General features: G+C 39.8%; 2 protein-coding genes and 1 long non-coding RNA gene across 3 annotated transcripts; 1 reads left to right on the top strand and 2 right to left on the bottom strand.

The window, feature by feature from the left end:
• The first annotated feature begins 2,672 nt into the window (after positions 1–2,672).
• Positions 2,673–16,055, top strand: LOC113160742 (chondroitin proteoglycan 2-like). The gene is made up of 7 exons (XM_026358149.2): positions 2,673–2,811; positions 2,911–2,928; positions 3,076–3,104; positions 3,266–3,292; positions 3,426–4,560; positions 15,552–15,556; positions 15,667–16,055. Exons 3-7 carry the CDS (start codon positions 3,083–3,085, stop codon positions 16,053–16,055), a joined length of 1,578 nt encoding a protein of 525 aa, XP_026213934.2. The 5' UTR covers positions 2,673–2,811; positions 2,911–2,928; positions 3,076–3,082.
• An 8,814-nt stretch (positions 16,056–24,869) lies between these two features.
• On the bottom strand, positions 24,870–52,121 carry LOC113160880 (probable endochitinase). Its single transcript, XM_026358342.1, has 5 exons — positions 52,094–52,121; positions 51,904–51,930; positions 51,428–51,791; positions 42,242–42,297; positions 24,870–25,108 (listed from the first exon to the last, which is right to left on the bottom strand). The coding sequence occupies exons 1-5, from the start codon at positions 52,116–52,118 to the stop codon at positions 24,870–24,872; spliced, it is 711 nt and encodes a 236-aa protein (XP_026214127.1). The 5' UTR covers positions 52,119–52,121.
• An 8,710-nt stretch (positions 52,122–60,831) lies between these two features.
• Positions 60,832–61,252, bottom strand: LOC113160743. The gene is made up of 3 exons (XR_003298710.1): positions 61,220–61,252; positions 61,034–61,060; positions 60,832–60,898 (listed from the first exon to the last, which is right to left on the bottom strand). It is a non-coding gene; the product is annotated as an uncharacterized LOC113160743 (long non-coding RNA).
• Positions 61,253–72,089: the final 10,837 nt, after the last annotated feature.

Genomic DNA, 72,089 nt, shown 5'->3' on the forward strand with positions numbered 1-72,089 from the left:
AAGCCCAAAATGGAAAAATTCATGTTGGTGATAAATTTATGTAAACTAATGAATAACTAAATTTAATCAGAAGCATATCTTATACCTAGAGAAAACATTCTGGATGCTACAGTACAATAAAAATAAATAGCACAGGATATAATTATGCCTCTACAAGGTTTACTCTAGTTTCACTGATCTGAATCTAGAAGAAAAAAGGTAAAGCATTGTATAATGGGTTTGGTTATACTGTGGGACTCTGCAATATATATTTTTGTATGAAAGCTTGTGTAGCTGTGCATGTGACTATTAAGACGACTGCTGTCCTTAACATGCTTAAAGGGGAGCGAGCAGGGGTGCCAAAACAGTGTGTTGTAAAGGGAAGTTGTGGTTGTCTGCTCTTTAACTAAACTTTTGCAAAACAGGCTGTGGAACCAGGTGAAAGCTTTGCCCACATACTAGAAGGTGTCTTAGACTATATAGCGAGCTGTGTGAGTGAAATGCTTCAGAGTTGTGACAAAGAGGTGTGAAAGGTATATGTCGTACTATCCAGATCTGCATTGGATTATTCATGTATATGTGAACAAAAATAAAGACAGTATTTAGCACAATTAAGCAACGTCACGGTCTCTTTCTGATACACCAACTCGGGAGGGATTGGATCCCGACAATACCTATGGCCAAATTGAGGAAGTCATATACCTGAGCACATGTCATAAATTAATTAGCATGAGATATTTCCTCATACAGTATTACTCTTTGCTTCCCCATTGTTCGGGTTCTTCCTGTTAACCCATACATGTGCTGACCTTTCAACACTTTTAGGTCAAGAGAGAAATGAGAGAGAAGGCAGGAGCTGCACCATTTTCATACAACTGCAGTAGATGCACAGAAAACACAAACGGTGATGTCAGCTTACATTAGCTGTGTGTGTATCTTTACATACTTTATGTATCTCTCAAACGTGTGTTCTAATAATCACTAATTACGTAAGAAGCCAGGATACTGCAAACTTCTCGAGTTTTTATGATACTGGTTGACGTGAGTGAGTGGGCACAGCCAGGTGAGACAAGGTTATTTCATAGGCTGTACAATGTAAACACACACAGAGCCAGACGATTTATATTGTGTCACAGAGCAGAAAAAAACTCGCTAAAGAGTTACTGGAGATCATCTACTGTACTGAGAGCGGGAAACGATGGAGCAGTGTAACATTACTGCCAGATGAAGCTGTTAACTCGCTGTGGATTCACAAATATTGTTACCACTAAACAGACACGAGGAAAGCAGCTGCCCATGACTTACTGTAACATGTAAAGGAGTTAACTAATTAGTTAGTAGGCTAGGGAGTGGGTAGGAGTATGCTACAGTAAAGTGTCAGTCCAGCTGCCAAAATGCTTGTGTTGATGAAGCCAAACAACTGATTAAATTAACAAACAAATTACAACTTGTTATCTATTATTACTGTCCCATAATAAATGGTATTACAATAAAAGCATTATCACAGTCAAAGTCGTGCTGTTCTACCTAATATCACAACAGCTGTGACACCCCTTTACGACTGCATTGTAGCCATGCTGAGATACAGTACAGTGATGTGTTTACCTAATTAAAAAATGATTATAAAATATTAGAGTATTGTTCGTTAATAAAGGAAAAAAGTACTATGAGTGATAGTAACGATTGAGAACTATATGAAGTCCTGTAACATCTTCTAGTCAAATTAAATCCTTGTCTTTTATTTTTGACTTCAGTCATTTTGCAGACATTTTTATTCAAAGGAACTAATAATTGAGATACAAGGTACAAGGCAAAGACAGGGTTATCAAAAATTGATCTTACCACTATACTATCCAGGCTATCCAAGACTATCCAAATCAGTGTCTCCGTGTCCTGAATTCACTGGAAAACAATGTATTTTAAAATATAATATGACCTGGATGAAGGCAGTTCCCTAAGTCTGCATTTCACCTGCGAAATAACAAACATAGAGCGATATGTGTTTTACAAAATTCATGTTGCTCAAAGGATTCACCCTAGACATGCATTTCTGTTTTAAACATATTAAATCAAAAGATTACAATTGTCAGTCAGATAAATCCATATTTACTGACCACCAAATGTGACCAAGACCAAGAAGATGGTTGTGAACTTTAGGAGAAATGGAACCGGCTTTAATACAATCTCTATTTTGGAAAAGGACTTGTAGTACTACTAGTGGAGGCAATCGTGGTTTGTTTTTTGATTTGTAAAAAATCTTCAACAATTTTTGTGGTTGTTATAATGAAGCTAATAGTCAGAATTTACATAGTTTGCTATTTCATTTTATAGAGAAACATTTGAGTTTTGTAGTATTGAAACATATACTGATTTAGGGAACCAGCCATGTCTCTCAATATTAGCATTTCTCCTTTTTCCCAACATTTCTTTGTAGACACACAGTTAAAAGGAAGTAGCCAACTTCACCATCAATAAATTTGTTTAACTTCATCATGAGACTCTTTCATTACATTGGGTATGTACTGTATATTTAAACACATTTTGTGGGTATTAAAGGATTCCTTTTTTATATCTGGTGTTTACCCTGTGGTATCTTAAAATGAAAATGTGCATAAGAAGAAGAATTCTTAAAGAAACTTTAACATATAGTCCCAGTGTAATTTCTTTAAATACAATTCATACCAAAAAAGGTCTATAATAAGGTCACTTCCTAATTACTATTGGTAATAAGGAAGGTGCACTTCAGCTGCACCAATATAACAGACAGACACCTGTTAGTCATCCATCAGTCACGGCTGAGAGACAGTATCTGCTTCTTTCACTTGTATTGTTGTAAGTATATTTTATTTCTTAATCACTACATAACATATGTTTCTTTACGTAAACTGCTGTACCTGCTGCAACTCTCTAAAACATTTTCATATATTTTAGGTGACGCTGAACCAACAGGTACTGTAATAGGTTAAATACATTTTTATTTTGTTTTGTTTTGAATATATTGTTTTTATTACAATTTTGTGATTTTTTGAGGTTTGGTTGTCATATAAGAAAGTTGTAAACCTTGTCAGGCTACTGATGTGACTTTTATCCACACAGTAAAAACATGTCCAGGCTTCTGACTGCAGGTAAGTAACACTGATTAAGTACATAAAGGGTTCATATATATCTGGTAGCTGTAAAATATTTACATGTTAGAAACCATTTTATTGTAACATATCTTTTCTTCATTTATTTATTGATGTAATGTGATTTTCACATAACGCTGACCAAGTGTTTCTCTTGGAAGGTCTCAGTCTGATCATTGTCAGTTTGGGTACGTTTATAACATGCGTTACTTTATCATATTCAACAAAATCAAGAACAACTTTTATTTGTAAAAGAATCTCATGAAATTCAATTGAAAAAATTTGGATTAAACTGACTTAAAACCATTTATCACATTTCAGCTTTTTCAGCCAACCTCACAAGAACAACTCCCACTACCACAGTCCAATCTGGTGGATCCACTAAAGGTTTCTGTAGCGGGAAGAGTGATGGGAATTACCCCAACCCAAATAATTCAAATGCTTTCTACATGTGTTCCAATGGGCTGACCTACAACCAAAAGTGCCAAGAAGGTTTGATCTTTAAACAAAGCTGCAACTGCTGTGACTGGCCCACAAACACAACTTCCACTATCACAGTCCAGTCTGGTGGATCCACCGGAGGTTTCTGTAGCGGGAAGAGTGATGGGAATTACGTCAATCCAAATAATTCAAATGCTTTCTACATGTGTTCCAATGGGCTGACCTACAACCAAAAGTGCCAGGAAGGTTTGATCTTCAGAACAAGCTGCAACTGCTGTGACTGGCCCACAAACACAACTCCCACTACCACAGTCCAATCTGGTGGATCCACTGAAGGTTTCTGTCGCGGGAAGAGTGATGGGAATTATCCCAACCCAGATAATTCAAATGCTTTCTACATGTGTTCCAATGGGCTGACCTACAACCAAAAGTGCCAAAAAGGTTTGATCTTTAAACAAAGCTGCAACTGCTGTGACTGGCCCACAAACACAACTCCCACTACCACAGTCCAATCTGGTGGATCCACCGGAGGTTTCTGTAGCGGGAAGAGTGATGGGAATTACGTCAATCCAAATAATTCAAATGCTTTCTACATGTGTTCCAATGGGCTGACCTACAACCAAAAGTGCCAAAAAGGTTTGATCTTTAAACAAAGCTGCAACTGCTGTGACTGGCCCACAAACACAACTCCCACTACCACAGTCCAATCTGGTGGATCCACTAAAGGTTTCTGTAGCGGGAAGAGTGATGGGAATTACCCCAACCCAAATAATTCAAATGCTTTCTACATGTGTTCCAATGGGCTGACCTACAACCAAAAGTGCCAAGAAGGTTTGATCTTCAAATCAAGCTGCAACTGCTGTGACTGGCCCACAAACACAACTTCCACTATCACAGTCCAGTCTGGTGGATCCACCGGAGGTTTCTGTAGCGGGAAGAGTGATGGGAATTACGTCAATCCAAATAATTCAAATGCTTTCTACATGTGTTCCAATGGGCTGACCTACAACCAAAAGTGCCAAGAAGGTTTGATCTTCAGAACAAGCTGCAACTGCTGTGACTGGCCCACAAACACAAACACAACTCCCACTACCACAGTCCAATCTGGTGGATCCACTGAAGGTTTCTGTCGCGGGAAGAGTGATGGGAATTATCCCAACCCAGATAATTCAAATGCTTTCTACATGTGTTCCAATGGGCTGACCTACAACCAAAAGTGCCAAGAAGGTTTGATCTACAAAACAAGCTGCAACTGCTGTGACTGGCCCACAAACACAACTTCCACTATCACAGTCCAGTCTGGTGGATCCACTACAGGTTTCTGTTCCGGGAAGAGTGATGGGAATTACGTCAATCGAAATAATTCAAATGCTTTCTACATGTGTTCCAATGGGCTGACCTACAACCAAAAGTGCCAAGAAGGTTTGATCTTCAGAACAAGCTGCAACTGCTGTGACTGGCCCACAAACACAACTTCCACTATCACAGTCCAATCTGGTGGATCCACCGGAGGTTTCTGTCGCGGGAAGAGTGATGGGAATTATCCCAACCCAGATAATTCAAATGCTTTCTACATGTGTTCCAATGGGCTGACCTACAACCAAAAGTGCCAAGAAGGTTTGATCTTCAAAACAAGCTGCAACTGCTGTGATTATCCCTAAAGAGCTGCACCATTCCATTTCGCATCAACAACAGGGCAAAGTGTTTTTTTTACTTATGATTCCTAATTGTTGTGTTTGAAAAAAAACTTCATAATGCTTATGCTCTTTTTACAAACCACTTGACAACTCTATTTACATGTCAATACTAATATATTCAGATGGCTTTCAATAATGTCACCATCAATATCTAACAAAAAATAAAAATATTGTTTGTCTTGTTTTAACTGTTTATTGTAACTCTGTAAAGTGGGCATATATTTTGTGCTGTTTTCAGACGTTATTTATTCGGCCAGGTCTTAGTTAATTGCATTTTTAATAAGCGTTGTATATCATTGGTGGTGTGCCTTTTTCTTTAAATTTAGCTATTGCAGCACTGGATTTATTTTTAATATGGTGTAACCATTGCATTTTGGATGCACTTACACATTGTAAACCTAGACTTACTCAGGACTAATAATACCTGCTATATTAACAAGTTAATAAAATGTTTCCTTTTGTTCTAAATTTGGTCATTCTGCTTGGTATTGATTGGTTACTGCAAGAAGTTTGCCAAAGATATGACTAAATTACCCACCATACATGTATTATACAACTTTTCCCATTAAAAGTTTCTGGGTGCAAATGTAATTCTCTAATAAAAGATAATTCAACATTCAAGATTCAAAAACTCAAATTAATCCCAGATGAATCTACAACACAAAAACAAAACAGCAATACTTAATATATACACAGAAAATTAAAAGATGGATGAAATGGGTTAATAATAATAGACAAGTCAGTTCAGTTCCCGACCCCCATAGGGAAGGGTTGCACAGTTTATTTGCCACAGGCAAAAATGTTCTCTTGTGGCACTTTGTGAAGCACTTAATGTTGAACTCAGTCTCAGGCCTAACATGCTCCTCTGTCCAGCAGCAAACTGTATAGTGGGTGGGAGGGATTGTCTAGGATTGAGAGGAGTTTGTACAGCATCCTCTCTCAGCTACAATATGTAGAGGGCGCAGATCCAGCCCTCCTGATCAGTGTTAGTGTCTGCGACCTTCATGTCGCTGCCCGAGCAGACCTCAGCATAGAATATGACACTGGGCACCACAGACTCATAAAACACACGGCGCATGGTGCTGCAGATTTTAACAGACCTGAGCCTCCTCAGAAAGTACAACCAGCTCTGAGCCTTTTTACACAGTACTGATGAGTTCTTAGTCTAGTCCAGTTTATTCACTAAAAATATGAATGAATGCTGTCTTATGCACTTTTTCTGCTCCAAGGCATGGACTTTTAATAGTTGAAAGATTGCATTTTCATTGTCTTCTTCTCTTCCCATCAGGGGTCGTCACAGCGAATCATCCTTTTCCACCTAACTCTATCATGAGCATCCGTCAGCCTGTCCATCAGCATAGCAAACAAGAAGGGACTCAAAGCTGATCCTTGGTGTAGTCCCACCTCCACCTTGAACTCCTCTGTCTGACCTACAGCACATCTCACCACCGTCATACTTCTCTCATACATGTCCTGAACTACTCTGACGTACTTCTCTGCCACTCCAGACGACCTCATACAGTACCACAGCTCCTCCCTCGGCACCCTGTCATACGCCTTCTCTAAATCCACAAAGACACAATGCAGCTCCTTCTGACCATCTCTGTACTTTTCCATCAACATTCTCAAAGCAAAAATGGCATCAGTGGTGGTCTTACGGGGCATGAAACCATACTGCTGCTCACAAATCTCCACCTTCTTCCTAAGCCTGGCTTCCACTACTCTTTCCCACAGCTTCATTGTGTGGCTCATCAACTTTATTCCTCTATAGTTGCTGCAGTTCTGCGTGTCACCCTTGTTCTTAAAGATCGGAACCAGAACACTTCTCCTCCATTCCTCAGGCATCTTCTCACTCTCTAGAATCCTATTGAACAAACTGGTTAGAAACTCCACTGCTGTCTCTCCTAAGGACTTCCACACCTCCACAGGTACGTCATCAGGACCAACAGCCTTTCCACTCTTCATCCTTTTCAGAGCCTTCCTAACCTCATCCTTTCCAATCTCTGCTATTTCCTGCTCCACAACATCCACATCTTCCTCCCTTCTTTCCCTGTCATTTTCCTCGTTCATCAGCTCCTCAAAATACTCCTTCCATCTTTTCTGCACACTCTCCTGGGTTGTTACCACCTTTCCATCTCTGTCCTTAATCACCCTTACCTGTTGCACATCCTTCCCATCTCTATCTCTCTGTCTGGCTAGCCTGTACAAGTCCTTCTCTCCTTCCTTTGTGTCTAACCTGTCATACAGCTCATCGTAAGCTTTCTGTTTGGCCTTTGCCACCTCCCTCTTCACTCTACGCTGCGCTTCCTTGTACTCCTGTCTACTTTCCTCAGTCCGTTCTACATCCCACTTCCTTCTAGCCAACCTCTTCCTCTGGACGCATTCCTGTACTTCCTCATTCCACCACCAAGTGTCTTTACCTTCTTTCCTTCTTCCAGATGACACACCTAGCACCTTCCTACCTGTTTCCCTGATAACTTCTGCTGTGGTTTCCCAGTCATCTGGAAGCTCATCCTGACCACCCAGAACCTGTCTCAACTTCTGCCTGAATTCCTCACAAGTTTCTTCATTCTTTAGCTTCCACCACTTGGTCTTCTTTTCTGTCTTCCCTCTCTTCTTCTTCCTGACCTCCAGAGTCATCTTGCACACACCATGTGGTGCTGTCTGGCTACACTCTCTCTTACCACCACTTTGCAGTCACTAACCTCTCTCAAATGACCTCGTCTAACTAGGATGTAGTCCACCTGTGTACTCCTACCTCCACTCTTGTATGTCACTCTGTGTTCCTCTCGCTTCTGGAAGTAAGTGTTGACTACAGCCATTTCCATCCTCTTAGCAAAGTCCACCACCATCTGTCCTTCCAGATTGCTTTCCTTTACACCAAACCTGCCCATCACCTTCCTCATCACCTCTGTTGCCCTCACCAACAGGCCCATTGAAGTCGGCTCCAACAACTACTCTCTGTCCTCTGGGCATACTCTCTATGACCTCATCAAACTCACTCTAGAATCTCTCCTTCTCTTCTAACTCACAGCCAACTTGTGGACCATACCCACTGACTACATTCACCATCACCCCTTCAATTTCTAGCTTTATGCTCATCACCCTGTCTGAGACTCTTTTCACCTCTAGGACATTGTTCATAAACTTCCCCTTCAGGATCACTCCTACCCCGTTTCTCTTCCTATCCACACCATGGTAGAACAGTTTGTATCCACCTCCAATACTACGGGCCTTGCTGCCCTTCCACCTTGTCTCCTGCACACACAGAACATCTACCTTCCTTCTCTCCATCATGTCTGCCAGCTATCTGCCTTTCACAGTCATTGTGCCAACGTTAAGAGTCCCTATTCTCAAACCTATGCTCCTGCCTTTTCCCTTCTCTCTCTGTCCACGGACCCTTCTGCCTCCTCTCTTTCTTCGATCAACAGTAGTCAAATTTCCACCGGTACCCTGTAGGTTAACAGCATTGGTTGCGGTCGTTGTTAACCCGGGCCTCGACCGATCTGGTATGAAAGTGTTATTGATGATTCGCATGGTTATTTTGGCAATTTTTAAGCCGGATGCCCTTCCTGACGCAACCCTCTCTATTTATCTGGGTTTGGGACCAGCACAGAAGTCACTGGCTTGCAACCCCTGTGGCTAGATTATTGCATTTTCATTGTAAAGTAAATACTTATCATTTTTTGGTTGTTTTGTTGTTGGCCTGTGAAAAAAGATTTTTATTGAAAAGGAATGATTTATTTCAAATTTAGCTTCTCATTTGTTCATAATATTAAGGTTTGCTTGCTCCAGATTTAATGTTTACACAAAACTAAAGTTTGTTTCCATATGAAAAGGTTTAACCTTAAATATCTGGAGAGATGGTAAAACATGTACAATTGCAGTTAAGTTTTGAAAAACTGAGTCTTACCCACAACTTTGTCCCAGTTTTTAATCTTTGCCCCCTATTAATTTGAGTTAGACACCCCTGCTGTACACAATTAACTGCACTTCATCTGGCTCTTCTCTTTAGCTCCTTAGGTTTGGAGACAACACAACCATCACTGGATTTAAACGAGTCTGCATAAACTAGATGTAAGTTCTATGGCACGACAGAGTGTCATTTCCTTTAGAAACAAAAACTGAGATTCGTAAACCACTAGCAGCTTCTTTCCAGAAGCAGATAACCTCCCAAACAGCTTCAGGACACTGTTTCTAAAAAATATAATTTCACTATGTTAATCAAGGTAATTAGTTTCAGTCAATTCAATTCAATTTTATTTGTAGAGCGCTTTTTACAATTGACATTGTCACAAAGCAGCTTTACACAACCAAAGAACAGTAAATGAACAGTGAATGTGTATGAATCATGAAATCAGATTGTCCCTGATGAGCAAGCCGAGGGCGACGTTGGCAAGGAAAAACTCCCTGAGAAGGCAACAGGAAGAAACCTTGAGAGGAACCAGACTCAACAGGGAACCCATCCTCATATGGGTGATTACATGCTGTGTAGGCAGCAGGCAGTCCAATATAATAGTTAATGTCTTTAAGTTAATGTGGAGTCCAGTTAGTTAATTTCAGGCAGACTTGTTCCATTCCTGGACTATCGAGCGTTGAGTCAAGACCTTGAGTCAACATCTAGCTGTCACATCAAATGGGTTCTACTGTGGGTCATGTGCCTGTTGCACTGACAACACCAACTCATGGCTTTTAAACTTTAAAGCAACTTTGTTTAAAAAATAAGTCAAAACTGTCAACATCCTATTGTAATTTGTGGTTTTTCTTAGTGAACATGCTCAAAATCCTAAATGCTTGTTTGTTGTCTGTGGGTGTAGTGGTGAAAGTGTCATAAGAATTGAAAGTGGGAACATCCAGATAATATTCTTATATTCATCCAGGTTTTTCTATAGTTGGTGCACTTTGGTTGATTTGTATATTTCTTAATGATAAAGCTACTAAATGTGTTTTGCAATGATTGAACATTTTATAGGCCCAGGTCAACATGCATCAGCAGAGACATTATCCTTCCAGTAAAACACCTTCCCCAGACTCTTCAGAGGAATCCTCTCCATCTCCATCAATTGGCATGTATCCATGTTGGCAAGCATTATGTCTACTGCTGCATTACGCATAAAATTTGACATGAATAAGACAATTCATGGCTACACAATAAGGAACAAAACAGTATTTTGAAGAATTAGTACACTAAATTAGCAATGATCCTCTGAAATATGTTCTTTCTTTATTGATTTTTTTATACTGTTAAACAAAGTTTACTGTTAAATTTAATTGAGAATACATACAGGTCATTATTAACCCATCTCACGGATGATACAAAATTAAAAGTTTAAAAATAATGACTTGAAATGAAGAACAACCTGATTAAAGAATATCATGTGACAAGGACCACATGCAAAAACATTAAAGAAAACCTTCCACCTAGGTCACCTTTGACCTGTCATGCCTGTGAGAGGATTCACTTACACAGTTGCCAAATGCCAAAACAGAAGTATATGACTAAAGATGAGACTTTTTCACAGGCTCCACCCCTGTTACAAAGGAAAACATTGAACTTTACAGTTTTGATGAAGATTACATCAATTTTCTTTCTTTTAATTGTAAACTGTACGTTTCTGGGAAGTATGAGGAAGAAAGTTTATTTTTGAAGTAAGAAGGTGTGAGTCATTATGGTAAGCCAAACATGAGAAATACTTGAGTACCTGTCAATGTTGATTTGCTCACATTATTTTTTAATCTTTTTTAGGGGTACCATCATTTTTAGGCTAGTTTTATTAGTTTTTTAGTTTGTTTGTTTATTTGTTTGTTTTACTTCTGTTGCTTCTGTTAAAAATCAATGTCTGATATTTATGAGTTATGTTTTAGCAAATTTTTATTTATTATTACTTTTCTGTTATACTACCCTTTTAAAAGATATAATAGATAAGACTTCATCCCAACGCCATGAGACATGACATGCATGTGATGCTAATAGGTGACTTTTATTTGTCCATACCTGTAAATGTGATTGTGAAAGGTTGTCTGCCCTGTGATGGACTAGCTACCCTGCCTCTAGCTTTATGACAGCTGGGATGCAGTACTTCTGTGAGCCTTCAGTGGTCTAGTGGTTAAAAAAACGGATGAATGCTGGTGATAACGTGGAATTTAAACTGATAATGTGGATAATAAAAGTTGGGGGAAACTGACCTAATGACACCAAGCATAAACATAAACATAAGTAAAAGTGAAGGAATTTTCAACGTGATGTCATTTCTCTGAATAGTGTGTGTGTGTGTGTGTGTGTGTGTGTGTGTGTGTGTGTGTGTAGAGTTGACTACGCATTGAGAGAAGAGGCGCTGAAGACACGTTTGGCGTGCGCACCGGTGAGGAGCAGACTGGAAGAAGAGACGGTGATGTACGGTGGTAACCAGCTGAGAGACCGACAGTGAAGGAGCGAGGGACCGGGAGCAAGGACCAGCCGAGACACATCACCACGGACACAGAGCACAACGCCTGGAAGAGTCGGTAGGACAGAGATTTATTTCTGCAGTGCTCTGGTTGAGGGTTTTAAAGTGGACTGCGCCGTTCCGTTACTCATTATCTTCTATGTTCTAGATCCGAGGTCGTGCGGCGTTTTCCAAGATCTGAAGACCTGATGGAAAACTCGACTCCGCCATGACATTTTAAGAAACATCTTAATTTTGTTTTTTAACAACATTGTCCAGACCATTCTCTGGTTTTATTTGCAATTCTCAATTGATTGTATTTAGATAGTATTTAAAGAAACTGCAGGCTGTGTAATTTTAGTTGCAGTTTTTCCCGCTGGCTACTTTTTTTTAATCCTTTTTATATTTAATAACAATTATAATTAATTAATTACTTTTTTTTTTTTTTTTTTAGTCAACAGTGACACAACTTGCTTCTTACAATGTAAAAATACTGTTAATATTCTTAAGGAACTGACAGCACTGTCACCACAGAACATTTGTTTGCAGCGTCAGTGTTCTGGATCAATAAACCAAAACTAAATACTTAATACATAATGTAAATAGTAATAGTTATAATTTGTTTGCATAAGTTACTTAATGATGTAATTCATTACAATTTGAAATAATATTCTCCACATTAAGCCTTACATTGGGCTGGAGTCAAATTAAGTTCCACCTCCTGACATCCAAATAACAAGAGACCAAAGGTCAGCTCAATCTACATCACAGCATTGGCACTTATATTTTGAATATCATGCCTTTTAGATAAAACATTTATAAGAAACTATTTGGTATGTTCTTAAAAAGAGTACACATTGGTGAGCTTGGTAAGCTTGAACTACACTGTATGTCAAAAATGAGACGGAGAAAGAACTGTTCACAACACAAAAGCATGGTGTAGGTAACATAATGGGGTGGGCATTTGTGAAGACAGCAGATACATGCAGTTGCACCAATTCAAAGGGTGCTCACAATATCTCGTGCCTACTCTGGAAAATGTATTTTATCACCTCTTCACCAAGGTGTCCACACTGGACTGATGCAAGTGCAGGGATACATGGAGAAAATAATAGTTACAAATTAGGAGGCATTACAGTAACACTTAAAAATTTGAACAAGCATGAGTGAACCCCTGTAATCACCACGACAGAATAGTCAAAGCTAGAGATGACACACATTAGCAACAACAACTCCCAAAAGTTGTTTTTAAAATCTCATCTATCGATGCAATGGCAAAGGCCAATGAGAAGATGACTGCTCAGGTTGTGCATCCATCATTATCTGTCTAATAATGATTAGTGGTGGAAGGGGTATTGCTATTGATATGCTCATCTGTACTACTGCAGTTGACTGGAGGAACACATCAAAATGACTAGAAATTTCAGACTTTGTTTCCAGACAATATTTTGAATGAAAATTAATAAATAACAGTCCAAACAGCCCACACAGCAAATCTGCCGGTGTTAAAATTTCAGTGTTAGTTGAAATCAGCAGAGTTCCTCTTTATTTTTAACGCTCTTCAGATATAAAACAACACTTCAAGAGTCATTTCCTCACAAGTGTCAGTTTGGATTCTGGTCGTTATTCACGTTAACTCTCCGCGTGTTATATTGGCCACACGCTCCAAAAGAGAACTCGGAGCCTGCAGTCGCCATTTGGTGGTGCTGCTGCAGCGGTAAGTTTTATTTGATCAAAGTTTAGATTTAAGTCAATGTTGACATAAGTTATATTACTAAATATGAATTTAATTGCATTTTCATGAAAATACACCATCTGTGCGATGCGATTTTTTTGGGCCATTATCGGCCCAAAAAAATCTATGCGATTATCGGCCACAGTTTTAAATAAACGAGTTTTCTGTTCTTCCCTTGCAAACACTGAAGCCTATGGTGAACTTGGAAGCTACAAATGAACGAGAAGAGGAACCAAAGGACCGAGAAGGTGAGTGTGCTAAGTTTTAACGGCTTTAAGAGTCGGTTAAGTAAGTAAAGTAAAATTCATGGCTAACTCCTTGTGACTTATTCAGAACTTTAAGTAGTGGCTGGTGGAGTAGCTTCAGGTGTAGCAATAGTTTCGCTAGCCACACATAACACTAGCAGCCGTTAGCTTTGCTTCATATTAAAAAGAATGGCATCACAACCTTGTTCCCAAGCTTGAAGGACTCAGATTCAAAGAATGGTTATGTAGGTATTGACCTTAAGGTACAGCCCTGCTGTCACTACTTTCTGAAAGTATTATTTCAACTGCTCTCTTTTCCAACAGTAAAGTTGTTGGCGTCATTATGAGGTTAATTCGGGTCATTCAGGCAAATATCACTTCATCAGGTTCCACACTGTTCCTTTGGTTAATGATAATAAAATAATACTATTTGTCCTGCTTTTTATTATAAGGAACATTTCTATGATCACCAGAGTGGTTCTGGTTACCTGGCATGGAGGCTGAAAACTGTCCAGCACAACTCAGCTGCAGAGATCAAGACATCAAGGTCCACTTTTCAAGACAGCTCGAAAACGCCTCGCAGCATGCGTTCCCTTGTGAAGCAGTTGTCAGGTGATGAATGCAAAGAAGCTATGTCAGTGATGAGGCATTCAACTGACATGAAGCTTGTCAAGGACAAAATGAAGGCAACATTTCAGCACAGGCAATAGATGGTATAAGACCCAGCTACAGTCTCTACCATCCTAGACAATTTTCCAAGATTCCTGGATACACCAGGCTTGGTAAGAAACAATGACTTACTGGCAGCTTATGGTTGCTTTATGTGCTTTGCAATGTGTTTATGTGTGTGTATGTACATGTATGTTTTGGTGTTGAAAATGGGATGCCTTTGTTTTTTAGAATTCTCAACTTGTAACATCTCAACAATGTATTTTGATGATCATTTCAATGCCTCTAGTATTGAGTACCAAACAGACACCTTCAGACTGATCTGTGTTGATGACCTGGTGTACTACAGACCTTATGACAGGCAATTTTCACATGGCAATGATGACAAAATATACATTGTCCCATGCTGTAATTTTATTTAACTCCCATTAAAAGTTCAGTTGTTGTGTACCTAGCTGTTTAAATACAAATTATTTTTGTGTACATTGTTGTATTATATATTTTTGTAACTGATAGGCATGTGGGGTGGCTGTAGTGGGCACTGGCTGTCCACAGCATTCTGTACTCTCAAAGTTAATAGTTACAGTTACACTAGTATTGGTGTCAAAAAAATTAACACTAAGTAGTGTTAATAATATTCAAGACTTGTGTTGAGGTTAGAAAATCAACACAACTTAGTGTCAAATTCAAACACTAACACTGTTGTTAAATTTTGTCCACACTCGCTCAGTGTTAGTCAGTGTTAATTTTCCACATAGAGGGAAGCAATTTTACCACTACACTGTCCAGTATTTAGACTAGATGTCTTTAAAGAAACAACAGACAAGCGGTCTAAACTCTTTACCACGAATTTACTAACTGCAATCTCTGATACAGAATTAGTTTAATCTAAATTTCTTATAAAAATAAAAGTATATCCTTATTGTTTTCCTTATTGCTTGAAACCGAAATCTTTACAATTGTTATAAAGTTAAATAATGATTTCCTTGTCAGCTCAGAAGAAAATGCAACTTCCTTGAACAAAAATCCCCATAAGGTACTATTATAGGATATGACACCTACACCATTCAATAAATGAACCAATGTTCTTATTGTTGTTCAATAATGTTTCTGCATAGACACAGTGCTGTAATCTTACATTCCATTTTTTCTTCTTTTTTGTTAATATTTTTGTTGTGGCAACATAACTCTGACCAAGATTTTTTCTTTGAAGGTCTCTGTTTGACCATCGCCAGCTTGGGTAAGTTTATACCATTCATTATTTCATCATGATCATTACAAGCTTTTTATAGAACATGTGAAATTTTAAAACTAACTAAACCCACTAAACACTATTTTTCCATGTTTCAGCTTCATCAGCCAGCCTCACAGCCACAGCTGCCATTGCCACAACTGAATCTGGTGGATCCACTGACGGTTTCTGTAACGGAAAGAGTGGTGGAAACTATGTCAACCCAAGTAACTTGAATTCATTTTCCAGCTGCTCCAATGGCCTGACCCACATTCAGTACTGTCCGGAGGAGTTGATCTTCAAACAAATCTGCAGCTGCTGTGACTGGCCCTCAACCAGATCTAATGGTTCCATTGCAGAGTTCTGTGATGGCAAAAGAGATGGGAATTATGTCAACCCAAGTAATGTAAATACATTTTACAGTTGTTCCAATGGCCTGACCTACATCCAGTACTGTCCAGAGGAGTTGATCTTCAAAGCAAGCTGCAACTGCTGTGACTACAGCTGAAGTGATGTTATTAAAAGCTTTTGCTGCTTACTGATTCTACATTATTATTTTTAAAAGGGCATAGTAATGGTTATGGTTGTTTTTTTAGGTCATTAATTGACAAATACATTTGAAAACTGCATTTTACACATCAGAATTACATTCAGATGATTTTCAGTTTTTGTCTATTATTCCATTAATGTAAAACACAAACAACTTCTAATGTGTATTCACAATTGCACCTTGTTGGGGTCTGTTTGTAAACAATGTGAATAAAACATTATTCAACTGTTATTTAATCAGTCATGTCTTACTTAATTATGGCAGTGTTCCATAAACACAGTGTATGTTATTGGCCATGTACATGTTGCATGGTTGTTTCTTTAGTCTGTGGTCATCTGAGTTATTCAGCATGGAGATTACTTGGACTTTATCCTGCGAGACCCTTAGGACAATGTCTGTAGTGGCATGAGTTTATTCCAGGCTATATCTTAAATCAAATGAATAAGAAGCAGTTCAAACAGTCCAGTCTATAACAGGGAGACTGTCACTGAGTTTCAGCCTGTTAAATCCTTCTTTAAAGTCAATGTAATGTCCTGGTAACTCTGCTGTAAAAATATGTGAATAATAACAAGTATCATAAACTAACCAAATAACTAATAATAATAATAGTGAGCAATGCAATGTAATCTAATTTAGATTAGATTAAATGAGATTAGGTAACATTTTATTGGTCATGCAGCAGAGTAACATTGATAAAGTTTGTGAGTCTATGAGCTGCAACAATGGAATGAAACAACAGGTGCCTTTCAGTTGACAAAATGACAAAGCACTTGACCGCTGCTCTGACAGAGAATCTGTTCACTGAAATCAGCCACATCTTGGAGGTTTTCAGATATTTGAGTATTATCACTCTTGTTTTGTTCTTGACCCATACTTTTTGTACTGGTTTAGTTTATCTCTGGATTTCCTTTGATACAGTGTTCAATGTGAAGTCAGCATGTCTAATTATTATCATTAATTTGTCAGCGTATGCCAGAGCTGCCAATCTGTGCTCGTCTCCAAGTTGAGCACCACAGCTCTTTGTTGTTTAGTAACTAGCTAAAAGGGTATTTCTGTCACGGTTAAAGGAGGGGGACGAGGCAGGTCTGAACTGAAACAGGATTTATTAAGCAAAAACAGGCAAACTAAGGAGGGTGTCAACAGACACTACAAAAACACGAGAACAAAGTAACAACTCAGGGATCAAAGGACAAAACAAAAACCACTGCACAAGGGCAGGAAAACACTCACGGGGAAAAAACAGGTAATAATGTCCAGAGTTCAGAGGGGGAACGAAGTCCAGGGAATCCAGGGGGGAAGCAGACAGGGCTGAGGAGGACAGGCAGGAACAGGCAGGTTTTGCAGGCACGGGAAACACAGACTGGAGACTGGTTGGGGAGCGACGCTGAAGACAGGTTGGGAACGACGACGAACTGACAGAGGGGAAAAGGGCTGAGGAGAGTTAAGTAGGGGAAAGTGGGCACAGGTGAGTCCAATGTTCAGCTGATTGCTGTGAGCAGAGGGAAAAAATGGGCTGGTGGGCGGAGTCCAGAGGGAGAGTGAGGTGGAGAAGTGAGGGGAAGCTTCAGCTTGGCCTGATGCCAGGCCGAAACGGTGACAGAACCGTCCCTCTTGGGCCGTCTGGGATCCGGCCCTTGGGGAGGGCCGGATCCCAGACGGCCCAAGAGGGAACCAGGAAGGCGAGCACACCAAGACGGGCAGGAGGAGGGGGCCCGGAGGAGGGACCAGGCGCAGCAGACCAGGAGGACCTCCGGCGGACGGCCGGGAGGCGGCAGACAGACCAGCAGGACAGGAGCAAACAGGACTGAAGAGGCGACGAACCAGAAAGCCGGGCCCTGGGAGGACGGCCGGGAGGCGGCGAACAGGACCGGAGAGCCCCAGGACTGCCAAGCGGAGGTCCAGAGAGCCGGCTGCGGAGCTGAGGCCTGGAGAGCCGGCTGCGGAGACAGGACAGGATGAGGAGACGGCGTCGACGACCTCTGCGCCGACCCGTTCGGAGACTGAGGAGACGGCGACGACAACTTCTGCGTCGACCCGCCCGGAGACAGGACAGGATGAGGAGACGGCGTTGACGACCTCTGCGCCGACCCGCCCGGAGACAGGACAGGACGGGGAGACAAAACAGGACGGGGAGACAAAACAGGAGCTGTTGTGGTGGTGGAGACCGGGGCTGGAGCTGGTGTGGATGTGGACTGAAGGACTGGAGCTGTTGTGGTGGCGGTGGTGACTGGAACTGCGACTGTTGCTGGAGCAGCGGCGGTGACTGGAACTGCGACTGTTGCTGGAGCAGCGGCGGTGACTGGAACTGCGACTGTTGCTGGAGCAGCGGCGGTGACTGGAACTGCGACTGTTGCTGGAGCAGCTGCGGTGACTGGAACTGCGACTGTTGCTGGAGCAGCTGCGGTGGTGACAGGAACTGCGACTGGTGCAGGAGCAGCTGCGGTGGTGACAGGAACTGCGACTGGTGCAGGAGCAGCTGCGGTGGTGACAGGAACTGCGACTGGTGCAGGAGCAGCTGCGGTGGTGACAGGAACTGCGACTGGTGCAGGAGCAGCGGCGGTGACTGGAACTGCGACTGTTGCTGGAGCAGCTGCGGTGACTGGAACTGCGACTGTTGCTGGAGCAGCGGCGGTGACTGGAACTGCGACTGTTGCTGGAGCAGCTGCGGTGACTGGAACTGCGACTGTTGCTGGAGCAGCTGCGGTGGTGACAGGAACTGCGACTGGTGCAGGAGCAGCTGCGGTGGTGACAGGAACTGCGACTGGTGCAGGAGCAGCTGCGGTGGTGACAGGAACTGCGACTGGTGCAGGAGCAGCTGCGGTGGTGACAGGAACTGCGACTGGTGCAGGAGCAGTTGCGGTGGTGACAGGAACTGTGACCGTGACTGAGACTGGAGCGGAAGCCGGAGCGGCCGTGATGACTGGAGCAGAGGACGATTCAGAGCCGGGGGCCGGTGAAGCTCTGGGTCTCCGCCGTGAGCGGCGGCGTCTAGCAGGACCGTCCTCGGGAGCGCTGGAGACCCGGAGGTCCAGTTCTGGGGCTGATTGAGCCTTCAGCTGGGCGTAGATGTCCCGAGCCTCTGCAGGACTCAGGGCAACAGGCGTCAGAGGAGAAAGTGAGGTGTGTGAGTGGAATGGAGCTGGCTGAGCGGGGAGGTCATGACTGGGAGGGGGTGAGGCTAATGGCGTAGTAGGCCGGCCAGCAGCAGGGGAGGCCAAAGAGACTGGGTCAGACCTGTTGTGGTGGACAGATGCCTGGGAGGTAGGGGTCCGGGACTTGAGGGTTTTGAGGGTAGCCAGAGTAAAGTCCTTGAGGTGTCTGAATTCCGGGTAGCTCATGAGGAAGTCCTTATCGGCGAGGGTTTTGATGGCCAACCTGGTGTTGGTTGTGGCGTGCTCCAGATTTCCAGGTGTGTTCAGGCATTTAAACAAATATTCAGCCGCACTATGCAGGTCCAGATATTCTGCCCGCAGTGGCCAGGGATCCATGGCCACGGTATGGTCAGTTCGTTCTGTCAATTTCTGCTTGAGACTCAACTGATGTTGGATCAGGGAAATCAGGTGTTGGGGAAAAGTTATTAACTGACTCAACAGGTTCAGTTTCTGAGAAAGAAGTTATAGAGGTGTTGTTAGCTTGCCCCCACCTGACAACATTGATCAGTCATCATCTGAGCAGTGGTCGTCAGGGACGGATGCTTGCTGTGGCTCCATTTTTGGGTATGAAACTTAAAAAAATGGAGCCACCAACTTAAAATGATGAGCACTTATATAGCACTTTTCTACGTAATTGGTACTCAAAGTGCTTTTACACTGCATGGCAGAAAGCACTTTTAACCCAAGGGCTCTCTGTCACATCTGCATACATGACATATAGCACGGTGGTTAAGGCAGGATCTTCCCTGTTTTTCCTTCAGCCAGCTTAGGGACCAATGGGACCAATTGGGTTACAATGCATAACTCTATGGGTCAGAGAGAAAGCAGGAAATGTTCTATACCCCACTGGGCCAACAAACCTAAGGGCACAGACCTGCATCCACAGCAAAGCCATCATCACGCCCCTCAGATAAACCCGCACAAATAGAGGGGAAACTGAGAGGGCTGCCACTGCCACTGTTGCAGCCATGCGGAGAGAATTGAGTGGGCTGGTCATATTTGCTATTACCTCTGGCAGCCAAACCAGAGGTTGGGGCAAGAGGGCCCAACCGGGACAGCAAAGAAACCCCTTGCCAGAAAGGGCATGTAGTTGGTCAGAGTTCAGATCATTCAGTTCATGGTCACTAGTCACTTGTACAACCTGAGTTTGCCACTGCTGACAGCAACGGAGGTGCACATTGTGGGGGATGTGTGTGAAACAGCCATGGCTGACATCTGTGATGCAGAAGTGAGCTGAGATGTTAATGGGGACTTGCACTTCAGTCAAGTCTTTTTATTGCAAAACAGTTGTGGTTGTGGAATATCCCACATCAAAAACACAAAACCACCCCCACCCCATCAGAACTCGAGCTGCTTATGTGGAGGTTATTGCTGCAATAATAATTGGTCTTCCAACACCCAATCTAGTTGAATTAAATAAATTTATTTTTTAGCCATTAAAAGTGTTTTCATCCTAAAAACTACTGAGCCACGTTTGGCACATGGTACGGTATGAGAAAATACTCCTATCTGCGGCTCTAGCTCTTATGTGAATAGAGCAAGAATCAAGCAGCAGCAGCCTAGTATGTAGCCACCTGCCCAACAGCAGAAGCCTGACACCAAACCAGTTGCCCACAACAACAGCATAGGCGGGAGCCTGGTACTCAGCTTCCTATCCAGCAATGATAGGAAGTGATAAAGTGATAAATACATATTCACCTGGAGTCTTGAGGACAAGGCCCCTGTGGCTTAAGGACTAAGGCCTTAATGGGCCTACTTGGGTTGACCTATGGCCTAAGTTTCATAAGCAAGAGAATTAAAAAATAAGAAAGAATTTAAAAAAAGAAATAGAACACTAATTATGTGGGACATGAGAGGTATACAGTCCTCCTGACGGAGACGAGCAAAGACAAAACTAATCTGACTTTGACATTCTGTGTCTGCAAGAACTCAGACTAAAATCTAGTGCAGATGTTACTGCTGTTTGTGGACTTTGGCACAAAGGAGTCTCTATGATCTCCATAGGGGATAATACCACTGACGGTGCTCTTTTTTTAAGAAGCATAATGTAGTTTTTACAAGACTTTTATTGACTGATTGTTATTGATTTGTATATTAATATTATTTTCAATAATATCAGTTGTCCAGGTGAAGTTATTTCGAAGTTGAGTCATGGCAACTGGACTTCCTTCTTGTTAAACTTTTCATGCTTCCAAATAGCTTCTTCAGACTGAAGAAGCTATTTGAATGAGTTCATCCAGTTGCCACAACTTCCTGATTCATATACATATATAAATGTTTATGGTGGTTTTTATCAGGGTGTCATGATTTCAATATATAACAAAAGTGATAAGCATAATGTTGATAACTATGGATATGTAACAATAATGAATTTCAATTATTAAACTCTTGCTAGAATAATAATAATAACAGTTATTTAACCAACAGGTTAAATTATGTTTTAGATAAAATAGTTGAAAAAGAATGAAGATGCCATGTAAAGTCATCTGATGTGTCATAATCTGTGTTCTTTAAGAGATATCATCCCCAGAAGACAAGTTATGTATGACCTTAATATTTATGATTAATGTTCAATACGAAGGCTTTCCTGTAGATTTTACTGAAATGGTGCAACTGTTGTATATTTTCTCTACTGTGCAGCTCTGGCATACGCTGACATAGTAATGATAATAATTAGACATGCTGATTTTACATTTAATGTTTTTAATGAATGTATGAGAAGAAATCCAGAGATTTAAACCAGCACAAAAAGTATGGGTTAGTTAAGAACAAGGCAAGAGCAATATTAATTGAATATCTGAAAACCTCCAAGAGATTCTCTGTCAAAGCAGTGGTCGAGTGCTTCGTCATTTTGTCAGCTTAAAGGCACCTGTTATTTGGTGCTGTTGATGCATCTCATAGACTCACACTTTTTATATTTTAGTCTGCTGCACAACCAATAAAATGTTATCTAATCTAATTTAATCTAATCCTATAATCCTAAACTATAGACATTGCTCACTTTAAACTCACAATAATTAGTTCTTTTCTCTCTCCTCTTTCCACTCACCCAAACTGCTTGACGCAGTTGAGCCCACTATGAACCTGGTTCTGCTGGAGGTTTCTTCCTCTAAAGGGAGTTTGTCCTCTCCACTGTTGCCTAAAGCTTGCTCAAATGGGATTGTTGGGTTTTCTATATCATTTTTTGTATAATTACACTCCTGTCAGGTCTTAAAACCTGAGATGACTTCTGTTGTGAATTGGCGCTATACAAATACAACTGAATTGAATTGAATTGGATTGAATTGAATTGAATTGAATTGAATTGAATTGAATTGAATTGAATTGAATTGAATTGAAAAAAGTCATGCCAGTCCAGACATTAAAGACACGTGTCATTTCATTCCATTGTTGCCTCTCATAGACTCACAAACTTTTATCAATGCTCCTAAAATTCACCCCCTTAGGCACCATTATTAGGAAGCACTATACACACAAATTTCCATTACTATGCAGAGAAAACCCCGCTATATTAAACCAGAAGAAACAAAATCAATTAGTCAAACTTCCAGCATGCTTAAGACCGCAAAGTCCTCTAATTATAGATAATAATAACACCATCATCTATGTGCAGTTTTCCACTAACAATTTCCTCATGATGATCAATAACACTACATGGTGTTGTAGAGGTTAGCACTGCACAGATAGAGTTTGCATGGTGCGCCAGTAATGGTCTGGGGAGACATATCTTTGAAAGGCTACACAAGCCTGCACATCACAGCCAACTGTACCCTGACTGCTATTAGATATATAAAATGAGATTAGATATGGTTTATTGTCCCTGTAGGGAAATGTGCGGTAGGTAATGAACAACAATAAGAACATTGGTTCATTTATTGAATGGTGTGGGTGTCATACCCTGCAATAGTAGCTGTAGCTGTAAAAGTTGCTTTAGATAAATGTGTATACAGTTGAATCAATACTGTTTTTGAATTGACATTATTCTCACCAAGGGGCAATTCTTTTAGAAAAAACCTGCACCTTGAATGCACTATACACAACAACAATATAACAGCATTAATAACAACAATAGCATAAACGACAGCATCTTAGTAGGGGTCTGTAACTGAGGTAGGTGATGACTGAGGGGATTAGGCTTCTTCCAAAGCAGGCCCTCCTGCAGCTCAGAGCCTTGTACCTGCAACCTGCAATCCCAGGTGTGTGGGAACCTGTTCTATTAAAATAGCAACACGCTTAATGGCATTATTATTTAAGTCAACTAGATTGGGTGTTGGGAGACCAATTATTATTGCAGCAATAACCTCCACATAAGCATCTCAAGTTCTGATGGGGTGGGGGTGGTTTTGTGTTTGCGATGTGGGATATTCCACAACCACAACCACACCTGCTGTCAGCAGTGGCAAATTCAGGTTGTACAAGTGACTAGTGACCATGTGATCTGAACTCTGACCAACTACATGCCCTTTCTGGCAAGGGGTTTCTTTGCTGTCCCGGTTGGGCCCTCTTGCCCCAACCTCTGGTTTGGCCGCCAGAGGTAATAGCAAATGTGACCAGCCCACTCAATTCTCTCCGCATGGCTGCAACAGTGGTCCCGCAGCCCTCTCAGTTTCCCCTCCATTTGTGCGGGTTTATCTGAGGGGCGTGATGATGGCTTTGCTGTGGATGCAGGTCTGTGCCCTTAGGTTTGTTGGCCCAGTGGGGTATAGAACATTTTCTGCTTTCTCTCTGACCCATAGAGTTATGCATTGTAACCCAATTGGTCCCATTGGTCCCTAAGCTGGCTGAAGGAAAAAACAGGGAAGATCCTGCCTTAACCACCGTGCTATATGTCATGTATGCAGTGTAAAAGCACTTTGAGTACCAATTAGGTAGAAAAGTGCTATATAAGTGCACATCATTTTACAAGTTTCATAACCTCGTAAAAAGAGTTTAACAGGCTGAAACTCAATGACAGTCTCCCTGCTATAGACTGGACTGTTTGAACTGCTTCTTATTCATTTGATTTAAAATATAGCCTGGAAAAAACTCATGCCAGTACAGATATTGTCCTAGGGGTCTCGCAGGATAAAGTCCAAGTAATCTCCATGCTGAATAACTCAGATTCAATTTTCAATTCAATTCAATTTTATTTGTAGAGCAGATGACCACAGACTAAAGAAACAACCATGCAACATGTACATGGCCAATAACATACACTGTGTTTATGAAACACTGCCATAATTAAGTAAGACATGGCTGATTAAATAACAGTTGAATAATGTTTTATTCACATTGTTTACAAACAGACCCCAACAAGGTTCAATTGTGAATACATAATAAATGTTGTTTGTGTTATACATTAATAGAATAATAGACAAAAACTGGAAATCATTCTGAATGTCTTAATTCTGATGTGTAAAATGCAGTTTTCAACTGTATTTGTCAGCAGGTCTGTCAGCAGTAAGTAGCAAAAGCTTTTAATAACATCACTTTAGCTGTAGTCACAGCAGTTGCAGCTTGCTTTGAAGATCAACTCCTCTGGACAGTACTGAATGTAGGTCAGGCCATTGGAACAGCTGTAAAATGTATTTACATTACTTGGGTTGACATAATTCCCATCTCTTTTGCCATCACAGACATCTCAAGTGGATCTACGGGATCTGCTTGTGGGCCAGTCACAGCAGTTGCAGCTTGCTTTGAAGATCAACTCCTCTGGACAGTACTGAATGTAGGTCAGGCCATTGGAACAGCTGTAAAATGAATTCAAGTTACTTGGGTTGACATAATTTCCATCACTCTTGCCGTTACAGAAACCGTCAGTGGATCCACCAGATTCATTTGTGGCAATAGCAGCTGTGACTGTGAGGCTGGCTGACGAAGCTAAAACATGGAAAAATTGTTTTAGTGGGTTTGATGAGTTATTCAATTTCATTAGCTTCCCTATAAAAAGGAATTGCTGCTTGTAGTAATGTCTATTATGATGAAATAATGATAAATTCACCCAAGTTGGCGATGATCAAACAGAGACCTTCAAAGAGGAAGTCTTGGTCAGAGTTATGTTGCCACAACAAAAGTATATTAAAAAAAAGAAGTTAAAATTGAATGTAAGATTACAGCAATGTGTCTATGCAAAAACATTATTTTTGGGAGGAGGATCAAAATTAATCTATATGAAGAGATGAAGAGATGTTCATGATCCTTAAATGAATGTATCAAACTAAACAGGCTTATTTTCAACATGTTTTCTACAGTTCCACAGGAGAATTTAAAGCTGTTGATCCACCCATCCATTATCCTAACCGTCTGTCCTCTCACAGGTCAGTCTCAGTTGTCACTGGGCAAGAAGCAGTACACGCTGGACAGGTCACCAGTCTATCACAGTGCTGACACAGAGACAGACAACGATGTATACTCACCCACAGACACAGGGAGAACATGCAAACTCAACACAGAAAGTCACCTAGCCAATCTGTGAATTAGTACCTTGGTCCTTCTTGCTGTAAGGTAACAGTGCCATGAGACCCCACATCTTCTGATGTGGCGCCAAGCTGTTGTCAGAATCAGAACCCTTTATTGTCATTTTTACAAGAATACAACAAAATTGTAGCAGCCTTGCAATGGTGGTACTATAAATCTAAATCTAAGTATGAAGATTTAAATTTTAAATGTGGAGTTCTGAGGAAGTGCAATGCCTCACAGATGTAACATGATATATATATTTACTTTTTTTTTTGTTTATTCTGCAGCAGACACATCTGACCAATTAGCAGGGAGGATATTCTTACAGAGTTTAAAGTTACAGCCATGTACACGTATACAGTATTACGCATACAGCTCAGTGTTGTTCTTCCCAGTCAATTTTTCAGCCACCCCCTTGTTCTATTGCCTACATGTCAGAAGACACATTGGGGGGACTGTGGATCAATAGAGCGGTTATAGAATCATAGGGTCGGTAGTTCGATTCCCAGTCAAGATACTGAACCCCAAGTTGCCCCCGGTGAGTCTGCTCAGTTGCATCACAGCTCTGCCATCGGTGTGAGCTTGTGTGTGTGAATGGGCGAATGACATTCCATCTATTTATGCGGCTTCAAATTTTTGGAATTTCTTCTCTATAGATGTGTCCAAAACATTTTTGGAATCCACCTTTGCCCAACTGAATTAGTTGGACATTGTTTAGAAAGGTAGATTCTGTATATGTTTATATCAGGTCCAACAAGTCTGACCACGTGCCAAAACAAACACTGTAAAGCATAGTGGTGGTACGGTGGTACCATCATGCTTTGGCAACATGCTCTCATCCCAGAGCATGATAATAAATAGTGTTGTTTCCTACAATATACTGACGAATTGTCAGCATTTGGTGCTAATGAAAGGGTGTTGCATGTAACAATTTTGGAATAACCTACGCAATTTGACACAGATGGGAACTGATCTAAACAACTGGCTTTGAAATCAATTTTTTTTTTTTTTTGAGAAATACAATTTCTGTGTCTTTTACTTTAGAATTTATTTTACTCTATTGTTAATAGGTCAGCTCATATCAACTTCTTTCAGGCATTTTTTTCAATTTAGCTTTAGTGTAAACTTAAATCAAAATAAAGAAATAACTACAGCAATAGAATTGTCAGTTGCACAACAGATGTTTGACACTTAACTGAAATGGAAAGGTTAGTCAAGCATGTGACCTAAATTTCTATTAAAGAGAAATTCGTGGACCACAAATGATCTATGTTGAGCGATAGAGAAGTCATATCTTAAAAATTTCCATAAACAGTTTTTTCACAGTTTGAAGTTTGGCATATTGTATTCGGTACATTCCAGTTTTTTAATGGTACTATTTATCTCAACAGGCTTTGTTCAACTCTTACTATTCACAGAACAAATCCCTAAAAAGTTTCAAATGTTAATTATAAAATATATAGTGTGTATGTAGTACACATAACAAAAACTTTTTTGATCATTACATAATTTAGTGTCACTATGTTGTTTCAATAACTCTAATAATTGTAATAGGGTTGACATAAGCATATATAATAACAAAAAACCTAAATAAATAGTAATTATAGAAAAGGCACATCTAATTAGCCAGTGATCAAAAATAGACCACCTTAAGCACAGTGAATGTGTCTTTATTTACAAAGAAACCAGTTATTCATATAAGGCACATCTACATCACACTCATCACAAAGTAACTAGTTTTTCACATGATAAACATGAACACATGAACACATTTACATTAGTGTTCTTTTTAAGATGTGCTATGGTTTAAGGTACAGAAAATGCGAGAACCAGATGCTATGCTTATTTTTTTATTTTTTATTTTTTTTACTTTATTCATGTGCAACGTGTCAAAAATCTCTGGAATGGACCTGTCAGGTCATTGTCCGCCTTTTCAACAATAATTGTGCCTCTGCGCTAGAGGCTGCTGCTCCCTTAAAAACTGCAAATGTGTCTCGTAAAGACACCAACAAACAGCCTTGGATAGATGTCAGCATTCGTAGTTGTAAAGCTGAGTTTAGGAAAGCTGAGCGGAGATGGAAGAAAACCGGACTTCAAGTGCATTATGAAGCTATGAAAGAAGCATTACTCCACTACAATACGATGGTAAAGAATGCCAGATCTAAATACTTCTCAGACCTGATCACTGCTCACTGCCATAATCCTAAATAGGATTGATTTTAAGATTTTATTAATAACTTTTAAAGCTCTGCATGGCCTTTCCCCCAGCTATTTATCCCAGCTTTTAAAGCCTTATGAGCCTGCACGTAGCCTGAGATCATCTGGTAGAAATCTTCTGTATGTCCCCGATGTCAGAATGACTACTAGAGGTGACAGAGCCTTTTCAGTTAGAGCCCCTAAACTCTGGAACAGCTTACCCGAGGATATAAGATCAGCTGACTCAGTAACATCTTTTAAAACTCTCCTTAAAACATACCTCTACCGGCGAGCCTTTTGCGATCTTCTGTAAGCTAAAACAAATCTGTCCTTGGGAAGACTCTCCATTAGATTACAATGTCTTTACGTTGGAACTGGTCTCCCCAAGGACCGATGTGGTAGTTGTTTGTATTATTGTTTTGTTTGTATAACTGTTTCCTGCTCCCCAACCGGTCGAGGCAGATGGCAGTTTCACTTGAGCCTGGTTTCTTCCCCTAGGGGGAGTTTTTCCTCTCCACTGTTTGCCTAGTGCTTGCTCAAGTTGATCTTGTTGGGCTACATGTGTTTCTTTTCTGTCTTGTGAAGCACTTTGTAACATATGTTTAGAAAAGTGCTCTATAAATAAATTTATTATTATTATTATTATTTGCCACGAAGTGCCATGTTACCACAGAACTGTACTAAACAGAAAAAGAAAAAAGAAAGAAATGCTAATAATCAGTTGATTTTGCATCACGAACTTGTAAGGAGCTGTCACATCAAGAGTATTATCAAGGTTATTTTGAAGCCAAATCTTTGTTAAAGGAACACTCTCAGGTAATTAAGGTAAGATAGCCACAGTCTACATAGAAAAGTATGCAGAAAAGACTTCCTTTATCAGAATAACCTCCTAAATGTCAACCAGTGTGGTCACTCTACAGAAACAGCATTCCTGACTGTTGGGGGATCCCCTGGGGGCTCCAAAATCTTTAGCTCGGTCTTCCGTCTTCCATCTCACTTGATCTATCTACAGCTTTTGAAACAGATCCTCCTGTATGCGCTCTCTTATATGGGCATCACTGGTACAGCTCTGGCCTGGTTCAAGTCTTACTCATCCTGCTATCATGACTCCACTGTGTCGTGGAAACTCTGCCTGTCATCTGACATCTCTGCTTGAATGAGAGAAAGCCATCTCCAACTCAACCTCTCAAAGACAGTAGTTGTAGTCTTTCCAACCAGACTTTCAATACAACACAAAATCAGCGTCAGCATAGACTCTTCAGTGATCAAAAAATGGGTTGGGATGATTCAAAAGAAAAGAGAAAAAAAATAGAGAAGAAGAAAAGAAAGAAAAAAAGAAAGAGCAGGACGGCTGTGACTTAGGAGGTGGAACAGTCGCCTACCAATCATGGGATCAGTGGTTCAATTCCCTGCTCCTCCTATCACATGCCAAAGATACTGTCCCCAGTGAGTGGGGTCTGCTGCCTGGCAGCTCTGTATTAATGTAATTAATGTAAAAGAGTTAAACATGACCTGCCAAAGGATGTCATCTCTTTGTAAACCTATACCTTCTTTTTGGGAGGATGTTGCACTGCAATGGAGCAAATCATTAATCGATTAATGGTAGCAAGTTAAAGATTGTTAACTGCAGAAACAAAGATGTTAAGACGTTTTCTTTGAAGATCTGGTACAGTCCATGAAAAACAAGTACAAGTTTGGCAGTTTGTGATTAGATTAGATTATGAAAACAAAGAGCAAAACTAGAATAGGACTCTAAATGTTCACACATCAAAGGTTTGCAGTTTTGCTACTGTTGCAGCTGTTGATCCTGCAGTAAAAATGGAAACCTCACCATGCATCTCCAGCATGGAGATAACATGTCACATGATGATGATGAGGGATGCTGTTTGTGTTTTCAATCAATGAACATGATTTAAAAACCTCTCTCATGACTCTAACAGCGTCAACAATGGCCCTAATGTTGTGCCACTGGGCTGGATAGTGGATAGACCTTTAAGCAGTGGATACCAGAACAATGGTTCTTTGGCCAAAATTGAGGAGCACCTGGTGACACAGTACTAAAAGAAGTTTAATGTAAGGTCTTGTGTGGAAAAAACCTAAAATAATACTGGAACACCTGCAGTTTATAGAGATCATTGTTCATTCAAAAGTGATTCTATTATTATGCCAAAGAATTGTGATTATAGAGAAGCATCTCAATAAGTTTCAACATGCAGAATTAAGAGAGCTTATGGCATTAATAACAAATGATGATGTAAGTGCTGCTTGTCAATAAAAGAATGCGGCTCAATCATTCAGTATAAGATAAGATTAGATATAGTTTATTGTCCCTGATTATGTACAGATGTCTTGTTTGTGTCTGTTCATGACAGTACAACATAATATTTCAGCTCATTCTCTCTCTGAGATCATCTCCATTCCTCATACTTCAGATACATATAGTCGTCTAGAATGAAATGAAAACAAAGTAATCCAATATTTCTTACTTCAAACTGTCAAGTTACACAAATGGATTTATGTGATGTTTGACCACTTCAAATTGTGTGTTTCTACAGACAAATGCTGAGAATCAATTAGAAATGCTTATAATCAGAGACCTGAACTGATCAATCACATATTGAAGGTTAAGCTCCAGGTTCCCTACTGCTGTAAATGTTGGAAAATAAATATATAAAATATAAAAACTATAAAAACTGTTATTTAAATAACAGCAGTTATAATGAATGAATTAATAAATCTAATAGCTGCAACACAATGACAATGCAACAGAACTCTATTTGCATGAAGCCAAAAGTAATAAATATATTGTCTTATAACACTGACATATGAAGATTATAATCATTTATTTGATGAATCTAGCCACAGGGGTTGCAAGCCAGTGACTTCTGAGCCCGGATAAATAGAAAGGGTTGCATCAGGAAGGGCATCCGGCGTAGAAATCGCTAAAATAACCATGCGAATCATCCACAAGACTTTCATACCGGATCGATCGAGGCCCAGGTTAACAACGACCGCCACCAATGCTGTTAACCTACAGGGTGTCGGTGGAAATTTGACTACTGTTGGTCGAAGAAAGAGGGGAGGCAGAAGGGTTCGTGGTCAGAGAGAGAAGGGAAAAGGCAGGAGCATAGGTTTGAGAATAGGGACTCTTAACGTTGGCACAATGACAGTGAAAGGCAGAGAGCTGGCAGACATGATGGAGAGAAGTAAGGTAGATGTTCTGTGTGTGCAGGTGACAAGGTGAAAGGGCAGCAAGGCACGTAGTATTGGAGGAGGATACAAACTGTTCTACCATGGTGTGGATAGGAAGAGAAACGGGGTAGGAGTGATCCTGAAGGGGGAGTTTGTGAACAATGTTCTAGAGGTGAAAAGAGTCTCAGACAGGGTGATGAGCCTAAAGCTAGAAATTGAAGGGGTGATGGTGAATGTAGTCAGTGGGTATGCTCCACAAGTTGGCTGTGAGTTAGAAGAGAAGGAGAGATTCTGGAGTTCGTCATAGAGAGTATCCCCAGAGGAGAGAGACTAGTTCTTGGAGCCGACTTCAATGGGCATGTTGGTGAGGGAAACAGAGGTGATGAGGAGGTGATGGGCAGGTTTGGTGTGAAGGAAAGGAATCTGGAAGGACAGATGGTGGTGGACTTTGCTAAGAGGATGGAAATGGCTGTAGTCAACACTTACTTCCAGAAGCGAGAGGAACATAGAGTGACATACAGAAGTGGGGGTAGGAGTACGCAGGTGGACTACATCCTATGTAGACGAGGTCATTTGAGAGAGGTTAGTGACTGCAAAGTGGTGGTAGGAGAGAGTGTAGCCAGACAGCACCGCATGGTGGTGTGTAAGATGACCCTGGAGGTCAGGAAGAAGAAGAGAGGGAAGACAGAAAAGAAGACCAAGTGGTGGAAGCTAAAGAATGAACATACTTATGAGGAATTCAGGCAGAAGTTGAGACAGGTTCTGGGTGGTCAGGATGAGCTTCCAGATGACTGGGAAACTACAGCAGAAGTTATCAGGGAAACAGGTAGGAAGGTGCTAGATGTGTCATCTGGAAAGAGGAAAGAAGGTAAAGACACTTGGTGGTGGAATGAGGAAGTACAGGAATGCGTCCAGAGGAAGAGGTTAGCTAGAAGGAAGTGGGATGTAGAAAGGACTGAGGAAAGACAGGAGTAAGGAAGAGCAACGTAGAGTGAAGAGTGAGGTGGCAAAGGCCAAACAGAAAGCTTACAATGAGCTGTACGACAGGTTAGACACAAAGGAAGGAGAGAAGGACTTGTACAGGCTAGCCAGACAGAGAGATAGAGATGGGAAGGACGTGCAACAGATAAGGGTGATTAAGGACAGAGATGGAAAGGTACTAACAACCCAGGAGAGTGTGCAGAAAAGATGGAAGGAGTATTTTGAGGAGCTGATGAACGAGGAAAATGACAGGGAAAGAAGGGAGGAAGATGTGGATGTTGTGGAGCAGGAAATAGCAGAGATTGGAAAGGATGAGGTGAGGAAGGCTCTGAAAAGGATGAAGAGTGGAAAGGCTGTAGGAGAAAAAGAGCAACTTCAGTATGAAAGGTGATAGGAGATACTAGACAGTACAAGGGTTCATAGATAGGACATGGGTAGGAGAGGAGTTCTGGGTTACAAGGTCACGAGTGAAAACACAGACCATTAGTGGGTATTTATGGTATAAACATTCAGCCTATATGCAGAAGAAATTTATGTCTTCCTTATTGTTCACATATACTTAGTGCCTTAGGAATGTTATCTGGAGGTGGCCCTGAGAAGTATAAGTATGAGGGTTAGAGAGAGGTAGAGCAGAAGACATACATGATTGTGGTGTTTTCTCCATGCCGGCATGTACGCATTAAACTGAGATGGTTCATCACACTGAGTCCTTCCTTGAAGTCTACTAAGATTTAACAATATTAAGAGGAAGAGGAAAATTTTCTACTACAAGGCTGTTGGTCCTGATGACGTACCTGTGGAGGTGTGGAAGTCCTTAGGAGAGACAGCAGTGGAGTTTCTAACCAGTTTGTTCAATAGGATTCTAGAGAGTGAGAAGATGCCTGAGGAATGGAGGAGAAGCGTTCTGGTTCCGATCTTTAAGAACAAGGGTGACACGCAGAACTGCAGCAACTATAGAGGAATAAAGTCGATGAGCCACACAATGAAGCTGTGGGAAAGAGTAGTGGAAGCCAGGCTTAGGAAGAAGGTGGAGATTTGTGAGCAGCAGTATGGTTTCATGCCCCGTAAGAGCACCACTGACGCCATTTTTGCTTTGAGAATGTTGATGGAAAAGTACAGAGATGGTCAGAAGGAGCTGCATTGTGTCTTTGTAGATTTAGAGAAGGCGTATGACAGGGTGCCGAGGGAAGAGCTGTGGTACTGTATGAGGTTGTCGGGAGTGGCAGAGAAGTACGTCAGACTAGTTCAGGACATGTATGAGAGAAGTATGACGGTGGTGAGATGTGCTGTAGGTCAGACAGAGGAGTTCAAGGTGGAGGTGGGACTACACCAAGGATCAGCTTTGAGTCCCTTCTTGTTTGCTATGTTGATGGACAGGCTGACAGATGAGGTCAGACAGGAATCTCCCTGGACAATGATGTTTGCAGATGACATTGTGATTTGCAGTGAGAGTAGAGAGCAGGTGGAGGAACAGCTAGAGAGGTGGAGGTTTGCTCTGGAAAGAAGAGGCATGAAGGTCAGTCGTAGTAAGACAGAATACATGTGTCTGAACGAGAGGGATCAAGGTAGAAGCGTTAGGTTACAGGGGGCTGAGGTGAAGAAGGTGCAGGAGTTTAAGTACTTGGGGTCAACAGTTCAGTGTGATGGGGAGTGTGGAAAAGAGGTGAAGAGGTGAGTGCAGGCAGGTTGGAGCGGGTGGAGGAAAGTGTCAGGAGTGTTATGTGACAGAGAGTGTCAGCAAGACTCAAAGGAAAGGTGTACAAGACAGTGGTGAGACCAGCTCTGCTCTATGGGTTAGAGACGGTAGCAGTGAGAAAGAGACAAGAGGCTGAGATGGAGGTAGCAGAGATGAAGATGTTGAGGTTCTCCTTAGGAGTGACCAGGTTAGACAGAATAAGGAACGAGTACATCAGAGGGACGGTTCACGTTGCCTGTGTTAGCAACAAAGTCAGAGAGGCCAGACTGAGATGGTTTGGACATGTTCAGAGGAGGGATAGTGAATATATTGGTAGAAGGATGTTGGAGATGGAGCTGCCAGGCAGGAGGACAAGAGCCAAAGAGGAGATATATGGATGTCTTAACAGAGGACATGAGGTTGGCTAATGTTAGGGTAGAAGATGTCCATGATAGAGTGAGGGGGAAAAGGATGATTCGATGTGGCGACCCCTGATGGGAAAAGCCGAAAGAGAAGAAGATAGTAATTTATTTGATGAATGTTCACCTTGGTTCGGTTCATTTTCACACAAAGAAAAATTCAAGTGCAGCATATTGTGACACTGTAAACTCTGAGAGAATGTCCTCTCTGCCTATTGGTCAGATGTGTTATATTACTTGCAGGGTTATCCAACCAGATGTCTGAGAGGCACTGCATCTTCTCATGAAGTCTGTATGTCCGCAATTCCTCCTGCAGCAGGTTTCAGGTGCACAAACAAAAGAAATTAAGATCTACATGCAATTAATTCCATGTTTGTGATTTATAGCTTTTGGTCCTGTTTTGATATGGTATCCTCCTCACCAGGAGGACTGCATCAGAGTTTGCTAGATGATTCAGGTCTAGAACACCTCTTATTGCCAGTCTATGTACAGCATATTTACCATGACTCCCAAACTAACCACTCCCATTAATGGTTTAGGAAGTATCATCTTCACAACAGCAGTACATTCTTGAAAATAAAAATTGATTTTGAAGTCTACTGCAAAGGTGCTACTCATTTGCATATGGACGTGTTTAAGGCTATATTTAAACTCAGGTGTATATTTTTTTATTAACGTCATTTTTTTTTTATTATACAAAAAAAGTGATTTTCTGCATTTATTTGACATAAAACATGATCTGATCTTCATCTAAGTCAAGAGCATTAACAAATATGATCTTTCACTTTTTTATTTCTCTATTGAGAACAACCATAAAAACTTTATAGTGCTAGTGGAAAAAGCAGGTCAGACCTGCACATTGTTCAGGAGGAATCTTAGTCAATCTTTCTTGCAGAACTGCTTTAGCTCTGTCATATTTTCTGGACATCTAATGTGTGGAGCTCTCTTCAAGGTGTTCCATAGCATCACCTTTGGGTTGAGGTCTGGACTGTCACCTGGCTACTCCAAAAGGCTGATTTAGTTTTTCTGTGTGTGATTTAGGTCATTGTCCTGTAGCATCACCAAACTTCTTCATGCAGAGTCTCAGCTGACGTACAGACATTGTCATATTATCCTGAAGAGGGGGAATTCTCTATGGCTATCTGTCATTGTTTCAATTCAACTAAATTTTATTTGAATAGCGCTTTTTACAATTGACATTGTCGCAAAGCAGCTTTACACAACCAAAGAACAGTACCTGTTGTCCCTGATTGTCCCTGATGAGCAAGCCGAGGGCGACGGTGGCAAGGAAAAACAGGGACAACAGGGAACCCATCCTCATATGGGTGATTACATGCTGTGTTAGGCAGCAGACAGTCCAGTAAAACAGTTAATGTCTTGAGTTAATGTGGAGTCCAGTTGGTTATTGCAGGCAGACTTGTTCCAGTCCTGGACTATCGAGCGTTGAGTCGAGACCTCCGAGAAACAGTTTCTGACGTCCGCCGAGTCCAGGACCAGGACTTCATGGTAGTGTGTAACCAACTCCAGTCACCACACGCATCCCATAGGGGCCATACGGGGCATCCAAGCGACGAGATCTCCGACCAGAAGTTGGGCAGGACAGAGAGACAGGAAGAGGAAAAAAGAGAGAGAGAGAGGGAAAGAGAGAGAAGAGGAGAGACAACAGTTAGTTATGATCACAGTCAGATAAAGTTTGAGGTGAATGTATATTTAGTGTAGAGTGCAGCAGGGACTCCGGCAGGACTAACTATGACAGCCTAACTAAGTGTATATAGATATGATTTAAACCAGCTTAGTGCTGTTCTGTTAACCACGTTGACATGTTCCAGTCTGTGTAATAAAATGTTGTGATCTATAGTGTCAAATGAAGCACTAAGATATAACGAGTATGGAGAGTAGTCCATTGTCTGATGCTAATAGAAGATCGTTAGTGACTTTTACCAGTGCTGTTTCTGTGCTATGATGAACTCTAAATCCTGATTGGAAATCTTCATACAAGTTATTCCTGTGCAAGTGGTTACATAATTGTTTTGAAACTACCTTTTCAATAATTTTAGAGTGAAAGGGCAATTTGGATGTTGATCTACCATTTACTAAAACCCTTGAATCTGATTTTTTTCCAAAAGGGTATCAATGCCATATTTAATTTGTATTTGTCTGTGGTCTAAAATATTTCTCTAAAAGGTATGCTATGGACTTGTTATTGTGGACTAGCTCAACATCTGTTTTAGGTCTAATAAGGCCTGCCATGCTGGATCATGCTGTGGTATTTTAGGCCCAATAAGAAATGGAAGCAATGCTAATTGGCTCCAGTTCTTGTGGGCATTACCTCCTATGGTTCTTCTGTTTGAGAGATTTTGTGGCAAAAACTTGAGGCTTATTTATGTTTATCTGTTCGCTTCTATAATAAATGTCGAAAAGAAATGTTAATATCTTCTAAGGTGATATACTTCTTTGACATTATCAATGAGAGACAATGAGCTTTTTCAACACTAACAATTCCTTCAAAAAGCTCATGGGCAATATCTAGTGGGTAGCCACTGACAACATGAAAATGACAAAGCACTTTTGTGAAAGGACAAGTTCTTTTAACACCAAAATAGCTGTTACCACTATCTAGGGCTGTTCTCACATAATTGTGTATTTTTTGTTCTTGTTCTTGATTCCTGATCTAACCTCATTTGATACAATGTCTATACATGTGTCGATACAGTGAACCTGTTGCAGTACAAAAACAACAGAAATAAGGACCTGTTAAATTCTCAAAGAACCACTATTTGTTTTGACTTTATTTATAGGATTCCCTGTGCACAGATGTACCACTGAATATCTGGTGCCTCTGAAAAATATAAATTAGAACACAATCAGTGTGGGAACACAAGATAGAGCTACTTAAGTTTTCTTCAGGTGGGCAATGAGACCAGTAAAGTATTTCGTATAAAAGATCATTACAAGGACATAGTGGCATCTAAATATACACCTCTCTGACTAGTTTCAGTGACATTCTCGTAAAATGTTTATTACTTTTGTATTTTTGCACACCCTCTCATTCTTTTTGCACATTACTGTTGTTCTCTTGTTCTTTTTGCACTGACCTGCTGTAGCAATTGAATTTCCCCAATGTGGGATCAATAAAGAATATCTTATCTTATCTTATCTTATGAAATCAATTCAAATGTAATTAAAAGTGCATTTCACATTCTAAAAGGTGCACAGGCAGCTTTCATACATGCATGGGAAATGATCATTACCATATTATATCATTCATTATAAAATAGAAATTGAAGCATAAAGGTTCATGTGTACTGGGAAATTTAATCTGCCCAAACTTACAAATATCAAATATCATACTTCAATAAACAATAAAAGCTCTCCCCAACAAGTAGCTACTATAATCTAAATGTCAACAGATGTTTATTTTAGCAGAGAAACAAATGATAAGGCTTCTTTATTTAACCAAAACAACTTTAAACAGTTTTGGGCAACACAATACCAGTGAGTGAGTTTAAGACTGATGTTAGTTAATATTAAAATATTAAAATGATTCCAGCCATCAGTACTTACCAATCAGAGTTGAGTAATGTGGAAAATTTCTCCTCAAATATATAGTGTACAATTTGCAGGATAGTGCGTGAAAAAGACTTTTAAGTCTTGTTTTGAGTGTTATTACTACTTATCTATTTGGATGACTTACTTTACTCCAAAATCAGAGTTTTATAAAAAAGTTTTATAAGATGAATTTATTCATGCAGTAACAGGTTCTAGTGGTGAAAAGTACATGTAATATATAATGGTTGCAACATAATCGAAGGTTAAGACATGACAAAGATTCAACAAGGTACTGGAAACAATCCTTAGAGATTTTGGTCCATATTCACATGATAGCATCACACAGTTGCTGCAGATTTGTTGGCTGAACATCCATGATGCAAGCTTCCCGTTGCACAACATCCCAAAGGTGCTCTATTGGATTGACATCTGGTGACTGTGGAGGCCTTTGAGTACAGTGAACTCATTGTCATGTTCAAGAAACCAGTCTCAGATGATTTGCACTTTATGACATGGCGTGTTATCCTGCTGGAAGTAGCCATCAGAAGATGGGAGCACTGTGGACATAAAGGGATGGACATGGTCAGCAACAATACTCAGGCAGGCTGTGGTGTTGACACGATGCTCAATTGGTACTAATGGGCCCAAAATGTGCCAAGAAAATATCCCCCATACCATTACACCACCACCACCAACCTGAACCGTTGATACAAGGGAGGATGGATCCATGCTTTCGTGTTGTTGACGCCAAATTCTGACCGTACCATCCGAATGTTGCAGCAGTTATCAAGACTCATCAGACCAGGCAATGTTTTTCCAAACTTCTATCGTCCAATTTTGGTGAGCCTGTGCGAATTGTAGCCTCAGTTTCCTGTCCTTAGCTGACAGGAGTGTCACCTGGTGGGGTCTTCTGCTGCTGTAGACCATCCGCCTCAAGGATCGAGGTGTTGTGCGTTCAGAGATGCTCTTCTTCATACCTCGGTTATAACGAATTTTTATTTGAGTTACTGTTGCCTTTCTATCAGTTTGAACCAGTCTGGCCATTCTCCTCTGGCATCAACAAGGCATTTGCGCCCACAGAACTTCAGCTTACTGGATATTTTCTCTTTTTCAGACCATTCTCTGTAAACACTAGAGATGGTTCTAAGTAAAAAATCCCAGTAGCTCAGCAGTTTCAGAAATACTCAGACCACCCCATATGGCACCCACAACCATGACACGTTCAAAGTCACTTAAATCACCTTTCTTGCCCATTTTGATGGCCGGTTTGAACTGTAGCAGATCGTCTTAAAAATGCACAATGCATTTAGGCATGTCTACATCGGTCTGGAGTTCAAATTGCTTTGTTATATTTGGAATAAATTGTAGTGCGGATGTTATGGAAATTGTGTGAATACCTTTATTATGACATGTAGATTGAGTTTTCAGATGAACATATACAGTATTGACCAAAAAGAGCAAAATCATAATTAACATTTATTTGAAACATAACAATTAAAAGTCACAAGTGAAGTAAGAAATACATATTACAGCTTTAAACAATGTCGCCTTTTTTGTTGGTGTAAAATGATTATGGTAAACTCTTTAATGACAGGCACAGCAGTTGCAACTGTGATCATAGATCAAACCTTCTTGGCAGTTGTGGTTGTGGGCCAGTCACAGCAGTTGCAGCTTTGTTTTGAAGATCAAACCTTCTTGGCACTTTTGGTTATAGGTCAGCCCATTGGAACACATGTAGAAAGCATTTGAATTAGTCGGGTTGGGGTAATTCCCATCACTCTTCCCGCTACAGAAACCTTCAGGTGGATCCACCTGATTGAGCTTTGGTAGTGGGAGTTGTGGTTGTGGGCAAGTCACAGCAGTTGCAGCTTGTTTTGAAGATCAAACCTTCTTGGCACTTTTGGTTGTAGGTCAGCCCATTGGAACACATATAGAAAGCATTTGAATTAGTCGGGTTGGGGTAATTCCCATCACTCTTCCCGCTACAGAAACCTCCGGTGGATCCACCTGATTGAGCTGTGGTAGTGGGAGTTGTGGTTGTGGGCCAGTCACAGCAGTTGCAGCTTGTCTTGAAGATCAAACCTTCTTGGCACTTTTGGTTGTAGGTCAGCCCATTGGAACACATGTAGAAAGCATTTGAATTAGTCGGGTTGGGGTAATTCCCATCACTCTTCCCGCTACAGAAACCTCCGGTGGATCCACCTGATTGAGCTGTGGTAGTGGGAGTTGTGGTTGTGGGCAAGTCACAGCAGTTGCAGCTTGTTTTAAAGATCAAACCTTTTTGGCACTTTTGGTTATAGGTCAGCCCATTGGAACACATGTAGAAAGCATTTGAATTATTTGGATTGACGTAATTCCCATCACTCTTCCCGGACAGAAACCTGTCAGTGGATCCACCAGATTGGACTGTGGTAGTGGGAGTTGTGTTTGTGGGCCAGTCACAGCAGTTGCAGCTTGTTTTGAAGATCAAACCTTCTTGGCACTTTTGGTTGTAGGTCAGCCCATTGGAACACATGTAGAAAGCATTTGAATTATTTGGATAGAAGTAATTCCCATCACTCTTCCCGCTACAGAAACCTTCAGTGGATCCACCAAATTGGACTGTGGTAGTGGGAGTTGTGTTTGTGGGCCAGTCACAGCAGTTGCAGCTTGTTTTGAAGATCAAACCTTCTTGGCAGTTTTGGTTGTAGGTCAGCCCATTGGAACACATGTAGAAAGCATTTGAATTAGTCGGGTTGACGTAATTCCCATCACTCTTCCCGGAACAGAAACCTGTATTGGATCCACCAGACTGGACTGTGATAGTGGAAGTTGTGTTTGTGGGCCAGTCACAGCAGTTGCAGCTTGTTTTGAAGATCAAACCTTCTTGGCACTTTTGGTTGTAGGTCAGCCCATTGGAACACATATAGAAAGCATTTGAATTAGTCGGGTTGGGGTAATTCCCATCACTCTTCCCGCTACAGAAACCTCCGGTGGATCCACCTGATTGAGCTGTGGTAGTGGGAGTTGTGGTTGTGGGCCAGTCACAGCAGTTGCAGCTTGTCTTGAAGATCAAACCTTCTTGGCACTTTTGGTTATAGGTCAGCCCATTGGAACACATGTAGAAAGCATTTGAATTAGTCGGGTTGGGGTAATTCCCATCACTCTTCCCGCTACAGAAACCTTCAGTGGATCCACCTGATTGAGCTGTGGTAGTGGGAGTTGTGGTTGTGGGCCAGTCACAGCAGTTGCAGCTTGTTTTGAAGATCAAACCTTCTTGGCACTTTTGGTTGTAGGTCAGCCCATTGGAACACATGTAGAAAGCATTTGAATTAGTCGGGTTGGGGTAATTCCCATCACTCTTCCCGCTACAGAAACCTCCGGTGGATCCACCAGACTGGACTGTGGTAGTGGGAGTTGTGTTTGTGGGCAAGTCACAGCAGTTGCAGCTTGTTTTAAAGATCAAACCTTTTTGGCACTTTTGGTTATAGGTCAGCCCATTGGAACACATGTAGAAAGCATTTGAATTATTTGGATTGACGTAATTCCCATCACTCTTCCCGGAACAGAAACCTGTAGTGGATCCACCAGACTGGACTGTGATAGTGGAAGTTGTGTTTGTGGGCCAGTCACAGCAGTTGCAGCTTGTTTTGAAGATCAAACCTTCTTGGCACTTTTGGTTGTAGGTCAGCCCATTGGAACACATGTAGAAAGCATTTGAATTATTTGGGTTGGGATAATTCCCATCACTCTTCCCGCGACAGAAACCTTCAGTGGATCCACCAGATTGGACTGTGGTAGTGGGAGTTGTGTTTGTGGGCGAGTCACAGCAGTTGCAGCTTGTTTTGAAGATCAAACCTTCTTGGCACTTTTGGTTGTAGGTCAGCCCATTGGAACACATGTAGAAAGCATTTGAATTATTTGGATTGACGTAATTCCCATCACTCTTCCCGGAACAGAAACCTGTAGTGGATCCACCAGACTGGACTGTGATAGTGGAAGTTGTGGTTGTGGGCCAGTCACAGCAGTTGCAGCTTGATTTGAAGATCAAACCTTCTTGGCAGTTTTGGTTGTAGGTCAGCCCATTGGAACACATGTAAAAAGCATTTGAATTATTTGGGTTGGCGTAATTCCCATCACTCTTCCCGCTACAGAAACCTCCGGTGGATCCACCTGATTGAGCTTTGGTAGTGGGAGTTGTGGTTGTGGGCCAGTCACAACAGTTGCAGCTTGTCTTGAAGATCAAACCTTCTTGGCACTTTTGGTTATAGGTCAGCCCATTGGAACACATGTAGAAAGCATTTGAATTAGTCGGGTTGGGGTAATTCCCATCACTCTTCCCGCTACAGAAACCTTCAGTGGAGCCACCTGATTGAGCTGTGGTAGTGGAAGTTGTGTTTGTGGGCCAGTCACAGCAGTTGCAGCTTGTTTTGAAGATCAAACCTTCTTGGCACTTTTGGTTGTAGGTCAGCCCATTGGAACACATGTAGAAAGCATTTGAATTATTTGGATTGACGTAATTCCCATCACTCTTCCCGGAACAGAAACCTGTAGTGGATCCACCTGATTGAGCTGTGATAGTGGAAGTTGTGTTTGTGGGCCAGTCACAGCAGTTGCAGCTTGTTTTGAAGATCAAACCTTCTTGGCACTTTTGGTTGTAGGTCAGCCCATTGGAACACATGTAGAAAGCATTTGAATTAGTCGGGTTGGGGTAATTCCCATCACTCTTCCCGCTACAGAAACCTCTGATGGATCCAACAGATTGAGCTGTGGTAGTGGGCCAGTCACAGCAGTTGCAGCTTGTTTTGAAGATCAACTCCTCTGCACAGTACTGAATGTGGGTCAGACCATTGGAACAGCTGTAAAATGAATTTAAGTTACTTGGGTTGACATAATTTCCATCATTTTTGCCATTACAGAAACCGTCAGTGGATCCACCAGATTCAGCTGTGGGAATGGCAGCTGTGGCTGTGAGGCTGGCTGATGAAGCTGAAACATGGAAAAATAGTTTTTTGTGGGTTTAATAAGTTATTCAATTTCATTAGCTTCTCTATAAAAAGAATTGCTGCTTGTAGTAATGTCTATTATGATGAAATAATGAATGGGATAAACTTACCCAAATTGGCGATGATCAAACAGAGACCTTCAAAGAGAAAATCTTGGTCAGAGTTATGTTGCCACAACAAAAGTATATTAAAAAACAGAAGTTAAAATTGAATGTAAGATTACAGCAATGTGTCTATGCAAAGACATTATTCTTAGGAGTGAGGAAGGTAGGAATTATCCAGCATGTCTGTCTCCAGAAACAGAAAAACTGTTTCTGGAGACAGAGGTTGAAGTTTAATTATATGATTTTGTTAGTTTAAAGAAACATACTCTTAGGTCAGAATGTGTTTCTACTTAGAGTTTAGTAACCATTGCTCAAAATATTGTGTTGCGATGAGATCAATGTGTTCATTCACATCTTTGAGTGTGGCAAACTTAAATATATCAAGTTTATTTAATAAATAATAATTGTCATTAGATTTTTTTCTCTTACTAAAGTCAACATTGCTGTCTTTACCAAGCAAAATTCCATAAATATTCACTGTGTTCTTGTGAAGATAAACTCCTGGATGACTACAACTGAGACCATGTCAATGTCTAGTTCACAGGTAAATTAGAGTTTTTGGAGTTGTGGTGAATTCCTTAAGAAGGCATGTATATGATCTGTTCCTTACCGCCAGTCAGAATCAGCCTGCACATGTTGTTGCTATGTGGATTAAAGAAAAACGTGAATTTCACACTATGAACACCAAAGACACTTTTAACTCAGTCTTATCTGATCAATGAAATAGTCTCACCAGACTCACAACATACCGGCATTACAAACAATCATCACAGCATTCAGCATAATTATTATTATAAGTACAAACCAAAATAAAAATAAGGAAAATAAAACTTTCCCATACCTGTTGGTTCAGTGTCTCCTACAATATATGAAAATGTGTTAGATAGTTGAAGCAGGTACAGTTTTACACATAAAAACAACTCTAATATATGTGAAGATGTGATTGAAAAATAAAAGGTACTTACAAAGAAGAAGGTGAAAGAAGTAGATACTGTCTCTTGACTCTAACTAATGGATGAATGACAGATGTCTGGCTGTTATATTGGTGCAGCATCGACACTGAGATTGATGACACTGATAGTAATAAGGAAATAACCTCCTACCTGTCCCCTTCACCTTTGAATAAAATTTTATGATATCTGAGATATGACATCTGAGATATGATATCTGAGATATGATATGGTCATGTTGAAATTCCTGTCTACATTTCAGGGGGTTCATAGATCAGTTTCCATTCTTATGTTCACAATACCATAGACCAGGGGTCAGCAACCTTTACCACCCAAAGAGCCATTTGGACCCGGTTTCCACGGCAAAAAAAACACTGGGAGCTGCAAATACTTTATGACATCTAAAATGAAGATAATATTGTTTTTTTTTTTTTTACCTTTACGCTTTGTAGAAACAACTAAAGTGTGTTTCTTATGACATTTATGAAGTGCTACAGAGAAAATTACATTACAAAAAATAATGGCAAAAACAAACAAAGAAAAAAACATGCTGAGTTGAAGGTCTCTTTCAAATAAATCATAAAGCAGAACTTAAATTATCCACGTAGCAAACAAAATGCCGTCAGCCATCATCCTTATATCGCCTTTGGGCTTTTGGAGCGTGTAGCGTAACCTTGACCCTAATTTAAAAATGTAATTGGAAAAAAAGCACTATGTCACTAAATGAGACTCCACATCTTTTGATGTGGCTCCAAGCTGTTGTCAGGTTAATCCTCTTTAAATTTTCTTCAGATGTGTCTAGAACATGTATGGAATCCACCAAGTTGTTTAGAAAGTTATCTGTCTGTTTATTTGAAGGCCCAATAAATCTCATTGACCCTATAAGCACCCACCCCTCTTAGTGTTTTATTTTAAGGGTTTTCTCATCTAACCTCTGGTTTCTCCTACCTGCTTTAAGAACTGTCACTCTAACAGACCTTTACTAGTCCTCTGGTGAATAGCTACAGTACCTGCCAAGTAATTGCAGTGTGCCCAGTTCAAAAATTCTTATTTTCAAATGTAAAAACATGTATTATTCCTATTTTTGTCTTTACAGTCAGGTGTTTTAGGTCTCATGAAATGGAAATCATTTTTGGCTGTTGTTCTTGTCAGACTATAAAAATATGTAAACCTACTAAGTACTTGAGTGCTATTGAACTACATTTTGATGGAGGCATTACAATCAATTTAATTTATTGATTGCAAGTTTCTACTGTTCTCAATAATGCAGCCATATGAAATAAGATTAGATATATTTTTTAAGAGATAGTAGAACACACGACACAAAGGGGCAGCCTGTCCACAATGCAATTTCCCTTCTGTGTGACTAATACAGGTAATACAGGTTTTTAAAAAAAAACATGACAAGTAACTGATGAATGTAAATTCTTGAACTTTCCAGTTTATTTCTCTTCCGCTCTTTTGCCATGGCATTGTTATTTATTTATATCTACCCTGACCCTGTAGCGCATAGAAGTCATTGTTGAAGCTTACTGACTGAGATTCATTGCATGTAGTTGAAGACTCCTCTGTCTGGTTTAACAGGAGAGAGTGGTGAGAAAAGTCCACTATAAATATATCTATAAATAATCTAAGCAGTTCTTCTCACATAAGCTTTGAGGAACAACAGGTTGTGCAGACTTTCAAGTTCTTCAAAGGTAGAACAAGTCCTTGTCTTGATGGCATCAACAATATAACATAACTCGAGCAGCAACTCTGTTCACTATTGCTAATTTAGGATTCAGCTATTTATCAGAATTATTCCCCACTCTTTTTCTCACCTATGCTACACATCCTGTAGAACTTTATATAAATACGGTTAAAGAGAGTTATTATCATTTTGTGTGTAATAGTGTAATATGCTGATAGTAAAGTAGAAGTACACAGTACCATGTGATGACTTCATCATTGATTTTTCTTTATTGATTACCTTTTGTTCTACTATTTATTATTATCAACTTTTAAAAAGAAAAAAGAAACATTTATTTTTACATTGTTGATGAGTAACTATTGCACTTCTTATTCAGTTTATTCACTGTTTTGATTTTCATTCCTTTTATTTGTGATATCTGACTTATTATGTTGCTGTAGTGTGAGATGTACATAAAAGTATAAACAGGAGGGATTGCTTTATTGAATGATCCTTTTTGTATTTGTTTTATTCTGTTATTCCTTTCTCTCATGAAACTGTGTGACCCAAAGTAATTCCAGTAAAGCATTCCCTTTTTTCGTGTGAGAGGTTAGTTTCAACAGACCCTTGTCCTTGGGATCCAGATAAGATGTGCCAACGTGGATTTTACCTCGAGACGGGAACCAACTGTAATGTCTCAGAGACAAATGTTATCTATTCACCTTTCCCTCTCATCATAGAAAAGGAATTGCATGTGTTAGACTCTTTGAGTTTGTTTCTGTGTGCTGCTGTATACATTCTCCCTTGATCTGTGGTACTGAGATGTTTGTTAAAGAAATTTCTCTATCAACTTTAGAAAAACTTCTGCAACAAACTTACTCAGTTTATTAATTTATATTTTATTTATTGTTTTATCTATTTGTTGTAGAGTTTTGTTTGAAAAAGAAACAAGTACAAATTTTGCAATTACATTATGATTAGATTAGATTATGAAAGCAAAGGTCAAAACTAGAATAGGAATCTAAATGTCCACACATCAAAGGTTTGCAGTTTTGCTACTGTTGCAGCTGTTGATACTGCAGTAAAAAGCGTAGCGATAACATGTCACATGATGATAAGGAATCTAGTTTATAATGTCAATTAATGAACGTGATTTAAAAACCTCTCTCATGACTCTAACAGCTGCAACAATGGCCTTAATGGTTTGAACTCCACTTGACTGGATATTGAATAGACCCTTAAGAAATGCTGTTTCTAGAAACAGCCTCTCTGTGGCCAAAATTGAGGAGCACAACAAAACAAACAAACAAAAAATAAAATAAAATGTCATGGAAAGACTTGCAGTTGACTGAGCTAATTTTTCATTCTGCTACATTTCAGGAAGGTCATCACTGCCTAGATTTGCCATGCAAAAGTGATTATATTATTATGCCAAATTAGATATACTTTACAATGATGAAAATAAAGGTGCAATAATGCAAGTGTCTATGCTGTCGTACTTTTTTCATTCATAAAGTGATCAATTCTGAATCAGAGACTGCAGTGTATTACTTCCAGTGGAACTCTACTAAGACCCCATGCCTATTGTTTTACACGGCTGAATTAGCACTTCTCTACAACCATTTGACTAGAACCAGAAGATACGACCACATCACGCCTATCTTATCTACACTTTATTGGCTTCCTGTGAAATTTTCGCATTGATTTTGAAATACTACTTTTGACATATAAAGCATTAAATGGCCTCACGCCGCAGTATCTAAGTGAACTGCTAGTGCCTTATGATCCACCTCGCCTACTTCGATCAAAGGATGCTGGCTGCTTGTCAGTACCTCGTATCATGAAAACTACAGCTGGGGGCAGAGCTTTTTCTTACAAATCCCCAAAGTTATGGAATAGCCTTCCAAATAGCGTTCGGGACTCAGACACAGTCTCAGTGTTTAAGTCAAGGCTAAAAATCTATTTATTTAGGCAAGCATTTTTGTAAATAGATTTGTCTGGTTGGCGATTTCTTTGGATCGCTTGGATCCACTGTATGGCCCCTATGGGATGCGTGTGGTGACTGGAGTTGGTTACACGCCACCATGAACTCGGTCCTGGCCTCGCCAGATGTCGGAGGCTGTTTCTCTGAGATCTCGACTCAACCCTCGATTGTCCTGGGTTCCCTGTTTAGTCTGGTTCCTCTCAAGGTTTCTTCCTGTTGCCTTCTCAGGGAGTTTTTCCTTGCCATTGTCGCCCTCAGCTTGCTCATCTGTTTATTATGACAATCTGTTTAATATGATTCATACACTCACTCATTCACTGTTCATATAAACTTCCATAGTTTCTTTGATTGTGTAAAGCTGCTTTGGGACAATGACAATTGCTAAAAGCTCTATACAAATAAAATTGAATTGAATTGAATTGAATTTCAACAAAAACAGTTTTTATCTTCTAGAAGAGACTTTTTTTTACAGTTGGATTAAACTAAGTATATGTTTTGGCTTGGTGTAACTAATAAACAGTCAACTGGATGTAAACATATAATTACAAAAATCAATACCAATTATGTACTGTTAGATATTTCTCACAGGTATGCCTTGTTTGTGTCTGTATAGAACAACACAATATTTCAGGGTTGTTGAGATCTATCAAAATGTTTTAAATACAAGTTGAGTGAGAAAAAATTATGTCCTTATCTAAGTTAATACAAACTGTTGTTGGTATGAAACCATCTTCTAGCCAAGTTTATTATATGTATGCTATTCTATATTTTTTTATTTAGTAATGTCATCATTTACCCGGCTGTACAGTGGAAAAGAAATTATGTAAACCTTTTGAAATGTTGTGGTTTTTTTCCATTTATTTGACTTATAACGTGATCTGACCTTAACCTTAGTCAAAAATAAGAACATAAAAAATTCAGATCTTTCATTTCTATTGAGAACAACCTTGTGTGTGTGTGTGTCTCTCTTCAAGGTGTTCCATAGCATCTCCTTTGGTTTGAGGTCTAGAATCTGGCCACTCCAAAAGGCAGATTGTTTTTCTGAAGCCAATCTCTTGTGTTTTGGGTCATTGTCCTGTAGCTTTACCAAACTTTTGTAATAGACCAAGAATTTTGTTATACACTTGGGAATTATTTTCCCCCCAATAATATTTTGCTCTGATACAGCAAAGCAGGCCGAAATATTATTGTCTCCTCAACGAAACAATTCAATTCAATTCAATTCAATTCAATTCAATTCAATTCAATTCAATTCAATTCAATTCAATTCAATTCAAACAAGTCATCTCAAGCTTTTAAGATGATTGTGTTTAAAGAATTATATGGAAATCACAACAATCCCTTTCAAGCAAGCATTAGGCAAAAGTGGAGAAGGAAAAATTCTCTTTAGAGGAAGAAACCTCCAGCAGAACCCGTCTTAGAGTGGGCGGCCATCTATTTTGACCAGTTGGGGTGAGTAGAAAGAGAAGAGAGAAAAGACAAAAAGACAATTAACCTACACAGTATAAAAAAACTAAACAACCATCAAGTAAGCATAAGAACCTCGCACTCATGCTATGGACCAGCTTAAAGAGAGCAGACACTGCCTACATCCACACAAGTTTTACAGTCACAGTTTTACAGTCTGTCACTGTAAAACTGTGACAGACTGTCACAGTTTTACAGTCTGTTCTTACTGTTGTTTAATGTAGTTATTGCTACAGGATAAAAACCTCCTACTCTTGATAAACTAGGACTAGGATACGTTTTAATGAGCTTTTAATGACCCACTCCTGAGCCACTGTGCTGAAGCACACACATACACGGTACGTGAGGATGCTCTCAATAGAGCATTGATAAAAAGACGCCAGCAGTCTCTGCTGGGCCTTTCTTATCAGCTCAGAAGTGTGTAATCCCCAGGTTAGATCCTCCTCTATGTGGACCCCCAGGAAGCGGACATCTGACATGCTCTTCACACAGTCTCCACTTATGTTCAGTGGAGAGCCCTCAGTTTTCTTCCTCCTTAAGAAGACCTCCTTGGTCTTTGATGTGTTCTTGATCCAAGAGCAGGTCAAGAATGGAATACCCAGGTCCATCAGTTTGTTCACTAGTTTGGGGGGAGAATGGTGATGAATGCAGAGCTCTAGTCCACAAAGAGCATCTGCACAGTTTCCCTCCTGCTCCAGGTGGGACAGTGCAGTATGGAGGAGATTGACTATGGCATCCTCTGTGGATCTGTTCGCACTGTACGCAAACTGGTGTGGGTCAAAGAATGGCAGGGAAGTTATGTGACCCCGTACCAGTTTTTGAAAACACTTCATCACCACTGGGGTGAGTGCAACTGGCCAATAGTCATTGAGGCTGGTGATGTTTGTTTTCTTGGGCAGTGGGGCTATGTTGGAGGACTTCAGGCATGTTGGGACAGTAGACGGGGCCAGAGACAGGTTGAAAACAAAGCTGCTATAAAAATGTGTTCAATTACTCTTGAAAAATCCTTTGTTTCATCAATACTAAACCTTGGATGCGCATCAGTGCATTCCTCATCTATACCATCATTTGAAAATGTTTCAGCAGGTACCAGGAAAATAAAGTTGGAAAATGTCATATCTTCAAAATGCTTCAAAATCTCTTAAAAATAAGAACTATGTTCTGCTCTTGTGGGATTTATGTTCTGTAAATATTTGTTTATAAGCTGCAATCTAAAAACATGCATGTTACGACCAAATTTTTCTTCATGTGTCCTCATGTGGAATCCTTACAAGGACATAAATGGCACCTAAATATCACCTCTCTGTTTGACCAGTTTAAATGACATGAAATCTATTCCAATGTATTAAAAGTGCATTTCATGTTCTAAAGGCTGGACAATGGACCATTGCAACACAAATTACTATAACCTTAAGGAGAACAGATTTTTATTTTATCAGAGTAACATGTAAATGACACGGCTGCTTTATTCAATAAAAATGTATAGTTGTGGTCCACACAATATAGGTAGGTACAGAGTTTAAGGCTCATCCCAAACAGCCTTAAAGGAGTAGACATATGCCCGATCATGTGCATGCACATACGCACACACACTGCCTTATCAATATATTTATTGTAAATATAACTTTGAAACTTTGAGTACAAACAAAGATTGACAAGAAAGTATTTGAGAAGAATTAGATGCATTACATTACTTATGACAAAACCTGGGCCACAGCTAAAGCACTACGGGTGTTGGACACTATTCTGCAGCAGCAATAGCAACAAGAGCAACAGCATAAAAACAAAAAACTTGCTACAATCCAGTGTGCAGTTAAGGTTTAATCATGGGAATAAGTATAGTTACTTTGTAATAAAGGCATGATTTGTTATATGCCGTGATGTTGTAATGCTTCTATATGGATTTCAAGTACAAAAATCACACTAAGGACACGGCCCATGGTCCAGTCTCTGTCTGGTTTTAGTAGATCATCAGCATCATTTGCTAGCTAACAAGAAACAAACAACAATGAAAAGAAACAAACTTAGATTATAAAAGAAAATTGTAAATGCAGAGATATCTATAATTTTTATTAAGATTAAGTAATTAATGTAGTAACAGGTACTAGCGGTGAAAAGTACATGTATTACAAAATGGTTGCAATACAATGGAAGATAAATACAGTTGCAATGCTTGAATATAAGTGAACTACAAAACAACAGGACCATATCACCAAAGAAATACAATGATTATGTAACAGTGCTATAATTAAGATATACCAGATTAAATAATGGCTGTAAAAAGACAAGGACATATATGTCCAAATGGTACAGATATAGTTACAATTTACTCAAACATAAGTCTGGAGTTCAAATTTCATTGTTATATTTGGATTCTGGTATGTAATTTGAATTTTCAAATGTAATCTTTTCCAGTATTGACCCAAAAAGAGCATAACCATAATTAACAATTATTTCAAACATAACAATAAAGAGTCACAAGTAAAGTAGAAAATACATATAACAACTTTAAACAACCTTTTTGTTGGTGTAAAATGGTAAACTCTAAGGATCGGTACAGCAGTTGCAACTTTGTTTAAAGATCAAACCTTCTTGGCAGTTTTGGCTGTAGGTCAGCCCATTGGAACACATGTAGAAAGCATTTGAATTATTTGGGTTGGGGTAATTCCCATCACTCTTCCCGCTACAGAAACCTCCAGTGGATCCACCAGATTGGACTGTGGCAGTGGAAGTTGTGGTTGTGGGCCAGTCACAGCAGTTGCAGCTTGATTTGAAGATCAAACCTTCTTGGCAGTTTTGGTTGTAGGTCAGCCCATTGGAACACATGTAGAAAGCATTTGAATTAGTTCGGTTGGCGTAATTCCCATTACTCTTCCCGCTACAGAAACCTCCAGTGGAGCCATCAGAGTTGGTGGTAAGGCTAGCTGAAAAAGCTGAAACACGGAAAAATGGTTTTCACTGGGATTAATTGGCTTTTGAAACTCTATACAATAAATTGTTGCTTGTAATATAAATAGTGTTTAGTAAGTCTTGTTGAAAACTCACCCACTCTGGTGATGACCAAACAGAGACCTTCAAAGAGAAAGACTTAGTCAGTGTTAGTCAGTAAGAAAATCAATTTAGAAAAAGTTAAATAATATGTTACAAACATGACGATGATGATGACGACATGATGAAATTAAATCGACCTAAATAGTTGAATCCTTTAAGCATGTACTTAATCAGTTTCCATTACCTGCGGTTAGAATCATCCTGCACATGGTGTTACTATGTGGGTAAAAGAAAAAAAATGAATTCCCACTATGCTCAAACCACTTTTTGGCAGTTTTAACTTTTAAACCATTAATTACTTTAAGCCACAATGTGCTTGTGTTATATATATATATATAAACACGGGGTACAAACCAATTTATATGGAGAACAAAACTTTAGAGTACCTGTTAGTTCAGTGTCTCCGAAAAAAAAAAAAAAAAAAATGTGTTAGAGAGTTGGAGCAGTACACACAAAAAAAAACTCTCATGTAAGTCAGAAATAAAAGATACTTACAAAGATAAAGGTGAAAGAAGCAGATACTGTCTGTCAGCTGTGACTGATGGATGACTGATGTCTGGCTGTTATATTGGTGCAGCCTAAAGGGTGTCGCTTTGGGCGGGCATCGTTTTGCAATGTAGAAAGTAGACACTGATAGCAATGAGGAAGTGCTCTCACATCAGGATCTGGCTTTGAAATCAAATTCTAATCAGAGAAATGACATCATGTTGAAAATTCCTTCACTTTTACTTATGTTTATGTTTATGCTTGGTGTCATTAGGTCAGTTTCCCCCAACTTTTTTTATTCACATTATCAGTTTAAAATTCACGTTAACACCAACATTCATCTATTTTTTAACCACTAGACCACTCAAGGCTCACAGAAGTACAGTATCCCAGCTGTCATGAAGCAGGTAGCTAGTCCATCACAGGGCAGACAACCTTTCACAATCACATTTACAGGTATGGACAAAGAAAAGTCACCTATTAGCATCACATGCATTTCATGTCTCCTGGCGGTGGGATGATGTCTTATCTACAGTATTATATCTTATAAAAGGGTAGTATAACATAAAAGTAATAATAAATAAAAATTTGCTAAAACATAACTCATAAAAATCAGACATTGCTTTTTAACAGAAGCAACACAAGTAAAAAAACAAACAAACAATCAAAAAAATAATAATAATAAAACTAGCCTAAAAATGATGGTACCCCTAAAAAAGATTAAAAAATAATTTGAGCATAGGAGCATGTTAAGCTGTTAGTTTGTCTTGGAAATAGCAAAGTGTCTTTTTGGCAAGTTCACATTTGTACATAAACTGCCAACTAGGTTATAAAAATAATTGCAAAAATCAACATTGACAGGTACTCAAGTATTTCTCATGTTTGGCTTACCATAATGACTCACACCTTCTTACTTCAAAAATAAACTTTCTTCCTCATACTTCCCAGAAACGTACAGTTTACAATTAAAAGAAAGAAAATTGATGTAATCTTCATCAAAACTGTAAAGTTCAATGTTTTCCTTTGTAACAGGGGTGGAGCCTGTGAAAAAGTCTCATCTTTAGTCATATACTTCTGTTTTGGCATTTGGCAACTGTGTAAGTGAATCCTCTCATAGGCATGACAGGTCAAAGGTGACCTAGGTGGAAGGTTTTCTTTAATGTTTTTGCATCTGGTCCTTGTCACATGATATTCTTTAATCAGGTTGTTCTTCATTTCATATGTCAGAGGATCATTGCTAACTTAGTGTACTAATTCTTCAAAATACTGTTTTGTACCTACCTTAGGAAAGCGGCTGGGCCCAACAGGGTTCCTGGGAAGGTACTAAGGGCCTGTGCCGACCAGGTCTTCACAAAAATTTTCAACCTGTCTCTAGCACAGGCTTTCATCCATGCCTGTCTGAAGTCATCCACAATTATTCCCATACCCAAAAAATCATCCACAGCCTGCCTCACTTACTACCGTCCAGTCGCACTCACCCCTGTCATCACCAAGTGCCTGGAACGGTTGGTCCTAGGTCACATCAAGGACTGCCTCCCTCCAACCCTCGACCCCCGCCAGTTCACTTACAAAGCGAACAGATCGACTGAGGACCCCATATCCATCATCCTCCACACTGGGCTGTGCCACCTGGAACACAGAGACACCTACGCTAGGGGGCTCTTTGTAGACTACAGCTCAGCCTTTAACACAATCATCCCTGACATCCTAGTCAGCAAACTGTCTGACCTAGGACTCCACCCACTCATCTGTTCCTGGATCAAGGACTTTCTCACAAACAGACAGACAGTTAAACTAGGACCTCACCTCTCCTCCACCCGGACACTGAGCACAGGCTCCCCACAGGGATGTGTGCTGAGTCCACTGCTCTACACCCTCTACACAGCGGACTGCAGACCGGGACACACCAGCAACACCATAGTGAAGTTTGCAGACGACACTACCGTGGTGGGGCTGAAACTGTCTGTGTGGTGTCAGGCTAACAACCTCATCCTGAACACCACTAAGACCAAGGAGATCATGCTGGACTTCAGGAAGCGCAGAGCGGACCCACCTCCACTCTACATCAATGGTGACTGCGTGAAGAGGGTCCCTCTTCACAGCTTCACCCTCCCGGGGCACCACCATCTCGGCCGGCCTCACTTGGTCCATCAACACCAAGACTGTCATCAAGAAGGCACAGCAGCGCCTGTACTTCCTGAGAGGGCTCAGGAAGAACAATGTAGGTCAGGAGCTGCTGGTAACCTTCTACCGCTCAACCATCGAGACCATCCTGTCCTATTGCATCACAGTGTGGTTTTCCCACTGCACTGAAGCAGAGTGGCAGAGGCTCCAGAGGGTGGTAAAGACAGCGCAGAGGATCATCGGCTCCCCTTTCCCCCATCCCTGAAGGACATTTACCTGTCACGCTGCCTCAGCAGAGTGGCCAGTATCACCAATGACTTCACCCATCCTGCCTCTGCCCTGTTTGACCTGCTACCCTCTGGCAGGAGGTACAGGTCCATCAGAACCAGGACAAACAGACTCAGAAACAGCTTCTTTCCACAAGCAATCACCATACTTAACACACATATACACTAACTACACCTCACTCTGACTTGACTTACATACACCTCTATTCTACACCCAATGGACAACTTCTGTGTGTGTGTTATTGCACACACCTCTGTGTGCAATAACTGCAATGTACAATGTAAAAATATGTCAATGTGCAATACAGCTCTACCTCCATCCCATCACACAATATTTATATTAATGTTAATTATGTTTTTCTCCACCTACTGCACCTTATTCTATTCTATTTTATTTTATTCTATTTTTATAAGAATTACTTTATTTTTTATTGTATACTTGTACATATTTAGATTTAGACTATAGTACCACCACTCCTAGGCTGCTACAATTTCATTGTATTCTGTACAATGACAATAAAGGCTTCTGATTCTGATTTGTTCCTTATTGTGTAGCCATGAATTGTCTTATTCATGTCAAATTGTATGTGTGATGCAGCAGTAGACATAATGCTTGCCAACATGTACAAGATAAAGAGGCAAATCACACAATAACTTGTCATCAGAAGTCTCTGAGGATGACGATCTATGCCTCATGATTTAAACGTATAATAAATGCATCTGAGGAATTGATGGAGATGGAGAGGATTCCTCTGACATTGTGATTTGCAGTGAGAGTAGAGAGCAGGTAGAGGAACAGCTGGAGAGATGGAGGTTTGCTCTGGAAAGAAGAGGCATGAAGGTCAGTCGTAGTAAGACAGAATACATGTGTCTGAACGAGAGGGATCAAGGTAGAAACGTTAGGTTACAGGGGGTTGAGGTGAAGAAGGTGCAGGAGTTTAAGTACTTGGGTTCAACAGTTCAGTGTGATGGGGAGTGTGGAAAAGAGGTGAAGAGGCGAGTGCAGGCAGGTTGGAGCGGGTGGAGGAAAGTATCAGGAGTGTTGTGTGACAGAAGAGTGTCAGCAAGACTCAAAGGAAAGGTGTACAAGACAGTGGTGAGACCAGCTCTGCTCTATGGGTTAGAGACGGTAGCAGTGAGAAAGAGACAAGAGGCTGAGATGGAGGTAGCAGAGATGAAGATGTTGAGGTTCTCCTTAGGAGTGACCAGGTTAGACAGAATAAGTAACGAGTACATCAGAGGGACGGCTCACGTTGCATGTGTTAGCGACAAAGTCAGAGAGGCCAGACTGAGACGGTTCGGACATGTTCAGAGGAGGGATAGTGAGTATATTGGTAGAAGGATGTTGGAGATGGAGCTGCCAGGCAGGAGGGCAAGAGGACGACCAAAGAGGAGATATATGGATGTCTTAACAGAGGACATGAGGTTGGCTAGTGTTAGGGTAGAAGATGCCCATGATAGATTTAGGTGGAGAAGGATGATTCGCTGTGGCGACCCCTGATGGGAAAGCCGAAAGAGAAGAAGAAGGAGAGGATTCCTCTGAAGAGTCTGGGGAAGGTGTTTTACTGGAAGGATAATGTCTCTGCTGATGCATGCTGACCTGGGCCTATACAAGATTCAATCATTGCAAAACACATTTAGTAGCTTTAACATTGAGAAATATACAAATCAACCAAAGTGCACCAACTGTAGAAAAACCTGGATGAATATAAGAATATTATCTGGATGTCCCTCCTTTCAATTCTTATGACACTTTCAAAACTACACCCACAAACAACAAAAAGGGCATTTAGGCTTTTGAGCATGTTCCATACGAAAAACAACCAATTACAACAGGATGTTGACAGTTTTGACTTGTTTTTTTTTTAACAAAGTTGCTTTGAAGTTTAAAAGCCATGCGTTGGTGTTCTCAGTGCAACAGGCAGATGACCCACAGTAGCATCCATTTGATGTGACAGCTCGATGTGCACAATAAACTGGATTATAAAAATAATTGTAAAAATCAACATTGACGGATACTCTCAAGTATTTCTAGTGTTTGTGTCTCAAACGTGGCATATCATGATGACTCACCTCTTCTTACCTCATAAATAAATGTTCTTCCTCATAGTTCACAGAAAGCTACAGTTTACAATGAAAAGAAAGAGAATCAGTCTAATCATAATCAGACACATGACCCACAGTAACACGCATGCAATGGTTATTATAATATTATTAAATAGTTTTCAGTTTAGTAAGTTGTGTGAAAAATGTATTTACTTAACATAACAAGACGGAAAGATTTATATTGGATAAATCCTTGTGCAATGACAAAAAAGTACAGCAAAAAAAATAAATTAAGGGGAATGAAACTAATTACCTTGATTAACATAGTGAAATGATATTTTTTAGAAACAGTGTCCTGGCAACAGTGAAGAGGAAAAACTCACTTTAGAGGAAGAAACCTCCAGCAGAACCAGGCTCATAGTGGGCGGCCATCTGCCTCGACCGGTTGGGGTAAGTGGAGAGAGAAGAGAGAAAAGAACAGCAGGCAATAAGACAACAACAAGCAGCAAGAACATTGGGCAGGTCAACTGGAATCTGGAGATGTACAGCTCCAGGCCGAGGATACCTGCAGAAAAGTACAGGGAGAGGGAGACAGAGAGGAGGAAACACAAGCACAGGAGAGAGAAGACACAAAGTTAATGACATGTATAATGACATCATTCCTTTTTAATGAAAACCTGTTTTCACAGGCCAACAACAAAACAACCAAAAAATGATAATATTTTCCTTCACAATGAAAATGCAATCTTTCAACTATTAAAAGTCCATGCCTTGGAGCAGAAAAAGTGCATAAGACAGCATTCATTCATATTTTTAGTGAATAAACTGGACTAGACTAAGAACTCATCAGCACTGTGTAAAAAGGCTCAGAGCTGGTTGTACTTTCTGAGGAGGCTCAGGTCTGTTAACATCTGCAGCACCATGTGGTGCCCAGTGTCATATTCTATGCTGAGGTCTGCTCGGGCAGCAACATGAAGGTCGCAGACACTAACACTGATCAGGAGGGCTGGATCTGCGCCCTCTACATATTGTAGCTGAGAGAGGATGCTGTCCAAACTCCTCTCAATCCTAGACAATCCCTCCCACCCACTATACAGTGTGCTGCTGGACAGAGGAGCATGTTAGGCCTGAGACTGAGTTCAACATTAAGTGCTTCACAAAGTGCCACAAGAGAACATTTTTGCCTGTGGCAAATAAACTGTGCAACCCTTCCCTATGGGGGTCGGGAACTGAACTGACTTGTCTATTATTATTAACCCATTTCATCCATCTTTTAATTTTCTCTGTATATATTAAGTGTATGTATTGCTGTTTTGTTTTTGTGTTGTAGATTCATCTGGGATTAATTTGAGTTTTTGAATCTTGAATGTTGAATTATCTTTTATTAGAGAATTACATTTGCACCCAGAAACTTTTAATGGGAAAAGTTGTATAATACATGGATAGATGGGTAATTTACTCTGTCATATCTTTGGTTAAGCAAACTTTGTCTTGCAGTAACCAATCAATACCAAGCAGAATGACCAAATTTAGAACAAAAGGAAACATTTTATTACTGTTAATAGCAGGTATTATTATTCCTGAGTAAGTCTAGGTTTACAATGTGTAAGTGCATCCAAAATGCAATGGTTAGACCATATTAAAAATAAATCCAGTGCTGCAATAGGCACACCACCAATGATATACAACGCTTATTAAAAATGCAATTAACTAAGCCCTGGCAGAATAAATAATGTCTGAAAACAGCACAAAATATATGCCCACATGACAGAGTTACAATAAACAGTCCAAACAAGACAAACAATATTTTTATTTTTTGTTAGATTTTGATGGAGACATTATTGAAAGCCATCTGAATATATTAGTATTGACATGTAAATAGAGTTGTCAAGTGGTTTGTAAAAGGAGCATAACCATTATGAAGTTTGTTTTTTTTTCCAAACACAACAATTAGGAATCATAAGTAAAAAAAAAACAAAAAAAAAAACACTTTGCCCTGTTGTTGATGCGAAATGGAATGGTGCAGCTCTTTAGGGATAATCAAAGCAGTTGCAGCTTTATTTGAAGATCAAACCTTCTTGGCACTTTTGGTTGTCTTCCAGTCAGGATTTAGAGTACATCATAGTACAGAAACAGCACTGGTAAAGGTCACTAATGATCTTCTACTAGCATCAGACAATGGTCTACTCTCTATACTCGTCTTGTTAGATCTTAGTGCTGCATTCGACACTATAGATCACAACATTTTATTACACAGACTGGAACATGTCATTGGAATCAAAGGAACTGCACTAGAGTGGTTTAAATCGTATCTATCGGATAGATTTCAGTTTGTACACGTTAATGATGAGTCTTCCATGCACAGCAAAGTCAGCTATGGAGTTCCACAGGGATCTGTGCTTGGACCGATTCTTTTCACTTTATATATGTCCCCTTTAGGCAATATTATTAGGAAACACTCTATAAATTTCCATTGTTATGCAGATGATACCCAGCTATACTTATCTATGAAACCAGGAGAAACTAATCAATTAGTCAAACTTCAGGAATGCTTAAAAGAAATAAAGGCCTGGATGACCTCCAATTTCCTTCTCCTAAATCCGGACAAGACAGAGGTTATACTGTTTGGGCCTAAAAATCTCAGAGACACTATGTCTAAACACATTCTCACCATTGATGACTTAGTTCTGGCCTCAAGTAATACTGTAAGAAACCTCAGAGTTATCTTTGATCAGGATATCTCCTTCACTTCATACATAAAAGAAATCTCTAGAACTGCCTTTTTTCACCTAAGAAACATTGCTAAAATTAGGAGCATCCTGTCCCAAAGTGATGCTGAAAAACTAGTCCATGCATTTGTTACTTCCAGACTGGACTATTGTAATTCCTTATTAATGGGATGTCCCAATAACTCATTAAAGAGCCTCCAGTTAATCCAAAATGCTGCAGCCAGAGTTCTGACTGGATTTAGCAAGCGAGATCATATTTCTCCAACGTTAGCTTCTCTCCATTGGCTCCCTGTTAAATCCAGAATTGAATTTAAAATTCTTATCCTAACTTATAAATCCCTTAATAATCAGGCTCCATCTTATCTTAAAGACCTCATAGTTCCTTATCTTCCAAGCAGAACTCTCCGTTCTCAGACTGCAGGTTTACTTGTGGTTCCTAGAGTTTCCAAATGTAGAATGGGAGGCAGAGCCTTTAGCTACCAAGCCCCTCTCCTGTGGAACCAGCTCCCAGTTCAGGTTCGGGAGGCAGACACCGTCTCTACATTTAAGACTAGACTTAAAACTTTCCTTTTTTATAAAGCTTATAGTTAGAGATGGATCAGGTGACTCTGAACCATCTCTTAGTTATGCTGATATAGGCTTAGTCTGCTGGGGGAACTCTACTGATAAACTGAGCTCCTCTCCTCTCTCCTTTCTCCTGTATCAATGCAAATGCCACCATTGCATGTCATTAACTTTGTGTCTTCTCTCTCTTTTAGTTGTGTTTCCTCCTGTCTGTCTCCCTCTCTCTGTACTTTTCTGCAGGTATCCTCGGCCTGGAGCTGTACATCTCCAGAATCCAGTTCATCTGCCCAATGTTCTTGCTGCTTGTTGTTGTCTTTATTGCCTGCTGTTCTTTTCTCTCTTCTCTTTCCACTCACCCCAACCGGTCAAGGCAGATGGCCGCCCACTATGAGCCTGGTTCTGCTGGAGGTTTCTTCCTCTAAAGGGAGTTTTTCCTCTCCACTGTTGCCTAAAGCTTGCTCAAATGGGATTGTTGGGTTTTCTCTATAATTTTTTGTATAAATATTTTCTGTAAGGTCTTAAACCTTACACTGTAAAGTGCCTTGAGATAACTTCTGTTGTAAATTGGCGCTATACAAATAAAATTGAATTGAATTGAATTGTATGTCAGCCCATTGGAACACATGGAAAAAGCATTTGAATTATTTGGGTTGACGTAATTCCCATCACTCTTGCTAGTACAGAAACCTTCAGTGGATCCACCAGATTGGGCTGTGATAGTGGGAGTTGTTCTTATGAGGTTGGCTGAAAAAGCTGAAATGTGAAAAATGGTTTTAAGTCAGTTTAATCTGAATTTTTTTAAATTTGAATTTCATCAGATTCTCTTACAAATAAAAGTTGTTTTTGATTTTGTTGAATATGATAAAGTAACGCATGTTATAAACGTACCCAAACTGACAATGATCAGACTGAGACCTTCCAAGAGACACTTGGTCAGCGTTATGTGAAAATCACATTACAACAATAAATAAATGAAGAAAAGATATGTTACAATAAAATGGTTTTTAACATGTAATTATTTTACAGCAACCAGGTATATATGAACCCTTTATGTACTTAATCAGTGTTACTTACCTGCAGTCAGAAGCCTGGACATGTTTTTACTGTGTGGATAAAAGTCACATCAGTTCATTTGTTTAAGCCTGACAAGGTTTACAACTTTCTTATATGGACAACCAAACCTCAAAAAAAAAAAAAAAAAAAAATCACAATATTGTAATAAAAACAATATATTCAAAACAAAACAAAATAAAAATGTATTTAACCTATTACAGTACCTGTTGGTTCCTTTGAATAAAAATGTCTGCAAAATGACTTAATGGCCTAAGTCAAAAATAAGACAAGGATTTAATTTGACTAGAAGATGTTACAGGACTTCATATAGTTCTCAATCGTTACTATCACTCATAGTACTTTTTTCCTTTATTAACGAACAATACTCTAATATTTTATAATCATTTTTTAATTAGTTAAAAACATCACTGTACTGTATCTCAGCATGGCTACAATGCAGTCGTAAAGGGGTGTCACAGCTGTTGTGATATTAGGTAGAACAGCACGACTTTGACTGTGATAATGCTTTTATTGTAATACCATTTATTATTGGACAGTAATAATAGATAACAAGTTGTAATTTGTTAATTTAATCAGTTGTTTGGCTTCATCAACACAAGCATTTTGGCAGCTGGACTGACACTTTACTGTAGCATACTCCTACCCACTCCCTAGCCTACTAACTAATTAGTTAACTCCTTTACATGTTACAGTAAGTCATGGGCAGCTGCTTTCATCGTGTCTGTTTAGTGGTAACATTATTTGTGAATAATTACTCCGCAGACAGACTCAGACACGATGAAAGCAGCTGCCCATGACTTAATGTAACTGTCACAAGTAAGGAGGGGGACGAGGCAGGAATGAACTGAAACAGGATTTATTAGGTAACACCACAAAAACCAGGGAAACTAAGGGGGGTGTCAACCGACACTACAAAACAGGCAGGGAAACACGAAGACAAAGTGACAACGTAAAACTACCAAAATGGCTGAAAACAAAGTAACAAATCAGGAATCAAAGTACAAAACAAAACCACTGCTCAAAGGCAGGAAAACACTCACAGGAGAAACAGGTAACAAGGTCCAAAAGTTCAGAGGGGGGAAACGAAGTCCGGAGAGTCCAGGGGGGGAAGCAGACAGGGCTGAGGAGGACGAGCAGGAGCAGGCAGGGTTGAGCAGGACGGTTTAGCAGGCATAGGAGACACAGGGTGGACACAGGTGGGGGAACGACGACGAACTGACAGAGGGGAAAAGGCAGAGGAGAGTTTTGTTGGGAGAAGGGGACACAGGTGAGTCCAATGTTCAGCTGATTGCTGTGAGTTGGTTAGTAGGCTAGGGAGTGGGTAGGAGTATGCTACAGTAAAGTGTCAGTCCAGCTGCCAAAAAGCTTGTGTTGATGAAGCCAAACAACTGATTAAATTAACAAACAAATTACAACTTGTTATCTATTATTACTGTCCAATAATAAATGGTATTTTAATAAAAGCATTATCACAGTCAAAGTCGTGCTGTTCTACCCAATATCACAACACCTGTGACACCCCTTTACGGCATTGTAGCCATGCTGTGATACAGTACAGTTATGTGTTTACCTAATTAAGAAATGATTATATATTAGAGTATTGTTCGTTAATAAAGGAAAAAAGTACTATGAGTGATAGTAACGATTGAGAACTATATGAAGTCCTGTAACATCTTCTAGTCAAATTAAATCCTTGTCTTAGTTTTTGACTTCAGTCATTTTGCAGACATTTTTATTCAAAGGAACTAATAATTGAGATACAAGGTACAAGGCAAAGACAGGGTTATCAAAAATTGATCTTACCACTATACTATCCAGGCTATCCAAGACTATCCAAATCAGTGTCTCTGTGTCCTGAATTCACTGGAAAACAATGTATTTTAAAATATAATATGACCTGGATGAAGGCAGTTCCCTAAGTCTGAATTTTCTAGATTTATTACACACCTGGGAAATAACAAACATAGAGCAATATGTGTTTTACAAAATTCATGTTGCTCAAAGGATTCACCATAGACATGCATTTCTGCTTTAAACATATTAAATCAAAAGATTACAATTGTCAGTCAGATAAATCCATATTTACTGACCACCAAATGTGACCAAGACCAAGGAGATGGTTCTGAACTTTAGGAGAAATGGAACCGGCTTTAATACAATCTTTATTTTGGAAAAGGACTTGTAGTACTACTAGTGGAGGCAATCGTGGTTTGTTTTTGATTTGTAAAAAATCTTCAACAATTTTTGTGGTTGTTATAATGAAGGTAATAGTCAGAATTTACATAGTTTGCTATTTCATTTTATAGAGAAACATTTGAGTTTTGTAGTATTGAAACATATACTGATTTAGTGAACCAGCCATGTCTCACAATATGAGCATTTCTCCTTTTTCCCAACATTTCTTTGTAGACACACACAGTTAAAAAGAAGGAGCCAACTTCACCATCAATACATTTGTTTAACGTCATCACTTCATCATGAGACTCTTTCATTACATTGGGTATGTACTGTATATTTAAACACATTTTGTGGGTATTAAAGGATTCCTTTTTTATATCTGGTGTTTGCCCTGTGGCATCTTAAAATGAAAATGTGCATAAGAAGAAGAATTCTTAGAGAAACTTTAACATATAGACCCAGTGTAATTTCTTTAAATACAATTCAAACCAAAAAAGGTCTATAATAAGGTCACTTCCTAATTACTATTGGTAATAAGGAAGGTGCACTTCAGCTGCACCAATATAACAGACAGACACCTGTTAGTCATCCATCAGTCACGGCTGAGAGACAGTATCTGCTTCTTTCACTTGTATTGTTGTAAGTATATTTTATTTCTTAATCACTACATAACATATGTTTCTTTACGTAAACTGCTGTACCTGCTGCAACTCTATAAAACATGTTCATATATTTTAGGTGGCGCTGAACCAACAGGTACTGTAATAGGTTAAATACATTTTTATTTTGTTTTGTTTTGAATATATTGTTTTTATTACAATATTGTGATTTTTTGAGGTTTGGTTGTCATATAAGAAAGTTGTAAACCTTATCAGGCTTAAACAAATTACCTGATATGACTTTTATCCACACAGTAAAAACATGTCCAGGCTTCTGACTGCAGGTATGTAACACTGATTAAGTACATAAAGGGTTCATATATACCTGGTTGCTGTAAAATATTTACATGTTAGAAACCATTTTATTGTAACATATCTTTTCTTCATTTATTTATTGATGTAATGTGATTTTCACATAACACTGACCAAGTGTTTCTCTTGGAAGGTCTCAGTCTGATCATTGTCAGTTTGGGTACGTTTATAAGATGCGTTACTTTATCATATTCAACAAAATCAAAAACAACTTTTATTTGTAAGAGAATCTGATGAAATTCAAATTTAAAAAATTCTGATTAAACTGACTTAAAACCACTTTTCACATTTCAGCTTTTTCAGCCAACCTCATAAGAACAACTCCCACTACCACAGCCCAATCTGGTGGATCCACTGAAGGTTTCTGTACTGGGAAAAGTGATGGGAATTACGTCAACCCAAATAATTCAAATGCTTTCTACATGTGTTCCAATGGGCTGACATACAACCAAAAGTGCCAAGAAGGTTTGATCTTCAAAACAAGCTGCAACTGCTGTGATTATCCCTAAAGAGCTGCACCATTCCATTTCGCATCAACAACAGGGCAAAGTGTTTTTTTTTTTTTTACTTATGATTCCTAATTGTTGTGTTTGAAAAAAAAACTTCATAATGGTTATGCTCTTTTTACAAACCACTTGACAACTCTATTTACATGTCAATACTAATATATTCAGATGGCTTTCAATAATGTCACCATCAATATCTAACAAAAAATAAAAATATTGTTTGTCTTGTTTGGACTGTTTATTGTAACTCTGTCATGTGGGCATATATTTTGTGCTGTTTTCAGACATTATTTATTCTGCCAGGTCTTAGTTAATTGCATTTTTAATAAGCGTTGTATATCATTGGTGGTGTGCCTATTGCAGCACTGGATTTATTTTTAATATGGTCTAACCATTGCATTTTGGATGCACTTACACATTGTAAACCTAGACTTACTCAGGACTAATAATACCTGCTATATTAACAAGTTAATAAAATGTTTCCTTTTGTTCTAAATTTGGTCATTCTGCTTGGTATTGATTGGTTACTGCAAGACAAAGTTTGCTTAACCAAAGATATGACAGAGTAAATTACCCATCTATCCATGTATTATACAACTTTTCCCATTAAAAGTTTCTGGGTGCAAATGTAATTCTCTTATAAAAGATAATTCAACATTCAAGATTCAAAAACTCAAATTAATCCCAGTTGAATCTACAACACAAAAACAAAACAGCAATACATACACTTAATATATACACAGAAAATTAAAAGATGGATGAAATGGGTTAATAATAATAGACCAGTCAGTTCAGTTCCCGACCCCAATAGGGAAGGGTTGCACAGTTTATTTGCCACAGGCAAAAATGTTCTCTTGTGGCACTTTGTGAAGCACTTAATGTTGAACTCAGTCTCAGGCCTAACATGCTCCTCTGTCCAGCAGCACACTGTATAGTGGGTGAGAGGGATTGTCTAGGATTGAGAGGAGTTTGGACAGCATCCTCTCTCAGCTACAATATGTAGAGGGCGCAGATCCAGCCCTCCTGATCAGTGTTAGTGTCTGCGACCTTCATGTTGCTGCCCGAGCAGACCTCAGCATAGAATATGACACTGGGCACCACATGGTGCTGCAGATGTTAACAGACCTGAGCCTCCTCAGAAAGTACAACCAGCTCTGAGCCTTTTTACACAGTGCTGATGAGTTCTTAGTCTAGTCCAGTTTATTCACTAAAAATATGAATGAATGCTGTCTTATGCACTTTTTCTGCTCCAAGGCATGGACTTTTAATAGTTGAAAGATTGCATTTTCATTGTGAAGTAAAATATTATCATTTTTTGGTTGTTTTGTTGTTGGCCTGTGAAAACAGATTTTCATTAAAAAGGAATGATTTATTTCAAATTTAACTTCTCAACTGAGCTCCTCTCCTCTCTCCTTTCTCCTGTATCAATGCAAATGCCACCATTGCATGTCATTAAATTTGTGTCTTCTCTCTCCTGTAGTTGTGTTTCCTCCTCTCTGTCTCCCTCTCCCTGTACTTTTCTGCAGGTATCCTCGGCCTGGAGCTGTACATCTCCAGAATCCAGTTGACCTGCCCAATGTTCTTGCTGCTTGTTGTTGTCTTATTGCCTGCTGTTCTTTTCTCTCTTCTCTCTCCACTTACCCCAACCGGTCGAGGCAGATGGCCGCCCACTATGAGCCTGGTTCTGCTGGAGGTTTCTTCCTCTAAAGGGAGTTTTTCCTCTTCACTGTTGCCTAAAGCTTGCTCAAATGGGATTGTTGGGTTTTCTCTATAATTTTTTTGTATAAATATTTTCTGTAAGGTCTTCAACATTACACTGTAAAGTAACTTGAAATAACGTCTGTTGTGAATTGGCGCTATACAAATAAAACTGAATTGAAAAATAAAACTGAATTGAATTTGTTTATAATATTAAGGTTTGCTTGCTCCAGAGTTAATGTTAACACAAAACTAAAGTTTGTTTCCATATGAAAAGGTTTAACATTACATATCTGGAGAGATGGTAAAACATGTACAATTGCAGTTAATTTTTGAAAGATTGAGTCTTGGCCATAACTTTGACCCAGTTTTTAATCTTGGCCCACTATGAATTTGAGTTAGACACCCCTGCTGTACACAATTAACTGCACTTTATCTGGCTCTTCTCTTTAGCTCCTTAAGTTTGGAGACAACACAACCATCACTGGATTGAAACGAGTCTGCATAAACTAGATGTAAGTTCTATGGCACGTGAGTGTCATTTCCTTTAGAAACAAAAACTGAGATTCATAAACCACTAGCAGCTTCTTTCCAGAAGCAGATAACCTCCCAAACAGCTTCAGGACACTTCACTATGTTACTCAAGGTAATTAGTTTCATTCCCCTTAATTTATTTTTTTTTTGCTGTACTTTTTTGTCATTGCACAAGGATTTATCCAATATAAATCTTTCCGTCTTGTTATGTTAAGTTAATTCCTTTTTCACACAACTTACTGAACTGAAAACTATTTAATAATATTATAATAACCATTGCATGCGTGTTACTGTGGGTCATGTGTCTGATTATGATTAGACTGATTCTCTTTCTTTTCATTGTAAACTGTAGGTTTCTGTGAACTATGAGGAAGAACATTTATTTATGAGGTAAGAAGAGGTGAGTCATCATGATATGCCACGTTTGAGACACAAACACTAGAAATACTTGAGAGTATCCGTCAATGTTGATTTTTACAATTATTTTTATAATCCAGTTTATTGAGCACATCGAGCTGTCACATCAAATGGATGCTACTGTGGGTCATCTGCCTGTTGCACTGAGAACACCAACGCATGGCTTTTAAACTTTAAAGCAACTTTGTTAAAAAAAATAAGTCAAAACTGTCAACATCCTGTTGTAATTGGTTGTTTTTCATATGGAACATGCTCAAAAGCCTAAATGCCCTTTTTGTTGTTTGTGGGTGTAGTTTTGAAAGTGTCATAAGAATTGAAAGGAGGGACATCCAGATAATATTCTTATATTCATCCAGGTTTTTCTACAGTTGGTGCACTTTGGTTGATTTGTATATTTCTCAGTGATAAAGCTACTAAATGTGTTTTGCAATGATTGAACCTTGTATAGGCCCAGGTCAGCATGCATCAGCAGAGACATTATCCTTCCAGTAAAACACCTTCCCCAGACTCTTCAGAGGAATCCTCTCCATCTCCATCAATTCCTCAGATGCATTTATTATACGTTTAAATCATGAGGCATAGCTCGTCATCCTCAGAGACTTCTGATGACAAGTTATTGTGTGATTTGCCTCTTTATCTTGTACATGTTGGCAAGCATTATGTCTACTGCTGCATCACACATACAATTTGACATGAATAAGACAATTCATGGCTACACAATAAGGAACAAATCAGAATCAGAAGCCTTTATTGTCATTGTACAGAATACAATGAAATTGTAGCAGCCTAGGAGTGGTGGTACTATAAGTCTAAATCTAAATATGTATACAATACATAAGTATACAATAAAAAATAAAGTAATTCTTATAAAAAATAGAATGAAATAAAATAGAATAGAATAAGTTGCAGTAGGTGGAGAAAAACATAATTAACATTAATATAAATATTGTGTGATGGGATGGAGGTAGAGCTGTATTGCACATTGACATATTTTCACATTGTACATTGCAGTTATTGCACACAGAGGTTGTGTGTGTGTGCAATAACACACACACAGAAGTTGTCCATTGGGTGTAGAATAGAGGTGTATGTAAGTCAAGTCAGAGTGGGGTGTAGTTAGTGTATATGTGTGTTCAGTATGGTGATTGCTTGTGGAAAGAAGCTGTTTGTCCTGTTTTGTCCTGGTTCTGATGGACCTGTACCTCCTGCCAGAGGGTAGCAGGTCAAACAGGGCAGAGGCAGGATGGGTGAAGTCATTGGTGATACTGGTCACTCTGCTGAGGCAGCGTGAAAGATAAATGTCCTTCAGGGAGGGGAGAGGGCAGCCGATGATCCTCTGCGCTGTCTTTACCACTCTCTGGAGCCTCTGCCACTCTGCTTCAGTGCAGTGGGAAAACCACACTGTGATGCAGTAGGACAGGATGGTCTCGATGGTTGAGCGGTAGAAGGTTACCAGCAGCTCCTGACCTACATTGTTCTTCCTGAGCCCTCTCAGGAAGTACAGGCGCTGCTGTGCCTTCTTGATGACAGTCTTGGTGTTGATGGACCAAGTGAGGTCAGCCGAAATGGTGGTGCCCAGGAGGGTGAAGCTGTGGACCCTCTTCATGCAGTCAACGTTGATGTAGAGTGGAGGTGGGTCCGCTCTGCACTTCCTGAAGTCCAGCATGATCTCCTTGGTCTTAGCAGTGTTCAGGATGAGGTTGTTAGCCTGATACCACACAGACAGTTTCAGGACTTCATCTCTGTAGGCAGACTTGTCATCCCCAGAGATCACCCCCACCACGGTAGTGTCGTCTGCAAACTTCACTATGGTGTTGCTGGTGTGGCCTGGTCTGCAGTCCGCTGTGTAGAGGGTGTAGAGCAGTGGACTTAGCACACATCCCTGTGGGGAGCCTGTGCTCAGTGTCCGGGTGGAGGAGAGGTGGGGTCCTAGTTTAACTGTCTGTGGTCTGTTTGTGAGAAAGTCCTTGATCCAGGAACAGATGAGTGGGTGGAGTCCTAGGTCAGACAGTTTGCTGACTAGGATGTCAGGGATGATTGTGTTAAAGGCTGAGCTGTAGTCTACAAAGAGCACCCTAGCTTTAGAGGTGGGAAAAACGAGTCTTTGAACTGACTCAGATCCGTGAGTCTTGAACTGTAAAGTGAACAAATCATTTTGATTCATTTCGTTTATTTTACAGCGGGTTGCGGTGTAACCCTCTAGTGGGCGATATAAAAATGGCCGCGGTTCTCAGACACTATATACTAAAGACAACATGGTTTGTTCAGCTGATAAATTATAATACACAAAATGCCACAAGCAATTCAAACCATGTGAAAACCTAGGAAAGCAAATACACACCACATTAAAGTGACTTGTGTTCTTGCATCCCCCCTGATATGTTGTTTAACAGAGCAGCTGTGACTTTGTAGCTGTCACGTGACAAATGAACGGGAGACCGATCCGCGAACGAGTGAACTGCTGCTGAAGCCTGAGCTGTGAACAATGAACGAGAGCGATGAACGATGAACGAAGAACGATGAACGAGAGCGAGTGTACTGCTGCTGCAGCCTTTCCTGTGACGGCTGGTAGAAGACGAGTGAAAGTTAAACTTATTTGGATAATGAGTTAGACTTTTAAAGCAACAAGTAACAAGTTCCCGAAAATATTTACATGGTGCATTTATTGTGTCCAAAATGCCACATTATCATTATTATTATTGATGTTATTGTCATTGTTATTAATAATGTTACATTTTATTATTTTATGGACGAGATTAGCACAATTAACATGTTTATAATTTTCAAAAGTATTTATGTACAAACATAATTTACAATATTTACACAAAATCACTACACACATCTACAAGAATCAAAGACCACTAATTTAATTATGATTCCATTAATATATCATGTCTGTAGGGCGTCAGTTGACAAATAAATGACCGTCAGATATCAGACATCATTAATTTCCTTGTTTCTCAGTCCACAGCTCCGTAGCGGAGCTACAAATGAACGAATCCGTAATGATCCGTATGAACGACTCGTGGACGGACTGTAGTGCTGCTGACAGAGAGCCTGAGCGACCTGGCTGTCACGTGACAAAAGAACGAGGACCTGAGGACGGACTCACAGTTGAGTGAGTCGTGAACGAATCATTTCTGTTTCCTTGTCCTGCTGACTGAGCTATGGAGCTGCTGCCATGTGGCGAGAGGAGGTACTGCAATGAACTGGAAATGAACAAATCACTCACTGAGAGAACTAATCACTCCCAAGTCATAGAAAAGGTTCGTTCATATTGAACGAATCGTTCACGACCGAAACAACACTACCTAGCGTAGGTGTCTCTGTGTTCTGTGCACTAAATTAGCAAGGTGGCACAGCCCAGTGTGGAGGATGATGGATATGGCGTCCTCAGTCGATCTGTTCGCTTTGTAAGCGAACTGGTGGGGGTCGAGGTTTGGAGGGAGGCTGTCCTTGATGTGACCTAGGACCAACCGTTCCAGGCACTTGGTGATGACAGGGGTGAGTGCGACTGGACGGTAGTAAGTGAGGCAGGCTGTGGATGATTTTTTGGGTATGGGAATAATTGTGGATGACTTCAGACAGGCATGGATGAAAGCCTGTGCTAGAGACAGGTTGAAAATTTTTGTGAAGACCTGGGAGAGCTGGTCGGCACAGGCCCTTAGTACCTTCCCAGGAACCCTGTTGGGCCCAGCCGCTTTCCTAAGGTAGGTACAAAACAGTATTTTGAAGAATTAGTACACTAAGTTAGCAATGATCCTCTGACATATGAAATGAAGAACAACCTGATTAAAGAATATCATGTGACAAGGACCACATGCAAAAACATTAAAGAAAACCTTCCACCTAGGTCACCTTTGACCTGTCATGCCTGTGAGAGGATTCACTTACACAAAAAAAAATTACAGTTGCCAAATGCCAAAACAGAAGTATATGACTAAAGATGAGACTTTTTCACAGGCTCCACCCCTGTTAAAAAGGAAAACATTGAACTTTACAGTTTTGAAGAAGATTACTTCAATTTTCTTTCTTTTCATTGTAAACAGTATGTTTCTGGGAAGTATGAGGAAGAAAATTTTTGAAGTAAGAAGGTGTGAGTCATTATGGTAAGCCAAACATGAGAAATACTTGAGTACCTGTCAATGTTGATTTTGCAATTATTTTTATAACCTAGTTGGCAGTTTATGTACATATGTGAACTTGCCAAAAAGACACTTTGCTACTTCCAAGACAAACTAACAGCTTAACATGCTCCTATGCTCAAATTATTTTTTAATCTTTTTTAGGGGTACCATCATTTTTAGGCTAGTTTTATTATTATTATTTTTTTGATTGTTTGTTTGTTTTTTTACTTGTGTTGCTTCTGTTAAAAAGCAATGTCTGATTTTTATGAGTTATGTTTTAGCAAATTTTTATTTATTATTACTTTTATGTTATACTACCCTGTTATAAGATATAATACTGTAGATAAGACATCATCCCACCGCCAGGAGACATGACATGCATGTGATGCTAATAGGTGACTTTTACTTGTCCGTACCTGTAAATGTGATTGTGAAAGGT

The sequence above is a fragment of the Anabas testudineus genome, chromosome 10 (assembly GCF_900324465.2).
Source record: "Anabas testudineus chromosome 10, fAnaTes1.2, whole genome shotgun sequence".
Taxonomy (NCBI): domain Eukaryota; kingdom Metazoa; phylum Chordata; class Actinopteri; order Anabantiformes; family Anabantidae; genus Anabas; species Anabas testudineus.

Coding starts and splice junctions, on each gene's coding strand:
- LOC113160742 (XM_026358149.2), top strand. CDS start 3,083: ATGTCCAGGCTTCTGACTGCAG. Junction 3,105..3,265: donor GTCCAGGCTTCTGACTGCAG/GTAAGTAACACT, acceptor TTCTCTTGGAAG/GTCTCAGTCTGATCATTGTC. Junction 3,293..3,425: donor TCTGATCATTGTCAGTTTGG/GTACGTTTATAA, acceptor ATCACATTTCAG/CTTTTTCAGCCAACCTCACA.
- LOC113160880 (XM_026358342.1), bottom strand. CDS start 52,118: ATGTGCAGGATGATTCTAACCGCAG. Junction 42,298..51,427: donor GGTTTGATCTTTAAACAAAG/TTGCAACTGCTG, acceptor CTTCAAAACAAG/CTGCAACTGCTGTGACTGGC. Junction 25,109..42,241: donor CACTATCACAGCTCAATCAG/GTGGATCCACTA, acceptor TCCATGTTTTAG/CTTCGTCAGCCAGCCTCACA.